Below are 60,948 nucleotides of genomic sequence, written 5' to 3' on the forward strand. Positions count from 1 at the left end.
GTTGGGAGGAGGGGGTGAGGGTAGGGTGGGGAGTGGGTGGCTCTGTTCTTGAATCCCTAGATGGCAGAGCTGGTCCTAGGTGCTCATTGCACCGATGAAAGAGGGAAGGGAACTTCCCAGATCCAGATTAGAACCGGAGAATGACTGGCAAAGACCTACCTGAGGAGGGTGTCGAAGAAGAATAAAGCTGGCCTCAGGTAAAAAAAAAAACACAACACAACAGGCTCAACACCCTTCACTTGTTCCCAGGGGGGCTGCTCTCTCCCCATGTGCCCTGTTGAGCCAAGGCTCCTGGACTGGACATCTTCCCTCCCTTCATGCAGCCTCCTGGACATCTTGGTCTAGGGACAGAGTCACAGAAGAGACAAATTCTCTCCCATAAGAAGCTACCCAGGAATGTGGTCAAGATTCTGAGAGACTCAGAACAAAGTGACACATGAGCTCAAAGAAAGAGACCCAGGGGTGGATGTGGCCTGATTTCAATGACCTGGGTCACCCTAACTCTCCAGCTAAGTAGTCTCCAAAAGGTTTTGATTGTACAACCTTATTAGAAAAAAAATAGTGACTTTTTAAACTAATATATTTAAACTTTTTAAACAAATATAAACTAATTTTTCTTCTTATACATTTCTATTCTTTTCATAATTGAAAGGCATTGAGGGGAGGGGGTCTGGCTTCACATGGGTCCTTGAGGTATGGAGATGAAGATGGAGAGGAAAGTGAGGGGCAGAGCTAGCTGGGAGAGGACACTGCAGAGCAGACATACCCATGGTCAACTGATGCCTTCCTTAGGCCCTATAGTGAGCTTGCAGTCTTCCTGGAAGTAGGACAGAGAGTTGCTAAATGTTGAGCTAATCCACAAACTCAGGAAAGCTTGGTGGAGGCCATGGAAGGTCAATGGACCATGATTCTCCTCCCTGGGCCCCTACTGCACTCACATAGTGAGCCTTTCCTGAGGCAGCTCCTCCAGGGACAGGCATAGGCTAAGCCCCTCGAAGGGAGCAAGGCAGGCTATGGGGTGTACATGTGTATAGCACCCTGGTTGTATGGCTGTGCCCACATTTGTAAAGAGTATGGGTGTATGTGGAGGTAAAGGTTAACATGACAGTTTCATGTCCTTGGTGGGCCGTGACACTTATGCCTGTACTCTCCCTTATTATGTTTAATTCTACATTACAGACACTCGAGTCAGAAAACTCATTGTCCCTCACCACTTAATGATGGCTAACACTCACGGAGAGCTCTACTGGATGCTAACCCTCTGATGGGTGCATTTGAATCCCAATTTCACAAATGAGATTAGAACACTGAGGCCCTGAGAGGTTAATAATGTGTCCAAAGTCGACTGGTGAGTCAGATGCAAAATCATGAGTCTGGTTCTAGAATGTACACATCCATTCACCAGGGACACTCCCTCTCCTGGGAAACAGGGACACACAGAGCTCGTACGAGAGAGGGATAGACAGGGCACTCCCAACCCTGCAGTTTCTCCAGAGATGCAGCCCCAGGTTTCAGTCTGCAGAGGGACTGGTCCACCAAGTACCCCGATTGCAGAACTTCAGGCATGCCCTGGCTTATGCTCAGATGGAAAGTCTCATGTTTGCAGCCTTTCCATGTGCCAAGCACTGTTTCTAACCCTAACCATTGTTTAAATGTGGACACTACAGTGAAATAACAGGTCTTCATTCACAGAGCTCTGGAACTTGAACTCAAATCTCCTAAGTGCCCCAGCCTTCTGCAGACCACAGCTGCCTTCTTGATGTTGATTTTTTTTTTTAATCCAGAAGAGGAGAGAGAGGGAAGAAGGAAGGGAAGAAAGGAGGAAAGAGCGAATATGAATATGAGAGATTTTCCAGTTACAGAACAATCCAAGTCATGACCTAAATCTTCTATTATAAACTGAATGAAAGTCTTAAATTTCAACAAGATTGGCCCCCCGTAGAAAGAGCTGAACTTGTGTGTACGTGCAGGGGTGTTGGGTAGCTGACCTGAAGAGGGTGGGCAGAACAGCATTAGTTCTCTGAACCAATATTTGTTGTTTCCAAATGTTGCCTCATTTACAGAGAAACAGCAAACAAAGAGCCTCTGTCTGCTTAAACCAGTTCCTCCTCCTCCTCCTCCTCACTGCACTCTGCCCAACAACAGGGCCTTCTCTAAAAGACCTGATTCTGGGCCATACACTCCTATGCTCATAGACCTGTTATCTCATAGACCTGTGGCTCAGGAAAGTGTGGTGAGAACCAAGAGTGGAAACCAAGGGCAATTTTCCTTTTAGGAACATGTCAGTTAATTTGAAATGCCATATACCACCACCTCTCTCTCTCTGTCTTACTTCTCAGAAATCTCCCAACAATGATTCTCGAGATTTCCATTCTTTTCCCAAGGGATCCATAAAAATATCCTTTTTGTGAAGAATAGTCCAGGGCCAGATAGCTTCACTGATGAATTCTACCAAACATTTAAGAAGAGTTAGACAATCTGACAAATACTCATCCAGGGAACAGAAAAAGAAGCATTACTCCCTGACTACTTTTTGAGGTCAGTAAGTATAGTTTGAAAGCAACAACCATCACGGATATCATGACAAAAATTTTAAAATTACCTTTTATGAACATAGATGTAAAAATCCTAAGCAAAATATTAGCAAATTGAATCCAGCAATATCTAAAAATGATAATTATTACTAAGTTGGGTTTATTCCAGGAATACAAGTTATTTGAAAATCAATCATGTAATTGATCACATCTACACTAATAAAAGAGAAACATGCAAATTAACCATCACTCTGCTACACCCACAAGCCACACCCAGCAACCAATCAGGAGCAAGTATGCAAATTAACCCAACCAAGATGGTGACCAGCCACAGAGCTGGAGCAAGCAGGAGGCTAGGGTTGCCCCGGCAATGGAGGAAGCCAAGCTTCCCGCCCTGGCCGGTCCTGGTCTCCGCTCAAGGCTACAAAGTTTCAATTATAGAAGATAAATAAATCCTAGATACTTGCTTCCAGCCAATCCTGGCCTCCGCTCAAGGAGGTGCTGAAAAAAAAAGGAAAAAAAAAGGAGGGGCTGGAACCCTGGGTCACCAGGGGTGATCAGGCCAGGATGGGACAGCAGGGGCCGTAGGGGGTAAGCAGACTAGCAGGGGGGCCAGTTGGGGGTGAGCAGGCCATCAGTGGGGGTCAGTTGGAGGTGATCAGGACAGTGGGGGGGGGGCAGTTTGGAGTGAGCAGGCTAGCAGGAAAGCAGTTTGGGGTGAGCAGGCCAGTGGGGAGGGAAGGTAGGGGCAAGCAAGCCAGCAGGGGGGGCAATTGGGGGTGATCTGGCTGGCAAGGGGGCATTTGGGGGCGAGCAGGCTGGTGTCAGGGAGCAGTTGGAAGCAAGCAGGCTGGCAGGCAGAGTGGTTAGGGGCAATCAGGCAGGCAGACAGACAGGTGAGTGGCTGGAGCCAGCAGTCCCGGATTGTAAGAGGGATGTCCGACTGCCGGTTTAGGCCCAATCCCTGTAAACCAGCAGTAGGACATCCTTCAAGGGGTCCCAGATTGAAGAGGGTGCAGGCCAGGCTGAGGAACACCCCCCACCCCCTGTGCATAAATTTCGTGCACCGGGCCACTAGTTAACATAATAAAGGAGAAAAATTATATGACCATATCATCTGTATAGGAAATGATTGATAAAATTCAACATCCATTCATTTTAAAACCTCCTAGAAAACTTATCCTATGAAACTTGCTTAATCTGATAGATCTGTGTGTGTGTATATACATCTGTATTCATATATACACATACATATATATATACACATATGTATGTATGTATGTGTATATATATATGCATAATATAAAATAAATGTTTTATATACAAAAGAAATCATACTCAGTGGTGGAATGGTGAATAAAAGCTTTCCCTTTGAGATAATGAAAAAGATCAGAAAGTCTATTATCATTTCTATTCAACATTTTTACTTACAGTCCTTGCCAGTACAGGCAAGTAAAAAAAAAAAAAAAAGAAAAAAATATATGTATATGTATATATGTATATGTAAAAGTATTAAAAAGGAAAAAATAAAACTATTATTTCCACAGGTGATATATGATTGTACATGTATAAAATTCTAAAAAAATTATTAAAAGAAAGAGAAATGTTAGCAAGGTAAGAACAGAATGCATTTGATTTTTCTTACCTTGTCCGCCCAACTCTGAGCAGCAAGATCAATAATACAATTCAGGTGTTATTTATCAATAATTTTACCTAAGTGCTTTCTATGACTTGAAACTGGACTAGTAGTATAGAATGAAAATTATATGCAGTCCACTAAAAACTTAAGAATTTGTAGTCATATATCCACTACAATAGGTATATAATCAAGTTTCTTTTTAAAAAATGTATTAAAAGAGGAAAGAAGACAGAGAAAGAGAGATACATTGATTTGTTGTTCCATTTATTTATGCATTCATTGATTGCTTCTTATATGTGCCCTGACTGAAGATCGAATCCACAACCTTGGCATATTGGGACAATGATCTAACCTACTGAGCTACCCAGCCAGAGTTAGAGTCTAGTTTACTAATGGTGAGTGATCTTAAGCATCTTTTTCTATGATTATTGGCCATTCTTACAATTTTTTGGAAAAATTCCAATTCTTTCACATTAAGAAGTAAATTAAACTTTTGAGTAGTTATGGCATAAGGTCTTTTTCAGATTTGTCTCATCTTCCTCCTCCTCCTTTTACATATATATGAAAAAATTCAAACATACAAAAGAAAAATCCTATCTAATAAAAGAGTAATATGCAAATTAACTGTCAGTCTGTCACAAAGATGGCCGCGCCCATAGCCACAAGATAGCGGCACCCAGTCCTCTCAGCCCCACCGGAGTCCCCCAGGTGCTGCTGAGAGCGGGCAGCATAAGCAGCCTGGCAGAATGCTTGCTTCATCACCGCGGCAACGAGGCAAGCATTCTGCGCCCAGCCGCGGATGGGCCTATGGGCTGTGGAGAGCCTCTGGGCAGCAGGCGCGGAGTGGCCAGGCCCCACAGAGAGCTACTGGCCCACGAATTTGTGCGCAGGGCTACTAGTCCTATCTAATAAAAGAGTAATATGCAAATTAACCACCACTCCACTACACCCACCAGCCACGCCTACCAGCCACGCCTACCAGCCAATCAGGAGTAAGTATGCAAATTAACCCAACCAAGATGGCTGCGGCCACGGAGAGAGCAGGAGGGAGGCTTGGGTTTCCCCAGCGATGGAGGAAGCCAAGCTTTCCGCACACTCCGGCCAGCCCAGGCCTCCGCTTAAGGCTACAAAGTTTCAATGATAGAAGATAAATTAATCCCAACAAAAATGGCGGCAGCCACGGAGCTGGAGAGAGCAGGAGGCTAGGGTTGCCCCCAGCGATGGAGGAAGCCAAGTTTCCGCAGCCCTGGCCTGCTTTGGCCTCTGCTTAAGGCTACAAAGTTTCAATTATAGAAGATAAATAAATCCCAACAAAAATGGCTGCCACCACAGAGCGAGCAGAAGGCTTGGCTCCACTCCAGGCTACAAAGTTTCAATTGTAGAAGCTAAATAAATCCCAGATACCAGGGCCTCCGCTTGGGTCGCCGGGGGGCGTGGCCAGCCTGCAAACCACCACAGGCCCCTCGCCCAGGCCACCCCACGCCCAGAGGGAACCCCTCTCCCTGATCTGGGACACCCTTCAGGGCAAACCAGCTGGCCCGTGCACCAGGCCTCTATCCTATCTAATAAAAGAATAATATGCAGATTGGCCATCACTCTAACACACAAGATGGCTGCCCCCATGTGGTCAAAGATCCTGCCCCCATGTGGACACAAGATGGCCACCACAAGATGGCCAGCAGGGGAGGGCAGTTGTGGGAGATCAGGCCAGCAGGGGAGGGCAGTTGGGAGGGACCAGGTCTGCAAGGGAGGGCAGTTGGGGACGATCAAGCCTGCAGGGGAGGGCAGTTAGGGTTGACCAGGCCAGCAGAGGAGGGAAGTTGGGGGCAAACAGACTGGCAGGGGAGCAGTTAGACATCAATTAGGCTGGCAGGGGAGTGGTTAGGGGGTGATCAGGCTGGCAGGCAGAAGCAGTTAGGGGCAATCAGGAAGGCAGGCAGGCAAGCAGTTGGGAGCCAGCAGTCCTGTATTGTGAGAGGGATGTCTGATATCCCTCAAGGGGTCCCAGAATGGAGAGGGTTCAGGCTGGGCTGAGGGACAGACCCCCCCCCCGTGCACGAATTTCGTGCACCAGGCCTCTAGTAATGTAATAAACATCCATTCACAACATACTCAGCTTCAACAAATGTCAATCATTTGCCAATCATATTTCATTCATCCTTCCACTCCCACTTTTTTTTTATGGAATAACAAACATATTATTTCACCCACAAAAGCATGCATCTCTAACAGCCAAGGAATTTTTTTTTATATAACCATAATGTGTTTATCACATCTGTAAAAATGTACAATTATACTATATTACCATCCAATACCCAGTTAATATGCCAATTTCCCTAGTTGTCTAAAAATATTTGTAAGTTACCTTGTTGAAATTAGAACCTGAAACAAGATCCAGGAGTTGCATTGATTATCTCTCTTAAATTTCTTTTATTGTAAAGCAGTCCCTCTATCTTTTATGCTATTTATTTGCTGAAGAAACTACATCATTTGTTCTTTGGAATTTCTGGATTTGGCTGATGTGTGTCCCCATGGTGTTATTTTGTATTTAATAGCATTTGGTAGAAAGCTCCTCAATTTGGGTTTGTCGGATGTTTCAGGATGTGCATTTTTGACAGCAATATAACAAAAGGGCATCAAGATATTTCATTAGAAGGAGCACAATAGTGATTTGTCCCATTATCACTTCTGTTAAAACTGTTTGCTTGCCCTTACCGGTTTGGCTCAGTGGATAGAGCATCGGCCTGCGGACTGAAGGGTCCCAGATTCGATTCCGGTCAAAGGCATGTACCTTGGTTGCGGGCACATCCCCAGTAGGGGGTGTGCAGGAGGCAGCTGATCGATGTTTCTCTCTCATCGATGTTTCGAACTCTCTATCCCTCTCCCTTCCTCTCTGTAAAAATCAATAAAATATATTTAAAAAACAAAACAAAACAAAAAAAAACTGTTTGCTTGGTTAGGGTGGGGTCTGACAGGTTTCTACATTGTAAATTTATCTTTTAAATTAAGGAGTAGTGTGTGGGGAAATACTTTGTTTAATATTTTGCTCATCACACTTTCACTCCCATTGATGATTCTTGCCTGAATCAATTATTACTATATTAGTTGCCAAATAGTGATTCCCTGATTATATCATTTGTCAATTGGTATTCTAAAGTAAACAAGTGCTTCTCTTTTTTCATTTATTTATTTCCTTTATTTGTTTTTATCACTATGGACTCAGGAGTTCCTTTTTTAGTCTGTGGATTATAATTCTTTCCTATCATTTTTCTTTTTTTATTTTTCAATTACAGTTGACATACAATATTATATTAGATTCAGATGTACAAAATAGTGATTAGACATTTACATAATTTACAAAGTGATGACCCTGATAAATCTAGTACCCATCTGACACCATGCATAGTTACTGCAATATTATTGGCTCTATGCTTACTTTACATCCTCATGACTATTCTAATAATTGATACTTTGTACTTTTTTTTATAGGAGGGCTTTCTTGTAAAAATCACTAATTGCATCAGCTTTTGTTGTCATGTTCATTCTTATTCAATAACAATATCATAATAAGCATGAACTTCAAACATCAAGAGCACGAATCATGAAAAATCAGTACTTTCAACCAGCATATATAAGATACAAGTTCCTGGTAATAGCTCACAGATTTCAGTTTAAGAGAACTAGAGATTTTTCATGAAGCATTTTTTTCTTTGCACATCCTTCCAGACTTACACAGAATTATTTCAAATATAAATAAAGCTTACTAAATTAATTAACTTTGATATTTCTTCTAAGGTGTGTTCTCCACATCTATAATCAAAATATTTGGGAACCATTCTCAACAAGTTATCTTTCCTAGGGAACTTGTGTAACAGTGACTTTTTAAAAAAATATATATGTTTTTATTTTTTTTAAATAAATCTTTATTGTTCAGATTATTACAATTGTTCCTCTTTTTTCCCTCCATAGCTCCCCTCCACCCGGTTCCCACCCCACCCCATGCCCTTACCCCTGGCCACTGTCCTCATCCATAGGTGTATGATTTTTGTCCAGTCTCTTCTCACACCTCCCACCCCCCTTTCCCCCCAAGGATTGTCAGTCCACTCCCTTTCTATGCCCCTGATTCTATTATATTCACCAGTTTATTCTGTTCATCAGATTTTTTATTCACTTGATTTTTAGATTCACTTGTTGATAGATATGTATTTGTTGTTCATAATTTTTATCTTTACCTTTTTCTTCTTCTTCCTCTTCTTAAAGAATACCTTTCAGCATTTCATATAATACTGGTTTGGTGGTGATGAACTCCTTTAACTTTTTCTTATCTGTGAAGCTCTTTATCTGACCTTCAATTCTGAATGATAGCTTTGCTGGATAGAGTAATCTTGGTTGTAGGTTCTTGCTATTCATCACTTGGAATATTTCTTGCCACTCTCATCTTGCCTGCATAGTTTCTGTTGAGAAGTCAGCTGACAATCATATGGGTACTCGCTTGTAGGTAACTAACTGTTTTTCTCTTGCTGTTTTTAGTATTCTCTCTTTGTCTTTTGCTCTTGGCATTTTAATTATGATGTGTCTTGGTGTGGTCCTCTTTGGATTCCTTTATTTTGTTCCATTCCATTCCATTCCATTTCATTCCATTCCATTCACTTATGTGTCTGTCTTTATGCCAGTACCATACCTTTTTTTTTTGCACTCTTGCTATAAATTCATTCTTTGTGAGGAAGAATTTCTTTTTTAACAACAAATGCAGAGCAGAACTATTGCTTATCATCCCTTACATGGAACGAGTGGTGAAAGGCCTATGGCATTGTGGAAACAGTACAATAATCTTTTGATAGATGTAACGTTTATTAGTTACGCAAGTTTTGAAACCAGGAAAGGTAAGTCCTCCAGCTTTGTTTCTTTTTTGGCTATTCAGAATCATTTGAGATTCCATATGACTTTTAGGATTTTGTTTTCTATTTCTGAAAAATAAAGTCATTGGGTTTATAGGGATTGCATTTAATCTGTAGGTTGCTTTGGGTAGTATTGGCATAATATCATAACAATATTTTTATTTCTTGCCTAAGTGCTCTGAATCGAACTTTTAGTACCAACTATGTTGGACAAAAGTAAAAAAGTGGGCATCTTTGCCTTGTTCCTGATCTTAGGGACAAGCTTTCAGTCTTTCACCACTGGATATGATGTCTGCTGGGGGGTTTAATCTATGGCTTTAATTATGTTGAGGTAATTTCCTTCTATTCCTAGTTTGTTGATTGTTGTTTTTTTATAATGAAAGAAGGTTGAATTTTGTCAAATGCTTTTTCTGCATCAACTTAAATGACCATGTGGGTTTTTCTCTTGATTCTGTTAACGTAGTGTTTTACACTGATCAGTTTTCACATGTTGAACCATTTTCACATGTTACATTCCAGGAACAAATTCCAATTGGTCACGGTATATAATCTTTATAATATACTGCTGAATTCAGTTTGCTAATATTTTACTAAAGATTTTTTTGAGTGAATGTTCTTAGGGTTATTGGCCCATAGTTTTCTTTTCCTACAGTATCAGGGTAATGCTGACCTGATAGTGTTCCCTCCTCTTCACTTTTTTGGAAAAGTTTAAGAAGAATTGGTGTTAGTTCTTTAAATGTTTGGTAGAATTCCTCAGTGAAGCCAGCAGGTCCAAGGTTTTTCTTTGTTGGGAGATTTTTTTTTTAATTACTGATTCAATCTCCTTACTAGTTCAAAGTCTGTTGAGAGTTTCTATTTCTTTTATAATTTCTTTATTGATTAAGGTGTTACATATGTGTCCTTATTCCTCCATTACTCCCCATCCCCCCACTCATGCCCTCACCACCCTGTTGTCTGTGTCCATTGGTTAGGCTTATATGCATGCATACAAGTCCTTTGGTTGATCTCTCCCCATTACTCCCACCCTCCCCTACCTTTATTTCTTCATGACTTAGTCTTTTTTTTTAAGGTTTTTTTTAAATTTAATAAATCTTTATTGTTCAGATTATTACAATTGTTTCTCCTTTTTCCCCCCATAGCTCCCCTCCACCCGGTTCCCACCCCACCCTTTGCTCTTACCTCCCCCCACACTGTCCTCATCCATAGGTGTACAATTTTTGTCCAGTCTCTTCCTGAACCCCCCATACCCTTTCCCCCTGAGAATTATCAGTCCACTCCCTTTCTATGCCCCTGATTCTATTATCTTCACCAGTTTATTCTGTTCCTCAGATTTTTAATTCACTTGATTTTTAGGTTCGCTTGTTGATAGATATGTATTTGTTGTTCATAATTTTTCTCTTTACTTTTTTCTTCTTCCTCTTCTTAAAGAATACCTTTCAGTATTTCATATAGTACTGGTTTGGTGGTGATGAACTCCTTTAGCTTTTTCTTATCTGTGAAGCTCTTTATCTGCCCTTCAATTCTGAATGATAGTTTTGCTGGGTAGAGTAATCTTGATTGTAGGTTCTTGCTATTCATCACTTTGAAAATTTCTTGCCACTCCCGTCTGGCCTGCATAGTTTCTGTTGAGAAATCAGCTGACAGTCGTATGGGTGCTCCCTTGTAGGTAACTAACTGTTTTTTTTCTTGCTGCTTTTAATATTCTCTCTTTGTCTTTTGCTCTTGGCATTTTAGTTATGATGTGTCTTGGTGTGGTCCTCTTTGGATTCCTTTTGTTTGGGGTTCTGTGCGCTTCCTGGACTTGTAAGTCTATTTCTTTCACCAGGTTGGGGAAGTTTTCTGTCATTATTTCTTCCAATAGGTTTTCAGTATCTTGCTCTCTCTCTTCTTCTGGCACCCCCATAATTCTGATGTTGGTACGCTTAAAGTTGTCCCAGAGGCTTCTTACACTATCTTCAACTTTTTAGATTCTTTTTTCTTTTTTGGCTTTTTTTTTTTGGTTGAGTGTTTTTTGCTTCTTTGTATTTCAAATCTTTGACTTGATTCTTGCGTTCCTCTAGTGACTAGAGTCTAGTCTGCTGTTGGGTCTCTGTATAATATTTTTTATTTCAGTCAGTGTATGTTTAATTTCTAGTTGGTCCTTTTTCATATCTTGGAGGGTCTTGTTATCTTTATTGGCCTTTTCTAGGATATTCTTGAAAAGCCTTATAACTGTGGTTTTGAATTCTATATCCAGTCGTTTGTTTTCCTCCATTTCTTTTGTTTGTGATCTGTTTCTTCGTCTCCCCATTTTTCACTGCTTCCCTGAGTTGGTAGGGTAGCTTTGTGTGCTAGGTTTCCTATATGGCCCAGTGGGTCGGCCTCCCCAGTTAACCCGTGGACACTCTTGGTGCACCCCTTTGTGGACTGTGTGTACAGCCTTGTTGTAGTTAAGTCTTGATTGTTATTGGTATCACTGGGAGGAATTGACCTCCAGGCCAGTTGGCTATGAGGATCAGCTATGTCTACACTGGGATATTTTCGGTGCTGGAGACAGCCTTATAGGATTAGCCTTGCCAGATTGCAAAAGCCTCTGTGCTCAGCTTGGAAGGGGTGGAGTCTCAGGGTGGAGCAGACAGTCTTGGCTTCCTGTCAGCCCTGCCCTTGCGCGCGAGTCTCCAGACCTCTGCCTTCCGCGGTTCCTGAGTTCCCACCTTACAGTCCAGATTTCCCCCGTAAGAGCATGGGTCCCCAGGGGCTCGCCTGGAACTGTGGTTCAGTGCAGTCGGAACTGGGGTTCAGTGCAGTCAGGAGCTTCTGACTCCCTTCTGCTAGGGATAGCCTGTGGTAACCTCTGCAGTCAGTCTTTGTGTGCACTCGTGCCTCCAGATCCCTGCCACCGCGGCTCCCCTGAGTCTCCGAGTCTCCGAATCTCTGTGTGCCTTTCTTTCTACCTGACAGTCCAAACTCCCCCTGTATGAGCCTGGGTCCACAGGGTTTCAACCGGAACTGAGGTTCACTGCAGTCGGAACTGGGGTTCAGTGCAGTCGGGGGCTTCCTTCCCCCTCCCGCCAGAGAAAGCCAGCCAGGCACTCCACCACCCTTCCTCTCTGCGCGCGCGTGTCTCCGTACCTCAGCTCTTTGCCACTCCTTCTCAGTGAGCTTTCCTCTTTCCTTCTAGTTGTAGAATTTCCACTCAGCCAGCTTTCCTGTGGTTCTGGATGGTGTCCGTTCTGTCTTTTAGTTGTAGTTTTGAAATTGTTGTGCGGGGCAGCAGTTTAGGTGCTTACCTATGCCACCATCTTGGTTTCTCCCCTATTTCTTCATGACTTAGTCTTGATAGGCTTTGTGTATCTAGGAATTTGGCCATTTCATCTAGGTTATCCAATGTGTTGATGTACTATTTATTGTTCATATACTCCTTTTTATTTCATAGTAATATGCCCTACTCTCCTTTCTGATTTCATTAATTTGAGTCTTTTGTTTTTCTTAATCAAGCAAGCTAAAGGTTTGTCAATTTTGTTGATCTTCTTAAAAAAACACACACACAATTTTGGATTAATTTACTTACTCTAGTGTTTCTATTCTATTATCTATTTTATTTATCTCTACTTTCATCTTTATTATTTCCTTTTGTTGAATTTGAGTTTAGTTTGTTATCCTTTTTTTAGCACCATAATATTAGGCTGTTGACCTGAGATCTTTATTCTTTTTTAATGTATTTATAACTATAAATTTCCCACTTAGCACTGCTTTTGATGTGTCCCATAGTTTGGATATATTTTGTTATTTTTCATTCATCTAATTGTTTTCTAAATTCACTTGCAATTTCATCTTTGGTTTACTGAGAGTCTGGTAACAAATTTGTTGTTTGTTTCTAACTTCTTTCTGTTGTTGTCAGGGAAGATACCTATATTATATCTATCTTTTAAAATCTATAGAGACTTAATTTGTGACCTAACCTGGAATATGGTCTAAGTCCCCTGTGAACTTGAGAAAAATATGTATTCTGTTGTTGTTTGGTAGAGAGTTCTGTAGATATCTGTTTGACCTAATTGGTTTAATGAATTGTACAAGTCCTCTGTTTCCTTACTTGTATACTGTCTGGTTCTTCTTTCCATTATTGAGAGTGAAGTATTAAAGTCTTCAACTATTAGTGTAGAACTATCAATTTCTCCCTTCAATGCTGTCAATTTTTGCTTCATGTATCCTGCTGGTCTGTTATTAGGTGTATAAATGTTTATAATTGTTATATCATCTTGCTGTTTTGAAACTTTTAATATATAATGTCCTTTTCTTGTCTTGAAAGCTTTTGTTAAATTTAAAGACTATTTTGTGTGATATTACTATAGCCAGCCCTGCTCTCTTTTGCATGGACTATCTTTTTCCATACTTTCATTTTCAGTCTGTTTGTGTCTTTGGGTTGAAGTCTCTTGTATACAGTGTATATACTTGGACCATATGGTTCTTTTTCTGTTCTTCTAACTTCTGCCTTTTGATTGGAGAATTTAATCCATTTACATTTAAAGTACTTACTGATAGGAATGACATCAGCATCATGGTGAAATCAGAATATTCCTTAGTCTCTCCCCTTTAATCTATAACTAGTGGAATCTCTGTAACCCAACAAAAATTCCTCTGCTCAGCATACTCAGACACCAGAGAGATGCACACGTTGGTATATCTAAAGGTGGACATATTGGAACTGTAGGGAGGCAGAACAAGAGGAAGGAGAGAGAAGGTGCCTGCAACCTTGGTTCCCTGGCTGCCCAGCTGAGTTTTCAGCCCCAGTATATGTGGTAGCAGTGGAGGAATTGTGATGCAGCTCCCACACCACAGCCCAGCAAAGTGTAAGAAGGGAAGCATCAGCACCCAAGAATCTGGCTCCCTCCCCTGGTTTTGGTGGTGCTTGTATCACTGAAGAGGCCAGTAATAGTAGCAGAGATGCATCTCCAGCATCCCAGCCATAGCACAGCGATACCAACGGACATAGGGAAATAAGTAGCAGCACCACAAACTCGCAACACCTGGCTCCCTGACTGCCCTATCCCCCCATGATGATGGAAGTACTCCAAGACTCTGATTACCCAGCAGGGACACCCACTACCTGGTCATGCGGGTGGTGACTCCTACAACCACTACAAGGAAAGAAAAGGGAGGAAAGTGGATGCGTATTTTTAACTGAAGAACAACAAAAAAAAAGAGAAGTGAGAAAGGTGGGGAAAGTGAAGAGGAATATGAAAGGGAAGCATTTTATCTGTCTCCACAGTCAGATGGTACTGTCAAGAGCAGACAGCAATATCATGTATAGAATGAGGAATAACTGAACAGACATGGTCAGCATCTTTCAATGTTAGAAAGCTCTGGGGTCCTTTTACTCAATTCAAACATCCTATATAATAAAAGCCTAATATGCTAAGTGCCCGGTCATCCATTCAACCAATCAAAGCATAATGTGCTAATGATATGCTAAGGCCGCTCAGCTGTTCACTATGATGTGCACTGACCACCAGGGGGTAGACCAGCCGTGGGCAAACTACGGCCCGCGGGCCAGATCCGGCCCGTTCGGCTGTTCTATCCGGCCCATGGAGCCGAAAGAGCGGAGGGTTCTCTTGCTCTCCCCTCTGCTCCTTTACTTTGAATTTATATTAGTTCACACAAACACTCCATCCATGCTTTTGGTCCAGCCCTCCGGTCCAGTTTAAGAACCCATTGTGGCCCTCGAGTCAAAAAGTTTGCCCACCCCTGGGGTAGACAGTTGACTGGTCGACCAGTCGCTATGCTGTTCACTGACCACCAGAGGGCAGACACTCCAATTGGTAGGTTAGCTTGCTACTGGGGTCTGGCCGATCAGGACTGAGTGAGACGGGCTGGACACACCCTGGAGCCCTCCTACAATCCCTCCCCAGCTGGCCAACCTCCTGCATCCCTCCCCAGCCCTGATGGTGCACTGGTGGGGTCCCTTGGCCTGGCCTGCTCCCTCTTTCAATCTGGGACCCCTTGGGGGATGTTGGAGAGCTGGTTTCAGCCCGATCCCGCTCAACACAGGAGCTGCCCCCTGGTGATTAGTGCGCTCCCATAGGGGGAGCACCACTCAGCCAGAAGCCGGGCTCACTGCTGGCAAGCACAGCGGCAGTGGTGGGAGCCTCTCCTGCCTCAGCGCTAAGGATGTCCTCCCCCCGGTGCATGAATTTCATGCACCAGGCCTCTAGTTCTTCTATAATTTACTGGGAGAGACTAGAAGCCATATGTCCTAGTTTCAAAAGTCAGCTCAATCCATTCTGCAAGCAAAATAACCTAAGAAAACCCTATCCTCATTAGTATAATGTTCAACCTAATCCAACCATACCTGACCTGTAGGCCAACAGCTTCAGAAACCACTGATCTTGGAGGTGAGTAGACTCTAGAAACTCTCATGTATAAAGGAACAAAGTCCTGATCGAAGGTAGGCATGCAGGAAGAGCTGGTCTTCTCTGGCACATTGTTTACAAAACACTTGGACAGGCTTGGCAAAGATGGGAAGGGGGTTAGAGTTCAGGGCCAGGGATACAGTTTAGAGGTCCATGGCAGGGTTGATTTCAGGCAAAATGCAATAGGCCATATCTGTTCCAGGAACTGCTTCCGTTCCCACTCCAGAGACCCCTCTGGCAATTGACTTCTCCCAGGCCACAAAGTGGAATGCTAGGGAGGGGAAAGGAAGGCTGGGGAATTCCGAGAGCTTGGTATAATGTGGCCAGGACACCAGGGTGTCAAGGAATTTGGATTATAAACTAAAAAAAAAGATCTCAGGTAGAGAGATCTGCTCCCAGAAGTGGAGTTCATTCCCAGATATGTAATTAGAAACCATCTACCCAGTGCAAAGTAGAAACATAGTGGTAAAAGAAGTGTCATTAAGTAAACACGAGACATGATCACAGCTGCAAAGATTAGAAAAAGAGGAAAATGTGGCCCTGGTTTTCCCTGCCTGGGGCCACCACTAAGCTAGTGTGGTTAGGTCATTTGCTCCTACACATTCATTTCTTTATGGTAAGACTTTCAGTAGTTTAGTGAACTAGGCAAGTTACTTAACTCTCAGTTTCCCATCTAGTAAATGGAAATAATGATACCTGCTTCTTAGGGTTATTACGAGAACTAAATTAGCAATTAAATCACCTATTTCTGTACCCAGCACATTATTCTTCTTATTTTTAGTTGTGTCATTACCAATAGCTTCCTCATGTAAGTCCTGCATACACAGCACTGTAAGCCCAGCCCATGAGGTCACACCACATCAGGAAGCCCTGCAGGCACTCTGTCCACCAGGTCCTAGAGACAATGCATCATAGAGAATAGAGCAGACAGTGCCTAGCAGCATTGTTTCTCCGTGTATCAGTTACCTGTGCACGCCTTTTATTACCTGTCCATTCTTAAAGACAGGTACTGGATATTATGTGCAATCTATGGATTAAAATAGGTGTGAAATTAGAATCAGAGACTCCTGGGTTTGAATTCTAGAGCACTTAGAAGCTGCATGATGCTGAACAAGTTACTTCTCTGTTTGAGCCTCTGTTTTCTCATTAGTAAAAGGAATGTGAATATCTACTATCTAGGGTTATTGTGAAGATGTGTTAAAATGCTGGCTTTGCCTGGCATGTAGCAGTCACCAATAGATGTAGATGACTATCATTATTATAGAACACCTGGCATGGACCAAGTACTGATGACACATTCAGTGAATTAATGAAGTGACTCCACCTAATTTCTTTATGGCTCCTCCCATTGCTAATGGGCCCTTAAGCAAAACACACCTTGAAAGACAACCTAGTACAATGAGCTCATTTCATAGAGAGGAAAACTGAGGCCCAGCCAGGCAAGCAAAGCTAGAACATAGGAGTTTGGACTCAGTGTCTTCAGTTGTCCTTAACCATCCTGTGACACAGTTTCTTAGAAAGTGTCATTCTTATTTTCTTCTAAAATTATTTAGGGATTTCACTTGGGAAAGGTATTTTCACATCTAGTCGTAGGTCATCTTGTCCCGGGATTTCACTTCCCGTTACTCTTTCACCAAAAGAAGCCAAGTCCCACAATCATCAGCTGGGCCCATAAGTAGCAACTGGTTAAACTGAGCAGAGTCTAGTGGTTCTGAGGCCAAAACAAACAGATCACTGATCACTCTATTGCCCCCAGAGCAAACACCATTGTTTAATGTCCCTGCTCACTACTGGAAGAGAAGAGCAAATTCCACCTGGTTTACTGTTTCAAAGTAAACCTCTGACCTATACAGATTTGTAGACAATTGGTGTCCACTATTAGTTTTTACAATTGAATTACCTTATGTTTTACTTGTTCTAAATGTTCCCATTGACAGGCCTTTTACATAAATATATGTCACTTGTCTATATGTGTAATTTAACAACACTTAGTCCCATGGGCTAGCATCTGCTAAAAACAGGTTAACTAGCCTCTGTCCCCACCCTTTCAGCCCAGGGGCACGTGGTGTAAGGCTGCAGAGTCACTGGACTGGAGATATGAATACATAAAAATTATACACCAAGTAGTGTGTGTGTGTGTGTGTGTGTGTGTGTGTGTGTGTGTGTGTGCAAGAGAGAGAGAGAGAGAGAGAGAGAGAGAGAGAGAGAGAGAGAGAGAGAGAGAGAGAGAGAGAGACCAGGGTGAGAGCCCCAGGCTTTTATCAGTCCTCAATAGGGGTCCATTAATATCTCAAATATGTTGGAATGCTAACCATTAATTATCTGCTCTAGTCTTCTTTCCAAGTTCTTAGAATTGAAAGGAAGTGGAGGTAGGGTACTTGACAGCTCTTCCCCAGCACCAGAGAAAGGTCCTGTGGGATCAGTCTTCAGCCCTCAGGTCTATGTCACTCAAGACTTACATTTGGCTCTCCTGGATCTCCAAGGCTTTGGCCAACAGAGCCTGAGGGCTTTTTAGCAGGTGAAATTCCAGGAGATCGCGTTCCTAGAACCCGATCTAGTGTAAAGGATAAGCATGCCTGTGACTTTCTGGGGGAAGCCTGCAAGGAGATGACCTACGACTAGATGTGAAAATACCTTTCCCAAGAAGTGCTAAAGGGTCTGAAGGAATCTGAAGCAGGAGACACTATTTAGAAGTGAAATCAAAATTGTCAAGGAAATGGACAACAAGGATGAAGTAAAAAGAAGGTCTGTACCAAAGTGGACAAGAGAATAAAATCAAGAAACCCTAAAAAGCAAGCAACTATGTTTTTTAGTAAAAATAGCCTTATTCTAAAAGTTCAGGAAAGCAAAATTCACCTAAAACTGAGCAACAGAAAGTTCCGTGGTCAAATACCATACAAAGTTATTACAAGAAAATATTAAATAAGGAGAGAAATTACTCTATAGACTATGAAAGCATGCTGGAAAAATATGCCCACAAAACACCTAAAATATGTAACCTACACAAAGGTATGAAGAGACCCAGAAACAGTAAACATGTGGGTAAATAGTAAAGATTTCTCTTTTTCATTTTTAAATTTCCTTAGGTGATTACTTGATGTAAAAATAATAAATATGTATTATGGAGTTTCTAACATGTAGAAGTAAAATGTGTGATAAAAAGAGCACAGAAGGTAAAAGGGGGAAGTCAGTGGAATAGTGTAGTCAGCTTGGGTTGGCTTACAAATGCTGAGTGTGTGTATCTCTTCCCAACTCTGAATTCCTTGACATAACTTGGGTAGCTTGAAATCACCCATGATGATAGTATTTACTCCATGAAACTGGCAAATGATACAAATCAGGGCCTTTTTTTAACCTTAAAGATCTGGTTGTTATCCACACATCATTGGAGGAGTGGAACTGTACTATTATGGGATCATACAGTATACACAAAGTGATATAACATTATTTGATAGTAGTAGTAAGCTAAATATATATATATTGCAAATCTTGGAGAAGACATTAAAAAATAAAAGAATAGCCCTAGCCTGCTTGGCTCAGTGGATAGAGCGTCAGCCTGCGGACTGAAGGGTTGCTGGTTTGATCCTGGTCAAGGGCATATGCCTGGGTTGCGGGCTTGATCCCCAGTGGGGGGTGTGCAGGAGGCAGCTGATCAATGATTCTCTCTCATTGATGTTTCTATCTGTCTCTCCCTCTCCCTTCCTCTCTGAAATTGATAAAAATATATTTAAAAATAAATAAATAAAAGAATAGCTAATAAGGCAATAGAGAAGAGAAAATGGAATACTAAAAAATAATTAGCCCTAACCGGTTTGGCTCAGTGGATAGAGCATCAGCCTGCAGACTGAAGGGTCCCGGGTTCGATTCCAGTCAAGGGCACATGCTTGGGTTGTGGGCTCGATCCCAAGTGGGGGACTTGCAGGAGATAGCAGATCCATGATTCTCTCTCATCATTGATGTTTCTATCTCTCTCTCCCTCTTCCTTCCTCTTTGAAATAAAAAATAAATACATAAATAAATAAATAAATAATTTAATATAGGCATACCCCATTTCATTGTGCTTCGCTTTGTTGCCCTTCACAGATGTTGCATGTTTTTACAAATTGAAGACAAGACCTTCCACCAGCAAAAAGATTATGACTCGCTTATTGCAGTACTCACTGTATTGTGGTGATCTGGAACCAAACCCACAATATCTCTGATGTATGCCTGTAGAAGGCAAAAAGAAAGCAGACACAAAGAACAAAGAACAGTTGAGACAGATAGAAACCAAATATTAATAATTATATTATGTATAAATGAACCAAACACATCATTTAAAGGATAGAAATTGTCACACTCAATGGAAAAAGAAATACCCAGCCATATGCTCTTTATAAGAAACCCGCCTTAAGATAAAGACACAGATGGATTAAAAGAAAAGAATAAAAATACACCAAATACACACTAATAAAAAAAAGTGGAGTGGTCATATTCATATCCAATGAAGTATACTAAGGACAAGAAGTATCAGAGAAAATTTACAATGATAAATTATATAATTTTATAATGATAAAGGAGTCAATTCATCAAGAAAGCCTACTGTCCTAAATGTGTATACACCTAACAGAGTCTCAAAATACATAAAGCAAAATCTGACAGAACTGGAAGGAGAAATGAGCAAAACCATACTTACAGTTGGAGATTGCAATCCTCTTCTCTCAGTAATTAAATGTAAGAAAAGTAGACAGAAAATAAGTCAAGACAAAGTATTTGAACAATAACATTAACCAACTTGACCTAATTGATGTTTATAGAGTCACACTATATACTACAAAACTGTACATTATAGAACTACACCCAACAATTATAGAATACATGTTTTTTTAAGTATACATGGAACGTCCACCAAGATAGACAATCTGCTGGCCATAAAAAATAAATAAATTTAAGAGGATTGAAGTTATACAGGATATATTCTCTGACCACAAAGGAATTACATTAGAAATTAATAAAAAAGCATATCTGGAAAATAGCCAAATATTTGGAAATTAAAAATAATGTTTAAATAATAGATCAAAGAAGGGATTTTTTTTTGAAAAGTATTTTTTAAAATTTTACCTGAATGATAATGAAAATGCAAACATACCAAAATTTATGGGATACAACTAAAGTAGTACTTAGAAGGAAATTTGTAATTTTGAATGTCTATATTAGAAAATAAAAATGTTCTGCCCTGGCTGGTTAGCTCAGTTGGTTATAGTGTCGTTACAAACCCCAAAGTTGTGGGTTTGATCCCCGGTCAGGGCACATACAAGAATCAACCAATGAATGCATAAATAAGTGGAACAGCAGATGGATGTTTCTCTCTCCCTCTCTCTCTCTCTCTCTCTCTCTCTCTCTCTCTCTCTCTCTATCTCTCTCTTTCTCAACCTCCCTCCCTCTCTCTTCTATCTCTAAAAATCAATCAATTAAAAAAATTTTTTTAAGAAAACAAGAATGTTCTAGGTAATTGATCTAAGCTTGCACCTTAAGAATCCAAGAAAAAATGTAAATGAAATGGAAAGTAGAAGAATGGAAATAACTCTAAGGACAGAATATTAGATAGAAAATAGGCAAACAATAGTGAAAATTTATAAAACTCCAAAAAAAATTTTTAAAGTTTCATTGGACAGATTAAGAAAAAAGAACAGAGCCTAGCTGGCGTGGCTCAGGGGTTGAGCATCAATCTATGAACCGGGAGACTCCAGTTCGATTCCCAGCCAGGCCATGTGCCTGGGTTGCAGGCTTGATCCCCACTGTGAGGTGTGCAAGAGACAGCCGATCAATGATTCTCTCTCATCATTACTCTTTCTATCTCTCTCCCTCTCTGATTTCAATAAAAATATATTTAAAAACAGAAAAAAAGAAAAAAGAACAGAGCCCTGGCCAGTTTTGCCCAGTGGTTAAAGCATTGGCCTGCACACCAAAGGGTCTTGGGTTTGATTCCCAGTCAAGGGCACATACCTCAGCTGCAGGCTCAATACTTGGCCCTGTTCAAGGCACATGAGGGAAGCAACCAATTGATGTGTCTCAAATAGACCTCTCTCTCTCATTCTCTCTCTCTCTCTCTCTCTCTCTCTATCTCTATCTCTATCTCTATCTCTATCTCTATCTCTATCTCTATCTCTATCTCTATCTCTATCTCTCTCCCCCCTCCCCTCTATTCTCTCTGAAAAAAATCAATGGAAAAAAAATAACCTTGGGCCGAAACCGGTTTGGCTCAGTGGATAGAGCGTCGGCCTGCGGACTCAAGGGTCCCAGGTTCGATTCCGGTCAAGGGCATGTGCCTGGGTTGCGGGCACATCCCCAGTGGGGGGCGTGCAGGAGGCAGCTGATCGATGTCTCTCTCTCATCGATGTTTCTAACTCTCTATCCCTCTCTCTTCCTCTCTGTAAAATATCAATAAAATATATTTTTAAAAAAAAATAACCTTGGAAGAGGATTGAAAAAAAAAAAAAAAAAGAACATGAACAATACAAATTACCAGTATGGAGAATGGGGAAGAGATATCGCTATACATCCTATAAATATTAAAAGAATAAGGAAATACTTTGAACAGTTTTATGACAAAAATAGCCAATTTAGATGAAATGGACAAATTCCTTGAAAATCAAAAATTTTGCAGTTCTAGATTTTCTTTGGTTCTTTGTTAAACCTTACACTTTTTTGTTACATTCATGTTTTCATTTAAATCCTTTGTGTGTTTAAACAGTTGTTAAACTTTTTCCAGTTCATTGTCTGAATACAATAATCTGTGGTTTCTAGTTGTGTTTCTATTGGTTGATTTTTCTACTGATTCTGGGTCACATTTTGTGCTTCTTTGCATATCTGGTAATTTTTGCGCTTGATACTGGGCATTGTATATATAACACGTTGTTGAATATTTAGATTTTGTTGTCTCCCTCTAATCATTAGAGTCTAATGAGTATTGAGGTTTATTTTAGAAGGCAGCTAAGTTACTTGCAGATTGGCTTGATCTTACCAAGACTAGTTTTACTCTCAGAAAGGGCAGTTATAGAGCAGCTCTTAAAATACAGCAATTTTAGACCCATATCCAAGGCATGACCTCCAGTAAAATCCTTGGGTTTTCGATGAGGTCTCTTTATTCTGGTTGGGAAGCCTTGAGAATTGTTCAGGATATAGGTCTCTCAGAGTTATTGTTTGCCTGGCTTGATGAACTTCAATTTCATTACACACATAGAAATTAATATTTCACCAAAGGCTCAAGGAGATTGCTATCAGATCTCTTTTGTTTTGTTTTTTGTTTTTTGCATACTACTTAACATAATATTTATTTTTTTTCTTTTTATTTTTTAATTTTAATAAATCTTTATTCAGATTATTACAATTGTTTCTCCTTTTTCCACCCATAGCTCCCCTCCACCCAGTTCCCACCCCACCTTCTGCCCTTACCTCCCCCCCACTGTCCTCATCCATAGGTGTATGATTTTTGTCCAGTCTCTTCATGAACCCCCCATACCCCTTTCCCCCTGAGAATTATCAGTCCACTCCCTTTCTATGCCCCTGATTCTATTATATTCACCAGATTATTCTGTTCCTCAGGTTTTTAATTCACTTGATTTTTAGGTTCACTCATTGAGAGATATGTATTTGTTGTTCATAATTTTTCTCTTTACTTTTTTCTTCTTCCTCTTCTTTAAGAATACCTTTCAGCATTTCATATAATACTGGTTTGGTGGTGATGAACTCCTTCAGCTTTTTCTTATCTGTGAAGCTCTTTATCTGCCCTTCAATTCTGAATGATAGCTTTGCTGGGTAGAGTAATCTTGGTTGTAGGTTCTTGCTATTCATCACATTGAAAATTTCTTGCCACTCCCGTCTGGCCTGCATAGTTTCTGTTGAGAAATCAGCTGACAGTCGTATGGGTGCTCCCTTGTAGGTAACTAACTGTTTTTCTCTTGCTGCTTTTAATATTCTCTCTTTGTCTTTTGCTCTTGGCATTTTAATTATGATGTGTCTTGGTGTGGTCCTCTTTGGATTCCTTTTGTTTGGGGTTCTGTGCGCTTCCTGGACTTGTAAGTCTATTTCTTTCACCAGGTGGGGGAAGTTTTCGGTCATTATTTCTTCAAATAGGTTTTCAGTATCTTGCTCTCTCTCTTCTTCTGGCACCCCCATAATTCTGATGTTGGTACGCTTGAAGTTGTCCCAGAGTCTTCTTACACTATCTTCAACTTTTTGGATTTTTTTTTTTGCTTTTTGCTTTTTCGGTTGAGTGTTTTTTGCTTCTTTGTATTTCAATTCTTTGACTTGATTTTTGTGTTCCTCTTGTCTGTTTTTGGGTCTCTGTATAATATTTTTTATTTCAGTCAGTGTATGTTTAATTTCTAGTTGGTCCTTTTTCATATCTTCGAGGGTCTCGTTATATTTATCGGCCTTTTCTAGGATATTCTTAAAAAGCCTTATAACCGTGGTTTTGAATTCTATATCCAGTCGTTTGTTTTCCTCCATTTCTTTCATTTGTGATCTGATTCTTTGACGCCGCATTTTCACTGCTTCCCTGAGTTGGTAAGGTAGATTTGTGTGCTAGGTTTCCAATATGGCCCAGTGGGTCTGCCTCCCCAGTTAACCTGAGGTGGACACTCTTGGTGCACCCCTTTGTGGACTGTGCGTACAGCCTTGTTGTAATTAAGTCTTGATTGTTGTTGGTATCACTGGGAAGAATTGACCTCCAGGCCAGTTGGCTGTAAGGATCAGCTGTGTCTATGCTGGGAGAAGTTCGGTGCTAGAGACAGCCTTATAGGATTAGACTTGCCAAATTGCAATAGCCTCTGTGCTCAGCTTGGATGGGGTGGAGTCTCAGTCTTGGCTTCCCATCAGCCTTGCCCTTGCACGCACTTGTGTGCCTTCCCGGCTCCCGAGTCTCCGCCCAAGAGTCCAGACTCCCCCACAAGAGCGTGGGTTCCCAGGGGCTCGCCTGGAACTGGGGTTCACTGCAGTCAGAACTGGGGCTCAGTGCAGTCAGGAGCCTCTGACTCCCTTCCACTAGGGAAAGCCTGTGGCAACCTCCGCAGCCTTTGTGCGCACTGGCACGCGCGCACCTTCAGACCTCCGCCTTCCCTGGCTCCTGAGTCTCCGCCCGAGAGTCCAGACTCCCCCCACAAGAGCGTGGGTCCCCAGGGGCTCGCCTGGAACCGGGGTTCAGTGCAGTCAGAACTGGGGCCCAGTGCAGTCAGGAGCCTCCGACTCCCTTCCACTAGGAAAAGCCTGTGGCAACCTCCGCAGCCTTTGTGCGCACTGGCACGCGCGCACTTTCAGTCCTCCGCCTTCCCCGGCTCCCAAGTCTCCACCCGAGAGTCCAGACTCCCCCCGTAAGAGCGTGGGTCCTCAGGGGCTCGCCCGGAACTGGGGTTCAGTGCAGTCAGAACTGGGGTTCAGTGCATTCGGGGGCTTCCTTCCCCCTTCCGCCAGAGAAAGTCAGCCAGGCTCTCAGCTGCCCTTTCTCTCTGCATGCACAAAGACCCTTTGCCGTACCTCCAATTCTCTGTGAGCTTTTCTCTTTCCTTCTAGTTGTAGAATTTTCACTCAGCCAGCTTTCCTGTGGTTCTGGATGGTGTCCGTTCTATCTTTTAGTTGTAGTTTTGAAATTGTGCGAGGCAGCAGTTTAGGTGCTTACCTATGCCGCCATCTTGGTTTCTCCCCAGATCTCTTTTGTATATAAATTCCAGTCAATGTGGCTTCCTCAAACTCCTGTCTCTGCTTCCTCAACTCAATGCAATGGCCTCTCTTGGGTTCCCTCTCTCTGTGCTGTGATCTGGAAATTTCTTCTAGGCAAAAAGTAGAGTCAGCATTCTACTCACCTCTTTTCCTTCCCTTCTTTCAGGAATCATATTCCTGTGCTGTTATTGTCCAACAGTTTGAAGACAGTTTTTTTTGTATATTTTGTTCAGTTTCTTAGTTGTTAATGGAAAGAGGGCAAGTCCTATGCTGGTTACTCTTTTATAGGCAAAAGTCTACACCCATAAAACTGACATTTAACAATATATAACTTAGGTTCCCACTCAACACATTCATTGAGACACTATCATAAGCTAGAATTATAATAATAACTAGAAACCCGGTGCATGAAATTTGTGCACAGTAGGGTCCCTAGGCCTGGCTGGTGATCAGAGCCGATTGGGGCCTTCCTTCTGGCTGCTGGCTGGGGCCTCCCTTTGTTCCACAACACACCCTGGTGGTCAGCACGCGGGAGCAATCGAACTCCCAGTCAAACTCCCCAGGGACAATGTGCATATTAGGCTTTTATATATTTATAGATAGGTATGGCAAAATCTCCTATAAGAAACTGACTAAAAAGAAATGAGTATAAATCACATCTTCAGGAAGTTGACCATAAAAGGGTAGTAGGATTGGATTCTTGCAATCCTTTTAATATATTTCAGTTAATCTCAATCAGGAGTTTGATTCCACTTGACATAGTAAAATTTAAATGTTAAAAATATTTTTAAAATAAACTCATTCCTTATCCTTTGCTTTTATTATGTAAGTACTTAATACTACACACATTGATGCATAATCACCACTTAGACTCCCTTCAGACATATTTATTGCATAAATTCTATTTAAATGACTTGACTTTTGGGTAGCATAATCAAAAAGTAGGAAGGGAATGAGCTTTTAGGGTACAATTTAAAATCAGAAGCACAGTGCGAGTACAAAGAAATAGTTTTCTCCCCTCCAAAAAATGTGAGAACATTTAAGGAACTTTTCTGAGAAGGCAATACTCTTTATTCATTTTAATTTTTTGCATCAGGTATAGCACATAATTATAAAGATGTTAACACAACCCCACATACAGACAATTGAGAATGTGGCCCCATCATATCTGCAGGCTCTGAGCATCTCTGCAGTTGCCCACTTTGATCACTTTTTAACTTCCATGGAAGGTGCAGGCGTCGAGAAGTTCTGTGGAGCACAACATGAGAGAAAGACCTTCAGGTACTGCCTGTACTTACTCAACACAATTCTGTTCTTATTTTCTAAAAGCAAATAGTAGGCAGTAAAGATTTTTTAAAAACTAACACTCTCTCCCCTCAGTAATGCCAGTACTATCCTTAACCACCTACATTGTCCTTCCTTTCCTGCTCATTATCTACAACACATGAAATAATTCAACAAAAATTCAGGTACACTTCCAATAATTGGGTTATCCAAGCTCTAATTTTATTTCTCCAACTTACTTCTTTTTGAGGCATCTATGCCATTATAGATAGAAAGGACCTACTATCATGTTAACTATATTTTTTGTTTCTATTATTATTTTTTGCATTTTACTTAAAATCTTTGAAAATTGATCCTCTGAGTGGTATATACGTGTCATTCCCAACCTTTTCCCTACATTTGAAGTGCTCAAATACGTACATTTTTATTTTTTAGCAAAAAAAATATATATATGTATATGTGTGTGTGTATATATGTGTGTGTGTGTGTGTGTGTGTGTATGTAAACAAGTTCAATTTCCAAATGATCTCAAGTTCTATTGCACACTCTGTCTCTTTCAAATGCTTTGGCCTTTTTTCAGCTAGTGTCTCATATTGTTCTAATTGAGTCACCTCATTGGTGAGTCTGAATCCTCCTGCAGGGCCAGGAACAAGCCCTCTGAATCTTTGTGCTCCTATTAGTACCTACCCAGGGCTCAGCAGTGATGGTCCTTAATACAACATGTTTATCTGGCCCCCGACATTATTGCTCCTCAGTGTTTTATTCTACTCACCAGAGGGTAAGCATTGCCTCACATTAGCGATGGCTGTAAGATACTCTGGTCCTAAGTACTTTTGATAAGTTGTTTTGTCCTGAAGGTTAGCCAAACATTCCGTGTTATCACTGAAGAGCAGGTCCTTGGTTGAAGATTTGAACAACTGGAACATCATATACTCAAACCCATTTCTTCCAAAGAGTTCCTGGGTCAGACAGACAGACAGACAGACAGACAGTGAGTGACCGGCAGTGCCAGAGAGCACAGGGTTGTGTATTCTGCCTCAAAAGACCTGAGTCTCCTGGACTGCTCTGCTCCAGCCCCTAGGAAACCTAGAACACAGCAACCCTTTTGGAGGCACCATAGGAAAATGGCAAAAAGCATGGCCTCTGGATTCAAATCCTGGCCCTAGCTTTTTCTTGTCATGTGACCTTAGGACAATTCTTTACTGAGCTAATTAAACCTCAGTTAACTCCTTTGTAAATGGAAATAACACTAAATAGTGAGATGATGTATGTTAAGCAAGTGCTAAGTAGAAAGGGCTCCAAGTTTGCCACTGTATCACTATTCTGCCAGTCTTTGGTGTTTTCAACTTCCTGGGTCATACTTGTATGTCTTTTTTTTTTTAAACATATTTTATTGATTTTTTACAGAGAGGAAGGGAGAGGGATAGAGAGTTAGAAGCATTGATGAGAGAAAAACATCAATCAGCTGCCTCCTGCACACCCCGCACTGGGGATATGTCCGCAACCAAGGTACATGTCCTTGACCGGAATCGAACCTGGGACCCTTTAGTTTACAGGCTGACGCTCTATCCACTGAGCCAAACCGGTTAGGGCAATATATGTCTTGCTGCTTCCTGGAACCCTTCCTACCTTGCCTCTTCTATTCTCTGGATCTGCCCCAGGTACCCGACCATTTCCATCTCTTTCTTCTCCTCCCCTCTTCCTTTGTCCACTTCCCTTGTAAGCAAGGTGGCAGCTTACCCTGTATGGGTCCCCATCCTTTCAAAAGTCTGTGACCAAGAGCCTCTGGTTTTGCCAGCTCTCCCTGAGTTGTCCTTTAGCTGGAATGCGGGGGGCAGCATGTGCCAAGACATGGGTTACTCAACAAGGCTCTGGGTTTTCCCTAAGATCACTTGATTTATGCATGCCTGCTACTCTATAGGATCAGCCCTTTTGGGCAACCTGTAAAGGTCATAAGTTACCTGAATGTTGGCTTTATAACTTTCATGAATCCTAAAACAGTGTTCAGCTTGCCAGGTTCAGGAAACACATTGGGATCTACCTAGATTAGATAGAGTAACCTCCATTCTGCTTTTCCCCTATATGGCTCAGCCTAGTGTGAAGGGCACTGAGCTAACTCCCTTACGTCTGTGACAGAACAAGCCCAAGAGGTACCATGACTCTGCTCAGAAAGATGAATGAGTCTTGGTGAGACACTTCAGATGGCCACATGTCCGAGGCTTTTCCAATCCACTGTGCTATCCTAGATGGCCCAGGGCAAGAAGTGAACACAGCTAGCAGCCTTCCGCTTTCATCAGAGGAAGGGCTGCAAGAATCAAGTTCCACTGCCCAGGGAGGAAGAGGGTGAGACTGGGCTGGGGTGTGTCTGTGCAAGTCTGTAAGTGAGCTGAGCATGCAGTTGCCATACCTGTTGATTGAAGAGCATTCTGCGAACAGAATCTGCCTTATCTTTCCTTGAGACCACAGCATGATTTGGGACTATGCCTAGGTGGCAGTTCTGAGCCTCGGTCACAGGCTTTCTGGTGCCGTCGAGGCACAGCAGCTCAAAGTCTTTCTGCTTTAGATCCTTAGCCCAGTCTTCAGGGTTTTTTCCTGGGGAGAGAAAAACCAGGACAAGCGATAGCTTTCATCAAGGTGCCCCACTTGGGAGATGTGACCAACCACCCATGTCTCAGAGAATCAGAGACACAGAAAAACAATAAAGCTTTGAAAATAAAACAGAAGAGAAATGTTCATAAACTCATAAGTTCATTACCTTTCTGGTTCGTGCTTTTTCAGCTCTGTTAAAGACAACGATTTCTTAAACAGACATGAAAAAGCACTAACCAGAAAGGAAAAGATTGACACATTGAACTACTTTAAGATAAAAAAATGTCTGTTCATAAAAAGACATCATTAAGAAAGTAAAAAGGCAAGATTTTTCATAAATGGACAATATATTTTGAATATATATAACTGTTAAAAACATGTAACCAGAATATGTCAGGATGCCTATGAATCAACAGAGCCAGACGTGCTCAGATGGACTGCATCCTCCACTTGTTTATCAGTTGGGTTCAAGGCCAGTGTGATAACCAACCCTGTCAAGTCTGACTGGACATGAAGAATTTTCTCATTCCCTAAATAAAAAAATGTTAGGGCCAAAGTCACTAGAGTCTTAATGACTTAATAAACTTTCTTGACTGCCCAACTGGGGAGTGATTTCCCATGAGAAACTCGGATTTTTCCAAGGGAGGAAAGGATGGAGCAGGCACGTACCGTCTGTGTTCTGCAGGACTGTGGGGTGCTCCACAAAGGCCACGTCTCCCTTCTCAACCAGACACCTGCACACCAAGGGCCAGGTCAGTGAGGAGGGTCAACAGGAGGGGGAGGGACACACCGAGAGGGAGCCACTGAGAGGCTCACACCCCTCCACCCAGGCCGCTTGGCACATCTAACACTGACCACTTCCACACACACAACTGTGATGCCTGGCTGTCCCTGGGAATTAGAGGAGAAATGTAATAGTTTTTTAAAAAAAATCTGCTTATTTAGTTTCTAATGCTCCTTATTTTGGATGCTGATCAGTTTTTCCAGAGGAGAAACTCGTATTCTCCTATTAACAGGGATATTCAAGAATGACTCTCTGGTTGGATCAAAGTTCACATCAGAGAGTAAAATCAGCATGGAAGATGTGATTTTGAAGGAGTATTATCACACCCATATGACTACTCAGCCTTAATAAAAGTTAATGTGCATCACTAGATATTTGTTCACACTTAATCCCCTGAAAAATGTTTGTTTGTGGTTAAGGTGCATTCTTTATGAGAAATGTTCACATTAACGTCAGTTTTATGACATTGTCAGATGTAAATTGCTATTAATTATTAATTATGAGGAGCACCTCTCCAGTTTTCTCTCTCCTAACATTAGGTCTCTCCATACTTGGCTAGGGTTATTACTCCCATTCAGTTTTCCTAAGCTCGCTTGCCCTGTTTCTTTCCTTTAGTCCCCCTTCATACAACCCCAGTCCCGAATGAGCATGATCATCTGCCTCAGGTGTGTCTGCACCTCAGCAGTGAGGTAGACCAGAGACCTCCCCAATGATGAACTTCACTTAGGCATTCCTGTTCTCCTTGATCTATTCTAGACCTGTGGTTCTCAAAGCTTGAGCTGGGACCAGTAGCATGGGTACCAACTGGAAACTTAGAAATGCACATTCTCGGGCCCCAGACCTACTGGATCAGAAACTTATGGGGACGGGGCCCAGCGATCTGTGTTTTAACAACCCTTGAGGAGATTCTGATTTGTGCTTGAGTGTGAGAACTAGTGCTTACGACAGCCACCTCCCCCACTCCATAGAGCAATGGCTTCAAAAATGTTTCCCACTTCCCGGAAACCTCTGTCTCTCCCCAGCACTCATACTCTGGCATGTGCTCCTCCTTCCCGGAGAAGCACCGAAATCATTGCTGGGCTTTCTTTCAGCACCCTTCTGCCAAATTACCAGTCCAAGTCCCCAGTGCTCTTCTCCTGCCCTCCAGCAAAAGTGTCCTCCCAGCCCTAGCTGGTTTGGCTCAGTGGATAGAGCGTCGGCCTGCGGACTGAAGGGTCCCAGGTTCGATTCCGGTCAAGGGCATGTACCTTGATTGCGGGCACATCCCCAGTAGGTGTGCAGGAGGCAGCTGATCGATGTTTCTCTCTCATCGATGTTTCTAACTCTCTATCCCTCTCCCTTCCTCTCTGTGAAAAAGCAATAAAATATATTAAAAAAAAAAAAAGTGTCCTCCCAGGTGCTCCCATCCCCGCCCAATTCTCGGGCACTTTCTGCTGTGATTATCCTCTTCCTTTTATATAATTGAAGCATTTTCCTCCCTGTTCACTGAGTTCTTATCATCAGCATTCATACTTTTATTTTTAGAAAAACAGTAAGCCCTGCATAGATGCCACACAGCCCTCAGCAATGGGTCTCTCTCCCCTTCTCATCCAAGCAGCTAAAAGGAATCATCACTCTTACCATCAACAGCCCTTCACACCACCCTCACTGACCCTTGCCAGTTGGCTTAGAGGACTGACTGGCTATTGAATCTGCTGCCACCAGAGCCAGAAGCCAGTTTGCCATACTCATTTTATTTGATCTCTCAAGTTCAGCCTTTCCCCAGTGATTTGAAAAGTCATCTTTGTTACAAACCAAATATAATATGTTCATGTATCTGTCTTGTAAGTATATTATCTTCCTTTGGTTTGTCATTCTTGCACATAAATCAGCCTGTATGGATCACAGTATTACAGTATTATATACTGCTATGTGATTTTTTTATACCTAGAAAAACATTCCCTTTGTATAGTTTTATTTAAAAATTATTGGTTCTTAGTGGTGCACAGACACTACTCGCCTGAGTGCTCCACTGGAGCCGTAGTATTTCTCGTGGCTTTTGGGAGCACACTTGTGGGCTGCATTGCTGCCGCCACCGCACAGAGCACAGAGACTGGACTCTGGATCAGACCCAGGGGCACAGCTTTGACTGAAGAATTCATCTGTGCAGGAGGAAACAGGAGGTCAGCGCTTCCCGCCTGTGTTAGCAAGAAGCCTCAGGTTTTTGTCCCTAGACTTGCCTGAATGATGTAAAGACACATTCAGGTATCTGGCATCATATTATCCAAAAGAGGAACCTTATGAAAAAAAATTTTAAGTTGCAACTGGAGCGAAGTGAGGGACTACTAGCTGAAGTTGAAACAAGGGTCTGTGAGCTCACAAAAATCCACCCTGTCCTGGCATTCCTGTGTCCTAGGAAGAGCGGGCATAGATTTAATCCTAAGAGTGGGCAAAATTGGAAAACATGTCCCACAGTTTTCCGACCTCTGCTGCCCTCTCCTCTTTACAGGGTCTGCCATCATGACTCCAAGTCCAAGAAGGGGCCTGAGAGGCCCAGCCACCAAGCCCTGTGCTGGGCTCCAAGGCACCACAGTGAGGACCTACCCTCCTGAACCCAACTCTATGGGGCAGCAGTCATAACCCAAGTAATCACACAGTGAATTTGTTTCTCCTCTTGCTCCAGGGGGGAAATATGATCCCACAGGCTGCACATAAAGGAACCCCGAGTAGACCTGGGAGTCAGAAAGAAGCCTCAAGTCGAGAGATGAAGAATGACTAGGAATTACCCAATAAAGGGCAAAGGAAGCAGCATCTGCAGAGGCCTAGGGCAGGGTTTGGGGGTGAGGGGCAAACTGCCTAGAGAGCTTAATGGAGGTCTCTGGGCCTGAACCACGCACAGCAAGAGTGAGTGGGGAGGGGCAGGGATCCAGACCACATGTGACCTCCTACACTTTGGTGTAGATTTGTTCTTTATTGTTAGAGCAATAGGGAGCGTCTGAAGGGCTTTAGACAGTCCTGGCCAGGACATAGTCAGATCTGCTCTTTGCAAAGAACGGTCTGACAACAGGGTGGATGGAATCGAGGGCAGATGTGGGTGCATGCAGCAGGCTGCTGCAGTGGTCAAGGGGAGATGAGGGCAGCTTGGACTAGAGTAGCACAAAGGGGAGGGAGGGAGGTGGAGAGGAGAGAAACTGAGATCACTAGTGGTGGATGGGTGCGTGGAGGATGGCAGCTCCCAGGTTCCCAGCTGGGACAAGTGGATGGACTGTGGGGTCCTCCACCGAGCTAGGCAGCTCAGGGGCAGGACCAGGCTCGGCAGAGATGATGTATTCCATTTGGGGCATGTTGAACTTAATGTGCTTTTGAGATATCTAAGCAGATAATGTCAAAGAGGCAGTACATATATACAGGTCTGGAGGTCAAGGAGAGATCTGTGCTAGGGACAAAAACTTGATAGTATCAACATATAGGCATAATATTAATAGCAGCAAACATTTATCTAGTGCTGGCTATGTGCCTAACTCCCTACATACAATATTTGTTTAGATGGCAATCAAGGCTGTAGGCATGGGTTTGAAGGGTTGGGGGAGAGTTGCTTTCAGCAACTCAAACATTTATTAACCAGGTTGGGAAAGGGGGACTTTGAAGGGGTAGGAGAAACACCAAGCCAGTGTGTGTCCACAAAAGCCAGGAGATAAGTGTTTTAGGGTGATCTGAAGAAAGAGAGGTCATGTAGAAGAGGACTGGAGCACGCCCTTCCAATTAAGCAACAGGTAGGTCATGCAGCCTTGACCAGAGTTCTTCATGTGGAATGACACAGAAAGCCAGAGGGCAGGGAGTGGGTGGGAGGTGAGTGGCTCGGGCCAGGCTTCTAGTAAGTCTTGGAGTAAAAGGGCAGAGAAAGAAGACAGGAGCTGGAGGAGAATGTTGGGAGAGGAGGGATTTGTAAAGATGAAAGACATTGTGTGTGTTTACATGTTGAAAGAAACTGTTGGATATACCAGAGGGGCAAGTATTGACTGAGGGTATGGGGCTCTGCAGAGGGGAACAAGGGAGGGGCCCACACCTGATTGCAGGTAGAGGGATGGGCTGGGTTGTGGAGGGAGGCTGAGCAGATACAGCCATCAGGAGGCCACAGCTTTGGCGTTGGAAGGTCGAGGAGGGGGACCCTTTCTGGCGGTTTCAGTTGCCTATTGCAGGTGCAGATGAGATCATCAGCTGAGAAAAGGTGGTAGATGGGTGTGGGGTGGAGGTGTGTGGACAGTTAGAACACTGGGATAATTATTGGGAAGTGTAGAGATGTGGAGCAGAGAAGCAGTGGGAGTGCTCCCGAATGCTGAGGCCAGCATCTGGGGCATTTCCAGTGGAAGGAATTGTTCCGCCCGGGACATTTTCCAGCCATGCTCAGCTGCTCAGTGCAGAGGGAGAAGAGAGCAGGTGGAGGGGTTCACACAGGGCTGGGATGTGTCAGGTGGCTGGGGAAAGCAGGGGAGCAGGAGTCTTTTAGGTATAGCAAGAATGTTGCTAAAATGACTAATACCGGAACCTAAGAAACATGAGGATGAAAGTGGAAGTTAAAGCACTTAAGGACCTCCTGGTGTAAGGTTTTCAGTTTTAAAAAGCAGCCAGTTTGTTTGGGAAAATAATGCACACATGCATGCACACATACCCACTCTTGCTTTCCAACCCGGGCCTGTTCCCTGAGCCAGCTGCACGACATAAAGACCTTTCCCCAAGGTCTGCCCTTTGGGCCAAGCCTCTTCCTTGGAGGCAAGGAGGTGAGGAGAAAGGGGAGGACTTGCTCAGGGACATGTGAAGTTCACCCACAATGTCTGTCCAGCCACTTTATGCCACCCCTTGCTATTCATTGAACTGCATTTGTCCCCTACACAGACACAGGCCCAAGGAAGGAGCTGCCACACCCCCTCCCAGAACACACTTACCCAATTCGCAGGACCCCGTTTGGTTGTATATCAAGCCCATGGGGATGTTCCAGCCCGCAGAAGTGCCAACTGCGGTGTGGCAGGACTTCTTGCCTCGCAGAGAGTTCCAGGTGAGGTCGGCATCTGATTTCTTAACCACTGCTACAGCGTAGTGGCCTTGCAACAGGGATACCAAGATCAATTTCAACAGCTCCGAGGCCCTCCTGGAGTTGCCGCAGCTAGCCCCTGCCTGCCACTCTCTCCAGGGAGGGGGAATAGGTTGAATCCCTTACCTCACTCTAGCAGAAGCCCCTGCAAATAACTGTCATTATTAGTACTGGGCCAAACAGAATGACACTCCTGCTCCCGATGTGTCTACATACATACATTCACAAGTATTTACAAACACACTTCATACTTCAACTGAATTCTGCTATACATTCTTTTCTACGAGTTACTTGAACCTTTTTAAAGATCTACTGTGGACCTTTTTGATTCAGTAGAAATCAATATAGCTCTCTCGTGCTATTTATTGGTTGACTCTAAGATATATTCCACTGTGTGGAAGTACATATTTTATAATCCCCCTACTGGTAGGCATTTACATGGTGACCCATTTCCCCCTTAATTTTTGTACAAATGAGTGTGTTTCTGTTTAAATATTTCTATTGAATAGAAGTCCAAAAGAAAGAGTTTTAATGACTTCTTTTTTAAGGTTAAGTCTCTGATTTTCTAGGTTCACAATAACATTTTCTAATAATGATAATTTAATTTCTCATTCCCCAATATTTAAAAAAATACATATATATCTTAAATATATAAATATATATATATATTTATATATATTTTTTAAACTTACTGCATTCACTTCCAAAATAATGCCAAATATCTTTGGTGGGAGTGGGCCTTCTTGTCTTATTCCTGATTCTAATGGGAACACCATGATATTTCATGGATTCCTATCCCAAAATTATGTAATTGAATTGTGCTTATTGAGTAAGGTCTAAACTGCAAAGCTGAATTTATAATAAGATTAGAATCATAAATCTGCAGAATTAGAAGAGAATGTGTGATAGAAGGAGACTTGACTTGGGGTGGTGAACACACAATACAATACACAGATGATGTATTATAGAATTGTACACAGAACAATGGCCCCATCTTTGGAGTCCGACTCAGATGTGGGGTGGGGTGGGGTCCAAGAATTTTATTTCTAATAAGTTCTCAGGTGAGGCTGATGCATCTGGTCCAGGTACTACACTAGATGGAGAACCCCTGCTTTAGCTAATGCCCAAGATTAGTACTTCACAGACAGATACAGACCCTCTCTGCCTATGTGGAAACAGATGGGAGAACTTGTCACCTGCTCTCCTATTTAAAGATGAGATTGACTCCCCTGCTATTCAAATCCAGCTGGCTAAAAGCTAAGAGTGTTTTCATTTTCCTCCTCATCTTCATTAACAACAAGGCCCCAGACAAGTCAGGAATGGGCTCCTGCCCCAGTGCAGACCTTCGTGCAGAGGTGGGCAGGCAGCATGTGACAAGGAGCAGTGTGGTTGGTCAGGAGGGGCCCAGGGTTCCAGTCAGGCCACCTCTTCTCAAGCCCAGGTGCACCCACTTCCTGGCTGTGTGGCCCTGAGCCTCACTTTCCCCATCTACATAATATGGGACAATGATGCCCGCATACTAGAGGATTGCTGAGGAAAGCAAACAGGAATAGTGCAAGCAGGAGACCTGTCAACTGTAGAGTACCCTACGAATAGTCATTACTATTACAGCTTCAGAATAGATTTGCTCTCTAACAAGTAACTGTGGTATCATCTTCTTTATTTTTTTGTTACAACTCTAGTAACTTTTGTTTATTTTTAAGGTTTTCCTCACCCTTTTCCTAAGAACAGGCCTTAACCTTTGAACCCCAGTGTTACTGATTCTAACTCACCTTCCATGAGTGTATTCTCACAGTTAGACCCAAGCTGCTCTTTGCCATCTTGGGGCACTAAAAAGAAAAAGAAAAACAATTGAGGAATATGGCATTAAATTCCCACAAACACATCCCAAAGACATGAGCTGTTCAATCATAAGAGTTAAGAGTAAAATGAAGAGAAACACCAACTAAGCAGGTTTTCATTGGTCATTAACAAGCTAAGATTCTGCAGTCCCATTTTACCCCCTTTTCCCCTGATCTTTGCCATTTGAACTTCAGGTTTCATCCCAGAATCTCCCCAATACTTAGGCAGATGCAGAGAAAGAAAATGAGATGCCCTTTCAAAGGGACCACTGAAGATCATTTTTTTAAATATATTTTTATTGATTTCAGAGAGGAAGGGAGAGGCGAGAGAGATATAGAAACACTACTGATAAGATAGAACTATTGATTGGCTGCCTCCTGCATGCCTCACACTGGGGATCGAGCCCACAACCTGGGCCGGAATCGAACCCGGGACCCTTTAGTCCGCAGGCCGACGCTTTATCCACTGAGCCAAACCAGCTAGGGCAACCACTGAAGATCTTGACAAAGATTTTTTTGCATTTCCTATGGGATTCAAGTTATCCTGACATCTTTCATCATTATATTCTTGCTGTATTAGAGAACAAAGAACCAATCCATAGAGTCAGAAAGACCTTGATGCAGTCTTTATTCTACCTTGGACACAACATTTAACTTTTCTAAGCCTTAGTTTTTACATCTATAAAATGGACATACCACTATTTGTGTTAGAGTCATCTTGTTTTCAAGGATAATGCGTGGTTTCTTGCTCACTGCCTAGCAGATGAGGTGTTTAACAAATGATACTGGTGAAATCCTCTTCTCCAGTCTTATTTTTTCATTTGGACAGATCCCCACTAAAGAACATGACCTTTCAGCCCCACCCCCCAGTCTTCCAGTGCCACTGGCATGAGTTAATTTTGGATAATTTGGCAAAAGGATCTAGGCACATGTGGCTCAACCCCTTCTTTCATTATTGAGGATAGTGGAGAGAGGGTGGTTTAGAGCTTCTCACCTCTGACAAAACATTGTCCTCTGCCTTTAGCCATGGGGTGAGCCAGCAGACCTGTTCTCCTGAATTAGTGGGCAACTCTAACTCAAGGGCATTTTGGCAAGCACTGCAGCCAGCTCTACACCATGCCCTCCCCTATCACTATTCTCAGTAATAAAGGTGCTACTTTTACCTCTTTTTGCCTAAATCTTATATCTGTGTCTTTAATTGGTCCTGACATTCGGAAAACAGGATGTTATCTACTAGCTTCCTACACTCTAGCAATAGCTATTATCTCAACAATGAACTAAATTATTTCCTCATTTCTAAGTCCATGGCCCAGAGGGAATAAAACAGCCAGAGACACTTCCCTCCACTTACTGTAGTTCTCTGCCAGCACAGGCACCAGACCGCATTTGCCAGCCGTGTAGATAAATCCTCCATTTAAGCTCATGGCATCAGCGTCTCCTTTCTGAGGGTAGGAAATAAATCAGTGGCACAACAGTGAGCTTGTTATCCTGTCTCACTGACCCTCAGAGGTTTCCAACCCACTGGCTTCATGTCACATGTCCTTGTGATTAAGCAAATCATGGATCACCCAAAGCTTCTGCCACATAAACACAGTTTTAGAAAACTGGATATGCATTTGGCCTGTTGACCCAGGAGAAAGAGCCCAACCCAGGTCAGGCTCCCTGGCCTCTCATGAGATCCATGCCCTCATAGTACTTTCACTATCCCATTGTCGCTCAACAAGCCACATTCCAGACTCAATGCCTGCATTTATCTTTCCTATGGAGCACGTTTTCTTTTGTATGGCAGAGTTCAGTTCTGGTCCCATAACTCCACTGGCAGAATACCTAGAGCCCTGACACAGCAAAGATTTCAGTACATAATTAATTTCACTACTTAAATAATTCATTACAGGCATACCTCCAAGATACTGTGGTTTGGTTCCAGACCACTACAATAAATCAAATATTGCAATAAAGCAAGTCACACGAATTTTTTGGTTTCCCTCTGCATATAAAAGTCATGTTTACACTGTGCTATAGTCTATTAAGTGTGAAGCACATCATTTCTAAAAAAACAATGCACATACCTTAATTTAAAAATACTTTACTGCTAAAAAAAAAAAAATGCTACCATCTAAGCCTTCAGCGAGCTTTAATCTTGCCTTAAAAAAAAAAAAAAATCCAGTATCTACAAAGTGCAATAAAGCAAAGCACAATAAAATGAGGTATTCCTGTAATAACTAATGTATAGTTTTAATTGATAATTTTTTCCAACAGAGCAAAAAATGTATACTTACAGTCACAGATAAGGTCATTAAGAAAGAAACACATAGACACACACATACTTTTTGCTTTTGACCTGTTAACTGCCTTTCTCGAAATCTGTAAAAAAAAAATCTACTGCTTAAGACAGGAGTTAACTCTAGAAGGAAAAACTTGCCAAGCCCCTATATGTGTCAGGACCTTTTCTAAACACTTTGCAGTGGTTACTTCATATATTCCTCATAAAATCCAATTAGGTAGGCTGTATAATTTTCCCTCTTTAATACATTAGTAAACTGAAGCAGAGAGGGGTTAAATAATTTGTCCAATAGATGGTCACCAGGACTTAAACTTAGGTAGTTTAATTCCTCAACTTTTGCTCATAACCACTAAATCACACAGCCTCTGGGATCTGATTACTCCAAGGGATACATCCCTAAATACTATTCTACACACATTTTTTCATCCATAAAATGGGTAAAACATCTATCTTATTGGCTTATCATGAGGATTAAATGGGTTAGTACAAGTTAAGCGGTCATAAATATTAGCTGTCATTAGTATTAAAGGCATACTCAGAAATACTGACAATTAAAGGACAAAAATCTTCATTCCATATTATCTATAATAGCAAAAGAGTTGGAGATAATTCAAATATAGACATTTAGAAATTAGTTAAATAAATTGAGGCAGAAATACTTGGTGGAATATTATGCAGCCATGAAAACATTTTAAATGAATACTTCATTACCTAAGAAAGTGCACCAATTATGCCCAAGAATTTAAGTAATTATAACAATAGCTAACATTTATTTATATGCCAGGTAATGTTATGAGCAATCAAGTTAATTTAATCCTTATAATTGACAAAGTTAGGAGGCTGTAGAAATTGCAAGATCTTAATCTTATGGGTTGGTCCCAGGTAAGTTTACCAAAATTAGGATCTTCTTTCCTAAGATAGACTGTATGTCTCCAAAGTTTGTCAATTTTTCGGTCCTTTATTTATCTTTTTTTTTCTAATCACAAAAGTATTATCTCTTCATAGAGAAATAGAAATGAGCTTCATAACTCAAAAATTATGTGGTAATTATTTCTGAGTTATGAAGTTGTGAATGATATTTATTTTTCATTTCCAACATGTAATATTTTTGTCACCAGAAAAAAATTAAATGTTCAACTAAAGGACTGAAAAGGTTGATTTGCTTTCACAATCCACAAGGGCCCTGACCATACCCTGGGATGTCATCCCACTTCCCACAGGCCCTAGGGAGAACCCCATTCAGAACTCCCTGGTCACCAGAGCTGAGCAGCAAATGAGTTTGAGCCTTGGGCTGGCTCTTTGTTTCTGCCCAGCCCTGAGCTGGAGGGGTCCATGGGCTGGAGTGGGATGGGGCTTTGGAGAGTGGGAAAGATGCAACACAACAGTTGCAGCTCGGCCTCACGGCTGATGGGGAGGTGTCTGGGAAGTCTCCGCAGAAGAGCCACATGTGTGGGTGTCTGAACTCAGCTGTGGAGACAGGGCCTTCCTTACCACAATGGCAGCAATGCAGTCCTCAGTGATCTGCTTTGTGGTGCACTTTAAGATGCCACCACTCATGAAAGTCCACTCGCTACACTTGGCACTCTCATGGGGGCCCACTGCGCACCACTTCACCATCTGTGAGCCTTCTCCACCTAGGACAGGTAGAGAAGAGCCAGGGATCCAAAGGAAGCTCCAAGGTGGGTTTGGGAGTTTAGTGCCACCAGCTACAGAGTGGCTGCCCAATGAGGTCCTCATCGACATCAGCAGAGTCACATGCCCATATCACCACTCATTCCTGCCTATCACCCTCCAGAGAAATGGGAACTCAGTTCTCAGAAAGAGTGGTGAAGGCAGAGCAACCCTAATCTCCCTCCTGACCTCACCTTCTCAGGCATCACCTCCCCAGGGAAAGCCTCTGAGCCCCCTCTTACAGGACTGGGTTCTCCCATCCAAGGAGCACTCCCCAGCGGGTAGTCGTGTGTTCTGCTCTGGGTGGGCCTGCTTGCTCTCCTGTTGCCCAGTGTCTTTACTCACCACGGTATGCCCACATCTAACACCATGGCTTTGTAGATGCTCAATAACTATTTTTTGAGCATCTAAATGGAGAGGGAAAAAGAGAGAAGGAAGGAAGAAATGGACCATAGGAATTTGGAGGAAGACAGGAGCTGGATTAAAACCCTCTAAAATTCTAGTTCTCAGAGGCCATGTCCCCACTTCAGGTTAGGATGGGCTATTTCCCCTGTCAAATACTAGTAGACCTGTTGTTGGGTGGGGCACCTCTGGTTAATACAAAGAAGCCAGAACCATCATTAATTCAAGTGGTCCATAATCTAAAGGTAAGTTAGGTCTTCTCCCCAGCTCAACAGAAACCCCCCTCATTAAAACCCAGTGCAGTTGGTACTCCCCTGAGCTCTGCAGGCTGGGTCAGGTGAGGCCTGCAGGTACCAGGAAAGCCTCTATGACCCCCGCCCTGCCCACTGCCCTGCCAGGACCTTACACACCTCCCCTTAGAGACCGAATGGCAGATAAATGTTCATATCCCAGGTACAGCATGGCATCCATCTTAGGTGGGACTTTTAAAAACCCACGGGCAGCGTCTGTAAACAGCAGGTCCTTCCTATAAGAAGAGCCAAAGAGCTTGAAGTCTGCTGATGTGTCTTTTCCAAAATATTCCTGTTAGAAGGATAAAAGAAACAGTGAGGGAGGGACGCTGGCATAGAGAAGCAAAGGGAAAACAAACCCCAAACCATTTAAGAACAGAAAGGGAAAAAAGAATGAGTGCCTGAGAGAGAAGACAGTGGCCAAGGCCCTCAGAAGTCCCTGTGGCTCATGGGGTTCTCAGGTCTCCCTCCATGGAATGCTTTACCCAAATCCCAGCTTGTTTGCCTTGTGCAGACTCAGGGAAACTGCAGGGGCTGCCCCTCAGATCTGTACAAAGAGGTTTGGGGTCGCCATGTGCCAGGCAACTGCCCCTCTCCAATGCCGTTTTCCCATGGGGAGTCAGTGAAGGCTGCTGCCATCCTTGGCCACCTGGTTCTCCCAAGTGGCTCCAGTGGCCTTCATCCTGAGTAGCTGGTGATCCAGTACACTGCCATCAAGGCTGGAGGTCAGGAGTCCTGGGCCCGCCCCCCACCACTGAGGATCTCAAGCTATTCTTTCCCCTTCTGGCAAAAAGAAAGGACCTGAGACTCCCACTAACGGGCCCAACACTGTTCCTGGCTGTACCTGACAGCAGCACCTACTCACACACTCTTTCCAATGTCTGTCTTCTTTTTGTTTTGCATAAAATATCACCCACTGCTTTCTCTGGCAAACCTCCATACTTCCTTGGGGTGCACATAGCTTATTCCCTGGGGTCCCAGAACCTTCCCAGATGCATCCTGCAAATCAGTCCTTCTGTCCTCCGAAAAGTACATAATCCATGTCCCCAAGGTTGTACCATCCCACCTCCTGATAATTTAAACGTGTCCACATTTCTCTGTGAGCAACTCAAGGGCAGGTCTTTGTCTAGTTCATCTCTGATCCCCCAGTGCTGAGCAGAGAGCACCAACAGGGATAGGACCGGGTGATAAATGAGGGCTGGCTGAGAGAGACTGCCACCAACGCAAGACAGAGAGAAATGCTCGTGGAGGGTTACTGCGCCTGAGGGAAGTCAGGAGGGCAGGGTCATATGCCAATAGGATAACAGGGGAACACCTCATGGAGCGGGGACACCTGCATCCATTTAGAATGAAAAGAACACACTGAGGCAATGAGGAACTTCTGCAGAGTCTTTGGCCCACCAGGTCGGTGATGCCAGGCACGGGTTTTATGGCCTCTGCTGTCTATAACATACAGTCTAAGTGGCTTGTCAGTGAAGAAGATGATGTGTGGTGTGGTTCCTGCTGTGGTCCACAGGACTTCCAGAGTGGCAGAGAGTAAAGGAAGGTGCCCCGAATCCAAGCAGTGACTCCTAAGCAGGAAGGAGGACAGTGGATTTGGTACCTGGGCTTGGTTGAGAAGCTCCCAGATCAAGTCCTCGTTGCCGCCCACACTTCGGGCCACGACAGCATGGGAAGGGATGCTGGCCAGGTGGCACTCCTCATATTGGTCTACTGGCTTCCGGGTGTTGTCCCTGCAGAGGAGCTCATACTGGTCCCTGTCAGCCTGGCGTGCAAGGTTCTCTGGGGGAGGAAAGCCCAAAGGAGCCAACAGGCTGTAGGCAGAGACATCAGCTGTGGTCCCCCTTTCTCACTGAAACACAAACCACTTGACCTTGTTGAAATAACCTTCTAGGCCCAAGATGGAGCCGCTCCTGCCCAGGATGCCACGTCAACAAACCAAAACTTAAATAACTTTCATGTCCCTGTAATGCTCTGCGTGACCAGAAGTGCAATATCCAGCCAGTCCTCGCCGCCAACCCAACTCTGGGCTCTCTACTTCTTTCTTGGTTCCTTCTCAGCCCAAACAAGGTTGACAGTGTGGCCCCAGCCAATCAGAGGTTTCCTATGTGTCTCTTCCTTGTTCTTTATTCTTTGTCCTATAAAAGCTTCCTGCTTTCCTCCCCATTTTGCAGTTCCCCAAATGGAGACTGCCCACTTCATGAAGTGTTAATAGTTTGTTTATATCACCAAAACTGTCTTCTTCAATCATTCTTTTAACAAGCCTAAGAGGACTGAAAGAGAATCTTTTCCAAATGCATTTTCGACCGATGAGGAACCTGAGGCCTCGGGAAAAGAGATGACTGAGTAGACAGGGCTAGGAGGCATGCTTGGCCTGGAGCCCTCCCCCGGCTCTGCTAAAATGAAATATGACAGCAGATGTTTACCGAGCACTCACAGCACACCAAACACCATGCTGAAGGTGATGTGATTATCCCTCTCTATTTTTTTAAAATGTATTTTTATTTATTTCAGAGAGTAAGGAAGAGGGAGAGAGATAGAAACATCAATGATGAGAGAGAATCATTGATTGGCTGCCTCCTGCACACACCTCCCCCTTGGAGACCGCAACCTGGGCATGTGCCCTTGACCAGACTTGAACCCGGGACCCATTAATCCGCAGGCAGACTCTCTATCCACTGAGCCAACCTGGCTAGGGCAACTATCCCATTCTAGAGAAAAGAAAATAGCCTCAGAGAGTTTAGGTAACTCATCAAACTTGCTAATCTGAGGCTGACATGTGGCCATGCTGGAACAATCCTGGTCTCTCCCTGAAGACAGAGCCCACCAGAGAAAGGTGGTAGAGCAGGTAAGGGATGGACAGGGGCCGAGGAAGCTGGTCAGGGCATTCTATAGGTACAGAGAAGGACCAGAAAACCTTGTAAGGAAAACAAGCTCTTTGGTTCCCCTGGTCTAGCTATTAGAAGATGTTCTGGGTTGAACTGTGCGCCCCCTGCCGAGATTCACATGTTAAAGTCTGATCCCCAGGACCTCAGATTGTGACCTTATTTAGAAACAGAGTCATTGCAGATGTAATTAAGAGGCAGTCATACTGGAGTGGGTGGGCCCTACTCCATTATGACTGGTGCCCTTATAAAAAGAGGGAATTTGGACACCGACAGACATGCACACAGGAGGAATGCCATGTGAGAGGAAAGACAGAGATTGAGATAATGTAGTACAAGCCGAGGAACACCAAAGCCCGCCAGCAACGTACTGGAAACTAGAAGAAAGGCATGGGATGGATTTTCCCTCACAGCCTCAGAAGGAGCCAATCCTGCCAACATACTGATCTTGGACTTTTGCCTCTAGAACTATGAGACAATGAATTTCTGTTGCTTAAGGTACTTTGTTATGGCAGCCCTACTAAACTCACACAGAAGGCCTTTGGGGTTGATAAAATCTATCAAAAGAGAAGGAGGTTGGGCTGGTGTGGCTCAGTGGTTGAGCATTGTCCCATGAACCAGGAGGTCATGGTTCCATTCCCAGTCAGGGCCATCCCCAGGTTGCAGGCTTGATCCCCAAGAGGGGGTGTGCAGGAGGCAACGATCCATGATTCTTCCTCATCATTAATGTTTCTATCTCTCCCTCTCCCTTCCCTCTCTGAAATCAATTAAAACTTTTTTTAAAAAAAGAGAGAAGGAATACAATCAGAGTTCTTGTGAATGTTACCATTTTAATTAGGTATGTCATAAAGAAAATGCATTTTAAATATATTAAAATTTTAAATGATTTTATAATGTTAGAATTAAATTAAAATACCCAATATGATCTAATAGTTTCAGAAAGAAATAACTTTTCCACCTCAGTCACTCACCACCAACACTCATTTTCATCCCTAAAGCCCAGTGGACAATCTCTCATAAACTTCTACTTTTAATAAGGGGTCTTGTATAATAGCAGACAAGTAGCTTTCAGCAAAGATAATCGGGATGGTCTAGGACAGTGGTCGGCAAACTCATTAGTCAACAGAGCCAAATATCAACAGTACAACAATTGAAATTTCTTTTGAGAGCCAAATTTTTTAAACTTAAACTTCTTCTAACACCACTTCTTCAAAATAGACTCGCCCAGGCCGTGGTATTTTGTGGAAGAGCCACACTCAAGGGGCCAAAGAGCCGCAAGTGGCTCGCAAGCCGCAGTTTGCCGACCACGGGTCTAGGACAACCTGTTATTTTCAGAAAGTGAGGATGTTTTAAACACATTAGGGTGAGTGTTAGAAGGCACTGCCCTCTGACATAATTGTGGTAACTTGAGCAACCAGAGGAGATAACAGTGACAATTATTTGGAACAACTTGATCCTGGGAGATGAAACCCCTAGGTGACCCCACTAATTAAAATTACTGATAATAAGTAATGCATCGCGTACCAAAATGCTAACAAACCAGGTCAATGTGTAGTAATGAGGAGACAGTGAATTGTGAATGGCTGAACAAGAGAACAAAACACGCGAAACTCCTATTTCGTGTTAGAGAAAAACTAGGTTATGAGGAACTGAGGCCCATGTACAAAGCAAGCACTTAAAGTTTTCCTGAGGTAGCAGACGTTAATCTTAAAATGCATCTAGCATAGTAAATATACACTTGGTTTTAAATATCTTGAGTGGTATAGTGTGTTCTATAGCGGAAAGAAATTTAATTGGTTATAAAACCCAAAGTCTGTACCCTCATCTTGTCTGAAAATTTTTTTTGTTATTTGTTTATTTCTGATAGATTACCCAAAACCCTGGAAAGGTGTTTGATTTTTAAATATAGAAACAAAGAAGAAATTATTGTCCATAGTAATAATGCTTTTGCAACAGATTTATTATATGTGTGCTAATAAGTTCTGAAATCATTATGATAGTGTGGGTTTTGCTGCAGATTTTTGAAGCCTTTAGGAGCCATTTGTAATGAGGCATTCAGAATAATGTGATTAAATGTGAAATTGATATTTCAGTGACTGGGAGAATTTAATTATTGAAACTCATTTTGTTTTGCTAGTTAAGTAATGTTTAAATGTTCAGAAAGTTAGTAGCGTTATAGACTGAACAAACTGAGCACTAAACAATGTACAAATAACAAAAATGTGTTTTAGACAGAAACCGTCCTATTTCCTTAAGATCCTGTCATCACCCATCTCTAGATGTAGGAAAACTTTCAGGCAAACATCAGGTCCCCTGGCCAGGGTGCAACGCACATGATCCTCCTCCGTCCAGCACTTACCTGACACGGTCATATGTCTCACGAAGCCCACTTCCCCCACTCCATCCTGCAGACACCTGAGGAACAGGACAGCCGCAGTCAGGCCACTCTCCAGGATGGGGCCTTGCCCTTCCCGTGCAGACCCTCTGAGGCTCTGCCCCGGCCACAGGCTCACAGAGCTTTGCCCAGTTTCCCAGACTTCCATCTGTCCTCACAGAGGTGATGGCCCTGGGTGAGGGGCATCTGAACCCCCACAGCCAAGCCCAGGGCTGAAGCAGGTAGGAGCCCTGTAAGCCACATCCCAGGCAACTCTAGGGAGGGATGGTGTGAAAGTAGGACCCTCACCTTCCTCTTCAAAGGCAGCCAAAAGCAATAGATGTTTTTAAAATAAAGGTTTAAAGCTTTTTAAAGCAAAACTCTGGATAGCCTTGGATTCCCGGCCTGGTTTTGAGTGGTAGCCATTTCTCTTACTGAGCAAGGAGTAGGAAGAGGTGCCTTCACAGGGCTGAGAGGGAGATGGGGAGAGGCAGGCACATGTCCCAGACACAGGGAGATGCTCAGGCAGAAAGAAGCAAACTGGGAGATCCTGGCCTTTAATCAGATGGGAGCCCGAGCCTGTGTCTATGGATCCCAGAGTCCCAGAGACAGGTCTATCCCCTCCACCCTCCAGGAGGGTCCAGGAGGGTAACATAGACAGACCCCAGACTGGGAGACGAGAGGGGCTCCCACACTAAAGACTGCTTCTCGGGATGGCAGGAGGCACTCAGAACCTGGGTTTCACACTGACCCTCTAGGTCAGGGGTGGGCAAACTTTTTGACTCGAGGGCCACAATGGGTTCTTAAACTGGACCGGAGGGCTGGAGCAAAAGCAAGGATGGAGTGTTTGTGTGAACTAATATAAATTCAAAGTAAAGGAGCGGAGGGGAGAGCAAGAGAGCCGGATCCGGCCCGCGGGCTGTAGTTTGCCCACGGCTGCAGGTGGTCTGGGGCAGCCCTGCCTAATCCCTGTGCCTTCGTTTCACCATCTTCAGAGAAAGGTGGAGGAACAGGGAGTCTCACTCACTTGAGGGCGCCCGAGTAGCCAAAGTACGGTTCATGGTGGGAGAAGGCACACTTGTCTTTCCCTTTCCCAGCGCACAGCTGACACAGTTTGGGGAAGGCTGTCCCATCCACACCGGGGACACAGCTGCCCGCGAAGAAATTGGCCGCTGCTGCTCAACACAGAAATGTGGAACACAGGGCATGAGCCAGCCCGGCCAAAGACAATTCCAGCTCCCAGCCCAGGCTCATGCATGAACAGAGAGTGACCAGAACAAACCCAGCATACCAGGCCCTGCTTGCCCATATGTGTGTTCACTCGTCTAGATCAAGGTTTCCCAAAAGGGACATGTTAACAACTATTCTCCCACCGCCCTCCCCAAGGACCAGGCCTATGACTACCACCAACTAAGGCCTGTCTTAGGTCACTGTCAGCCCCCCTCCCTGCTTCGTCCCACTGGAACAGCTCAGAGAGAAGTCTCCCCTGGAAGTCATGCCCAGAAGATGACAGACTCATCTGGACAGGTACATGCCAAGCTCATGGCCAGCACATGGCCACCAGAGAATACTCCAGCAGGAGGGGAAACACAGAAAGGAAGAAACCCCAGGGAAGTAGACAGGAGGGCCTACTGACTTTGGTCCTGCCTGAACCCTCTGTCGGGCCTGATGCGCTTCCCCACCCACTCCTCCAGGCAGCCTCTGCTGAGGTATCAGGAGCTCAGAGAAGAGAGGACTCAGCCGAACCCTCCCAAGGGCTGCCGGTGTTGCAGACCCAACCAGTTTAAAGCTGGTTAACCTCCCACCTCCACCCAGGAATCATCACACATGACCACCTGATCATGTCTGAGTGACCTCAGGGTGGCCTGTATGGCACCTAAAGAAGGAACGTCTGCCTGAGGGCACACACCCTCCTGCCTGCTTACCTTTCTCAAGAGATTTCTGTGGCTCAGGCAATTCGGAATAGAGTGTGCCCATGGGGATGTTCCACCCAGCGGACCTGCCAATGCCTGTGTGGCAGGATTTCTTGCCTCGAAGCTGGTTCAGCTGGAAGCCACTGCCCTTCTTCACCACGGCCACAGCATAATAGCTGGTTTGTGGATCTACAAAGAGACAGTGTGAATGGAAGACCCACAACCTGCGCCTCAGGGAAACATTGCTCATCACTGCTGGGCTCCTGACTAGGGAAGGGGAACCCACAAGCCACACTTATGTTGGGTTGGGTCCTAACGAGGGAGAGATCAGAATAACTTCCCTAGGTTTGCAGGGAAGAAAAGGACCACAGAGGGGACATTTGTATAACCCTCCAGGCAAACACTGGCCAGAAGGCCACAAGCACATGGGCCTCAATGATTTTTCCTGCCCTGGCCTTGCAGGTTGTCTGCCTACACCTATCAACCCAAGGCTACCTGGAAACCAGAGGTCACATTCCTGACTCCTAAGTATTTCCTGGGACCTAGGGACACAGGCCCAGAGATAGTCAGGTTACTCTCAGAGTGTGTGCTCCAGTGTGGTCTCTTCTCTGAGTGAGGCACCTGTGGTTCTTGGAGGACTCTCTATACAGCTCTAAATTCTAATGGTTCAGGTCAGGCTGTACACACTTCCTGGCCCAGGAGATCAGTGTCAGCAACACCAGTCCTCAGCCAGCCCAAAGCCACAGAGGCCTGAGTTGTGCCTGTGGGGGCTTATAGGGCACCACATTGCCCACTCACTCCTCCATTACCTGCCTAAACAAGACAAGAGTCTACCAGGAGAGAACAAGCGTCTATCAGAAGAGAACAACAGTCAAAAACTCTCTCCCGGGCCCCCAGGGAGAACTCACTCTCTTTTGACCCGTAGTACTCTGCCACTACAGGTTTCAGGTTGAAGGGGGCTCGGCCCGCCTCAAACACCAAACCTGCATCCAATGTCACAGCATCTGCCCGGTTTGCCTGAAAAGGAACAAACCAGACACCAATGAAGTCCTCAGTTCCAGGAAAGACCATCAACACCCAGGTGAGTGAGGATGACGTTTGGGGCCAGAAAAGCCAATAACTTGGCCAGACGACCCACTAAACAGTTTCATTTGACTCCACCACCCCAGTGGGGGGAGTTTGGCCACCATATTCCTATTCCTCCAACACAGAGGAAGGAATGGATTGGTTTTCTTTTTCCTGGTGAGGAGTCTGGTTCTTGGCTCAGAAACCTGTGTGTGATCTTCTAGGATCAACCTGAGCTACAGAGGCTTTACTCGCAGGCCTCATGGTGGAAAGCTGCCTTCCCCACACCAGGCTGGGTGCACAGCCCAGGCACTGAAGGCTCTGAAGGAGGCTGCAGTCAATCACTCAGGCCCGCTGCCCGGCCATGCTCTTACACATGTGTACATTGAGAACCCAGGTGCTTCTGTTTGATGACCTCTTTATCGTGGGCCCTCTGCTGAGGCCTCCTCAGGCATCAGTGTGAAGCCCTCCTTATGGGGGAATGGGGTTTGATGATACTCTTCTCCACTCTGATTCAGTACTCAGTACTTTTCCTTCCTGTCCTGGGTCCAGACAACTGCAGGGGTCTTTTGTTCATGGATTCAATGTTTCTATGGGTTTAGTTTCTTGCTTCTGAACTAAGTGTTAAGCAATGATTACTTCCGTTGTGGCTCATTGTTCATATAATGGACTACTCAGACATGTCACAGCTCACCGCTGTCCAACTCAGCTGCGTTTTACGCAGTAAAAATAGAGACACAGAAAGTTTACCAGTAAATCACTTCCCCAGGCCACATAGTTAGTAATATAAAATCATACTATCCATGAAGCTGGGATTTGAATCCAGGCAGTATGGGGTTATCACTTCCATCATACTGTTACTTGATGGGATTTGTGAGGTTTTTTGTTTGTTTCTGTTTCTGCTAAATCTCAACCTCAAACTAATAGTTCACTTGAAATAGTATAGGTGCTTTTCCACTAGGTCTAGAATTTATTTTCTCTTTAAGTGAGAAGCACTGTTTCTTATTTAGACACTTAATGACAAACTGTACTGCCTTTTTCTTGCTTCAGTTATCTTTAGTCAAAATGATTTTTCTAGAAGGCCTTGCCCATACTCTATGAATATTTTTTATTCATTAAATTACAAGGCAGAAGCTATATAGCTCCATGATCTGTGTCATGTTACTGGTAAGCAATAAAATAATAGTATTTCTAAAAGAAATACAATAATGTAAGCTTCTATATTTGTCCAACAAACTCCTTTAACTTTTCTTGTTAATATTGGGGTTGTTTTATTATTTTATTTTATTAATAAAAAATATAACATAAAATTTGCCATTGAACCATTTCCAAGTGTACATCTCAGTGCCATTATATACATTCACATGGATAAGTGACCCTTTCATTCCACAACTAGACACCAGATGTGAAACAATCTTGAGACTTTCTTGGTATCACAAAAGGTAGGTGAAACCTCCAGAGACTCTCCACACCACCCCACACCCTGTAGAATAAAAATAAACAAGAGCTTTCTCCAAGGCAGTGAGATTAGGGCTTTGGAGGCCAAGATCCCAGGATCCCAGACAGGAATCACTGGGGCCTCAGGGGCTCAGGAACCAATGAGCCAACACCTAACTCATGGGGTCCACTAGAGCAGCAACGATTCTGAGAAAAACCTGAGCCAGCAGGAGAGGGATGATTAAAATAAAAAATGACCTCCCAGGTGCAGAAAACTAAACCCACAGAAAGGTAAGGCACAATGCCTGGGTACAAACAGAAAGACCTTCAAGGATGGTGGAGATTGGAACTGTCAGATGTTATAGAGAAGAGAGTCCTATGTGGCATTTGGTTTTATGTACAAAGTGAAGGCTATACTCACAGGGATAAGCGTAGAACAGAAAATTACCAGGTATAAAAAGAAAAAAATTTAAAATATGGCTTGTAGACCCAACAATATAACTGTTGAAATCAAAAGGTGAATGAATGGGCAACAGTTTATTAGACATGTTTAAATTCTAAAAAACTATTAGAACTAATAAATGACTTCAGTAAAGTTGCAGGATACAGAATCCATAATCAGAAATCTTTTGCATTTCTATACTCCAATAATGATCAACTAGGAATAAATTTAACCAAAGAGGTGAAAGACTATATGCTGAAAATTATAAGACATTGAAAAGTGAAATGGAACAAGATACAAATAAATGGAAGGATATACCTTGCTCATGCATAGGAAGAATTAATATTGTTAAAATATCCTCACTACCTATAATAATATACAGATTTAATGCAATCTCTATTAAAATTACAATGGCATTCTTCTCAGAATTGGAACAACTAATCCAAGCATTTGTATAGAACCACAAAAGATCCTGAATAGACACTTAATATATACAATTACAAAAAAATCTTGAGAAAGAATAAGTTGAGAGGTATCAGACTCCCTGATATTAAACTATACTACACAGCTACAGTAATCAAAACAGTTTGGTGTTGGCATAAAAACAGATATATAGATCCATGGACAGAATACAGAGCCCAGAAATAAATCCTTGCTTATATGGTCAATTAACCTCTGACAAAAGAGTCAAGAATATACAATGGGGTAAAGACAGTCTTCAATAAGTGGTGTCGGCAGATCTGGACAGCTACTAGTACACACAAAAAGATTAAATTGGACCACTTTCTTGCACCATATACAAAAATAAACTCAAAATGGTTAAAGACTTTAATGTTAGACCTGAAACTATAAAACTCCTAGAAGAAAACATAGTCAATAGACTCTTTGGCATCACTCTTAGCAATATCGTTTTGTGTTGTGGGTTGTGTGTGCGGGGCCTCCCTTCCTCCTGCCCAAGGATATATTTCTTCAAATGAGGGAAATAAAAGGAAAAAAACAAATGTGGCTATGTCAAACTAAACTAAACATCAAACTAAATGTCTTTGCATAGTAAATGAAATCAACAAAACAAAAAGACAACTTACTGAATGGGCAAGATATTCACAAATGATACACATCCAATAAAGGGGTTAATATCCAAAAATATATAAAGAACTCATAGAACTTAACACCAAAAACAAATAAGGCAAAAAATTCTTAGGATTCTGTTGCTCAGGAAGGGGAAATACACGGGTTATTGTAAGTAAGGCCAATGGGTCACACCACCCCAAGTGTCACCATTCCTGCAGAATCCAGTGCTGCCGCAAAGCAATCCTAAAAGTAAGCTATTGGCAGTAATGAAGTTTTGAGAACTTGTGGTGGGTTCATAGATAGTGTGATTTTATATCATTAACATATTTAAAAATAAAGAGGGGCATGCAGGGACCAAAGCTGAACATATATCATAATTCAAGGGTTCTTTTTTAAAAATGTATTTTATTGATTTTTTACAGAGAGGAAGGGAGGGGGAGAGAGAGTTAGAAACATCGATGAGAAACATCCATCAGCTGCCTCCTACACACCCCCCACCGGGGATATACCCGCAACCAAGGTACATGCCCTTGACCGGTATGGAACCTGGGACCCTTGAGTATGCAGGCTGACGCCCTCTCCACTGAGCCAAACCAGTCAGGGGGAAGGGTTCTAGTTAAGCCATGATAGTAACTGAGGTCCAACTTAAAAACAAACAAAAAAAAGAACACACCAGTAGTTTGTACCAAATCACTGATTTCCTGAGTTATTCAAGCTCCATTTGGCTGAGTCTTTCCTCTTCCACCTCATTGCTCCTTCCAGTCTCCTGTTACCCTGACTCCTCCACAGCAACTCAAACAAGCTCAGCTCTCCCCTGCCTCAGGGCCTTTGCACACACTGTGTTCGCTGCCTGGAGTATTATGCCCTGGCTCTTCCCTGGGGTCTCAGCTTCTTTGTTCCCTCTCAGGGAGATTGTTCCTGACACTCAGTGCTCAGTCAGAGCATTCTACTTTCCCCCTTCATTGTACGTCACACAATTTGAAATTACCTGAAATTACATGTCTATTCGTTTGCATGTTTTTCTTCTCTCCCGATTAGACTGTAAGATCCTCAAGAGTAAGGACCATGTATGTGTCTTTAAATCTGCCACTGCAGTCCCACTGCCCAGCACAGCATCTGACACAGGTTCAAATGAACAGGAACAATGTTGAAGGAGTGAAGAGGATTTTGGAAAACTTAGAAAACAAAGGGCCCTAGCCAGTTTGGCTCAGTGGATAGAACGTCGGCCTGCGGACTGAGGGGTCCTGGGTTTGATTCCGGCCAAGGGCATATGCCCCGACTGCGGGCTCGATCCCCAGTGGGGGGTGTGCAGGAGGCAGCCAATCAATGGTTCTCTCTCATCATTGATGTTTCTGTCTCCCTCTCCCTTCCTCTCTGAAATCAATAAAAAGATATATTTTTTTAAAAAACAAACAAAGGGATCAGCTATCATCTGCAATCCTGTCACTGTATTTCTCTTCCCCGGAAGCATCATTCATCTACTTCCCATGATGTGGTAAGAACTTCCAAACCCTGTTATTTTGATAGCAAACATTCTTGTTTTTTCCCTGAGTTCTCAAAATAGTGCCCTTTCAGAGCATGTTGTGTTTTGCTTTAAGACTCATTAAAGATAGCCGCTCCGATGTCCATTTCTGAAGCACATCAGCCTCCTGTGTGTGAGTACAGAATTCTTCCAGAACGCCAGGAGCAAGAGCAAGTGCGGGTTGTCTTCCACTCTCCTTTAGGCAGCAGTGACTTACCGCAATGGCCTGGATGCACTCAAAGGGGGAGCTTTTATTCACACACCAGACAACGGGAGCAGCCTCAGGGAGGACTTCCTTCATACTCAGGCTGAAAATCAAGCACTTCTCGAATTCGTGATCTGAGACGGTGCACCATCGCACAATTTTGTCGGGGACAGCCAGGCACAGCCCTACAGGAGAAAGGACAGAGCGCCCTGTTCCAGTGGGAGAGACAGCAGCACCCTCTGAAGGGACCCCTCTGTCCTGTCCTCCTCCCACTCCTGTCCATGAACAGGGAAGGGTTCAGGTTCCACCGCATTCTGAGGCTGGGACAAGAGAAGGAGAGGCAGCTCTTGCCTCTGGTTTGTAAACACAGAGCCGATTGGAAAAACGAACTTTTGGTCAGCCCCTGACATTGCCAAGAGAGAAGATGGAGGAAGAACAAAGAACAGAAGCCCTGTTCAGGAAGAATTTGGGACAGACCCGGGAGCTGAACAATGGATTTCCCTGTGGCCATCGGTCGCTGGACCACAGCTGTACTCTACCTTTCCAGCCTTTCCCCAGAGCCAGAGGAGCTCACTGTGAGGCCTTGTGTGGCAGACTGGGCCAGGGAGGGCCCACCACAGCACTCCTTGCCACTCCTGCCTTCTCCTTCCTCTGCCCTGCCCAGACTACCCCTTCCCCTATGGAAGATACCCTACTCCAGAAATGATTTAAGACAGCCTGAGACCTGACCGAACCAGGGCTGGACAGAAACAACAGTTGCTGAGCCAGCGAGGGCTGTGCACATGCCTGAGTTCATTGACTTTGCACCACCACCTTCCTTGCAGTTACCCAGCCAAGAGCCCTGCCCACCCCATAACACAGGAGGGCGCCCCTACCTTTATGTGCAGGATTTTTACCAGTGATAACTCACCTGTGTCTAGAGCTCTGCCATTAGAGACATTATCTCATTTCACTTTCACAGCAACTGTGTACTTACTGTGAAAAAGCAATTCCTACTGAACTAATGACAACAGCTCAGAGAGGTCAAGGGACAGCCTAGAGTCACACAGCACTGAGTGGCAGGAGGATCCCATTCTAGGGTGGTGGTTTTCCCCCTACATTCCTCTCCCTCCCTGGTGTGTGGTAGGGATGGGAGGTGTACATTTCAGAGCAGGAAAGATCCTCCCGTTAGACACCGGACAAGTCAAGCATACCTGACATGTGCCCTTCTAATCCCTCTTAATAATAACCGGTGAGTCCTTCCAAAACGCCTCCTCCTCTGCCCCTGTTTCCTTCGCTGTAAACAGGATCAACAGCCTCTAGGCCACGGGTCACGAACTGTTTCTGTAATGCGCTGAGTAAATATTTTAGGCTTTGCGGGCCACACAGTCTCTGTGGCAACCGCTTAACTGGCCTTGAAGCCTGAAAGCAGCCATGGACAACACTTACCTGAACGAGTGTGACTGTGTTCTAATAAAATTTTATTTATGAACACCGAAATTGGAATTTCATGTAACTAACGTGTCAAAACTATTGTTCTTTTGATTTTCTTTCAACCATTCAAAAATATAGAAAATATACTTAGCTCATCCTGGCGGCAGGCAGGATTTGATAGCTGGTCCTAGTTTGTGAACCCCCAGCCCTAGGCTAAGTTGGTTAGGTGCCTGGGTGCACCTTGGGCGGAAGGCCCTTTGGGTGCTAGGCTGCCTTGGGGCTCCTCAGACCCAGGGGGTTCAGAGTCCCGCTATAGCTGACCCTCGGCAGGCACCGGGTCACAGTCCTGGAGGGCCGGCCCCCACCCCGGGTGCGCCACTCACCCAGCGCCCCCGCGCACAGCAGGATGCAGATGATGAGCCTCATCCTCGCTGCCGGAGCGGAGCGATACACAGACCAGGCTCCAACCGGCCTGGGCCAGCTCCACCTGTCCTCCCGGTGGGGAAGGGGAGGGGATCCGCCTCCTCAGAAGGGTTAGCCCTTCCGGGCCGTCACCTTTGCCACACCCCTACCTCGCCCCAGAGCAGCTGGGGCCCTCTGCGGGACTGGAGGACGGCACATTGTCACCCACTGGCCCCCTGCCCGGAGGCTGCCCCCTCTGCCCAGCGTCCCGAGCAGCAAGGCTGGGCCCCCGGGCGAGGGATACGCACCCCGGAGGTACGACCGAAGCAACCTGGAGCCCGCTGGAGGCAAGAGCGATCTGCCCGGCCCCCGACGTTCCCTGACCTCCGGAGCTTCATCGGCTACGCAGCTCTTTAATGTTTGAGCACAGACTCCTCAGGACTGGGGGCCAGTCCTCAGGGTGAACACTGTGGATTTCCCCCCAGGAAAGTATGTGCGCACCACGCTTTGAACACAATTTTCAGACCCTTCCTCTGAAAGCGTCTCTGCTGCCCCCTCCGGGCCCCTCTTGGAACTCACCCCCCACAAATGACTCCCTCCAACCTCCTGCTGAAGGCCAAGGTCAGATGAAGCTCTGAACCCAGGCGGGCTCCTTTTACTCGCCCCTGCCACCTGCAGCCCAGTCCTCCCCAGTCTGTGAGCTCCCCCTGGAGGAAGTCTTCGGATTTAAATAACGTTGAAGAAGGTTTTATTGAAGCACAATAAACATACATAAAACTTCACAGATGCTGAAGGATTGTCACCTTGTGAACACATCCACATACCGGCACCGGTGTCATGGAACAGGATGGGAGCAGAGCAGGGATGGCTCCCTGGTGCCCTCCTTCAGGTCACTTTCCATCCTCCCCGACCCCCCGCCCAAGAGATCCATTATCATAACTTACAACAACATACACGAATTCTGTGGATCTTTGAATTTTAACGAGATAGAATCATACAATACATACGTACAATTTTGAGTCTGACTTCTTACACTCCAGCTTGTATTTGTGAACAGCTGTCCTTCATGCATTCTCGGTGTTGCATATTATTCCTTACTGTGTAGGTAGCACACTTACCTTGCCTGGTGGTGGTAGTAGTGTCTAGTTTGGGCTCTCATGAAGTGAGTGCTGCTATGAGCATTCTAGTACATGTCTTTTAGTGCATATAGGGGATGCGTTTCTGCAGGGTCTTTCCCTAGGAGAGTAATTGCTTGGTCATAATGTAGACATATGGTCAACTTAAATAGAGGTTGCCTAACAGTTTTCCAAAGTGGTTGAACCAATTTGCAATCCTGACTTAAGATACGGGAATTTGATTGCTCCACATTTTTGCTGTTTGGGTAGGAATGTTGGAGGTCTTGTATTATAATTTTGAATTTCTCTGGTGACTAATGAGGTTGAGTATCAATTTGTATGCTTATTGGCCATTTAGCCCTCTCGTGTAAAGGGTTGGTTCAAGTCTTTTGCCCTGGATACATTTTTTTTAATTTAATAAATCTTTATTGTTCAGATTATTACAATTGTTCCTCTTTTTTTCCCCCATAGCTCCCCTCCACCTGGTTCCCACCCCACCCTCTGTCCTTACCTCCCCCACACTGTCCTCATCCATAGGTGTATGATTTTTGTCCAGTCTCTTCCCGCAAGCCCCACACCCCTTTCCCCCCGAGAATTGTCAGTCCACTCTCTTTCTATGCCCCTGATTCTGTTATATTCACCAGTTTATTCTGTTCATCAGATTTTTAATTCACTTGATTTTTAGGTTCACTTGTTGATAGATATGTATTTGTTGTTCATAATTTTTATCTTTACCTTTTTCTTCTTCTTCCTCTTCTTAAAGAATACCTTTCAGCATTTCATATAATACTGGTTTTCTCTGAGAGAAAGCCGCCCTGGAGTTTCGCCTGCTGCCAGACAGTCCAGTTTCTCCCCAATGAGTCTGGGTTCCCAGAGTCTCACCCGGAACTGGAGTTCAGCGCAGTCAGGAGCTTCCGTCTCCCTCCCGCTTGAGAAAGCCAGCCATGCACTCAGCAGTCAGTCCTCTCCGCGCTCTTGTCTCCCTACCTCAGCCTTTTGCAGCTCCTCTGAGTCTCAGTGTGCTTTTCTCTTTCCTTCTAGTTGTAGAATTTCCACTCAGCCAGCTTTCCTGTGGTTCTGGATGATGTCCGTTTTGTCTTTTAGTTGTAGTTTTGAAATTGTTTTGTGAGGCAGCAGTTTAGGTGTTTACCTATGCCGCCATCTTGGTTCTCTCGCCCTGGATACATTTTAAAGAGAGTTTCTATTCAGTTAATTTTGAAACTGGTAGTGGCATAATTCAAACTTTATCCAAGACTTTATCTAATAAAGCATCCTCAGAATTGGGCCTTCAGAATGTAAGAATGTGTTATAATGAAATTTAAATAGTGTATCTTATTACTTTAACCCACAAAAAAAATCTGTATTCTACACCCTCTTCTTGCGTTCAAAGGGTGAATCTTTGCTAGTAACTGTTGTTTGTTTCAGTCCCTACCAAGACATGAAAAATTAATCCCTCCAGCAGAAACTAACCCTGCCTTCCACTGAGGCCAGAGATAGTCCCGAGGGAGTCAGAAGAGATTGTAAATCACAGAAGTCACAAGGCCAAGGACATCCTTGAATGATCTAATGGAAAGAGTATCACCATTCTTCTCCCCCTCCAGCCAACTGAATTAAGTGTCCAATTCCAGAATGTCCAATTCCCTCTCTGTGTGCCAGGTGACTAGGGTAGGGTGTGAGAGAAGGGGACCTCTCACAGCTGGTTAGTTTCTAAGGTGACCCTTTGGGCTTTAGAGTGAGACCAGCTGGAGCCCACTGAGAAAGGCACAGCAGCCTGATACACAGGGTCCATGGTGTGCATAGAGGCTGTCAGGGTCCCTGCTAACCACAGCCCCTCTGCTCTTGAGCTGGAAATAGCTAGCATATTTCTGGTCAGGGATTCAAGCAATCTCTAGACCAGTAATCCCTGTTGAACATAATCACAAAAGAAAGGATGAATGAGTCCTCTCCTTGGTGAGACACTCATCAAGAGATCCCCAGCATGTGATTTGCCCCAGAGGCTGCTAAGGGGTAAACCCTTACTCTGAGCCAGCTGTGCTGGTAACACACAAGTCCCGGTAACCACCTGCTACACCCCGCCCCCATAGAAGGAGCACCTCCCCTAGGGGCAGAGATGCCAAGCTGGGTCTCTCAGCTACTTCTCCTTCTTCCACCCAAGGAATCCTTTGGCCTTTAGCATGTTTGAAAATGAGAATAGCAGTCCCTTCCTCTTTTTCATTTAGAGGAAAAGAAATGTACATAGTTTTAATACAAACTTTTTATTGAATTATACATATAAGTATACAGCCTATGGTTTGACACAATAGGAACAAACCCATGTAACCAGGACTCAGATAAAGGAAGAGCATATTACCAGGAGCCCGGAAGCGCCTTGATCCCTCTTATAACCACTGATGATCAAAAGTAATAATTATTCTGATATCTCACACCATAGGTGAAGGGGTAGATCTGTTTATATTATGTGTTCTTCTACTAGTTTTTGGACACATAGTTCTCTTGGCATGCCTTTTAATTTTTGCTTGAACAAGTAATTGGACATTATGGATAACGTTTTTTTAGAGACTTGAGATGATCTACTATCATTTCCAAAGTGCATTCATCCTTTTATTTTGCTAAAAAGATAGAATGGGGACTGATCGCTTTGATCCAATCAGGGTTGTGCCGCATCCAGGCTAAGTTGCAGTTTGGGTAAGCTTCCGGTGCCTTCCTACTGAAAGCCTGGTGTGGTACACAGAATAATGGCCCCCCAAAGATACCCATGTCCTCACCCCACAAACCATGAATATGTTATGTCACATGGCAAGAAGGAGTTAAGGTTGCAGATGGAAACAAAGTTACTAACCAGGTGATTTTTATCCTGGATTATCTGGGTGGCCCAGTGTAATCACAAGGGTCTTTCAAATGTAGAGGAGGGAAGCAAAAGAGTTAGCGTGTGAGTGATGCAATGTAAGAAAGACTGCCACTTTTTGGCTTTGAAAATGAAAGGGAGGGAGGCCATGGGCCAAAAAATGGGAGCAAAAGCAAGAAAATGGGTCCTCCTGTCAAGCCTTCAGACAGGAGCACAGCTCCGATGACACCTTCAACTTTTCCCAGTGAGACCCCTTTCAGACTTCTGACCTACAGAGCTGCAGAGATAGTAAATTGTGTTGTTTTAAGGCTGTACGGTTTGTGGTAATCGTTTCAGCAGCCATAGGAACTAACGCACCGAGTGTAGTCGTTGTAGAATTTTCCTTTTTGTCTCTCACTCCAGGGAGCTTCAAGTTGTGCCAAATACCTTAAGGGGACACTGGTCATTTGTCAGGCTTAGTTCACTGCACCCCCTTCTGATTGCAGTCACGCCTCTGCTTCCGCTTTTCATCCCTGGGACTGCCAAAAGCTATGCTAGCAGGGGCCCTCTTCCAGACACCTCTTCCCTTGAGCCCAGAAGTGGCAAATGCCCCCGGGAAAGTGTGGTTGCAGAATGTCATCTCACCTCTGTGTTACCTCCCCTTTCCCAGAAACTTGGCACCTTTAGTCTCTAATGCTCTCATGCAAATGTTTTCTAGTGCTTGAGCCACATCTAGTTGTCCTCAACAAGGGCACAATTCCTGCACATGCTACGTCATCATGACAGAAGCAGGAGTGAGGACTATGTTAGCTACTAATTCTTAATCTTTATCATTTAAGACTAGTATATTATTTCTGAGTGAATGAATTTTATAGGTTATTGTGCTCATTTACAAGTGCTCTAGCTCTCAC

The 60,948-nt window shown here is 43.8% G+C and overlaps 1 protein-coding gene across 4 annotated transcripts; it reads right to left on the bottom strand.

The window, feature by feature from the left end:
* Positions 1-25,842: 25,842 nt before the first annotated feature.
* Positions 25,843-56,591, bottom strand: LOC308249906 (inhibitor of carbonic anhydrase-like). 4 transcript variants are annotated; one of them, XM_080671969.1, is made up of 17 exons: positions 56,407-56,591; positions 54,296-54,468; positions 49,450-49,558; positions 48,554-48,730; positions 47,656-47,803; positions 46,614-46,669; positions 42,973-43,151; positions 41,490-41,661; positions 40,498-40,640; positions 38,074-38,164; positions 36,654-36,710; positions 34,736-34,891; positions 31,813-31,954; positions 29,699-29,763; positions 28,848-29,032; positions 27,213-27,399; positions 25,843-26,404 (listed from the first exon to the last, which is right to left on the bottom strand). In XM_080671969.1, the coding sequence occupies exons 2-17, from the start codon at positions 54,377-54,379 to the stop codon at positions 26,370-26,372; spliced, it is 1,986 nt and encodes a 661-aa protein (XP_080528095.1). In that variant the 5' UTR covers positions 54,380-54,468; positions 56,407-56,591; the 3' UTR covers positions 25,843-26,369. The 4 variants fall into 4 exon arrangements, with proteins under 4 accessions (XP_080528095.1, XP_080528093.1, XP_080528092.1 ...); XM_080671967.1 differs by having other exon boundaries at positions 40,498-40,631; positions 56,080-56,591; XM_080671966.1 differs by having other exon boundaries at positions 56,080-56,591.
* Between the last annotated feature and the right edge of the window lie 4,357 nt (positions 56,592-60,948).

The sequence above is a fragment of the Plecotus auritus genome (assembly GCF_963455305.1).
Source record: "Plecotus auritus genome assembly, chromosome: 6".
NCBI lineage: Eukaryota > Metazoa > Chordata > Mammalia > Chiroptera > Vespertilionidae > Plecotus > Plecotus auritus.

Excerpts from the sequence above, each read along its gene's own strand:
- LOC308249906 (XM_080671966.1), bottom strand. The coding sequence starts at position 56,122 with ATGAGGCTCATCATCTGCATCCTGCTGTGCGCGGGGGCGCTGG. Across the intron at positions 38,165-40,497 it reads ACTGCATTGCTGCCATTGTG|AAAGGAGACGCTGATGCCAT; the intron begins GTAAGGAAGGCC and ends TCCTACCCTCAG. Across the intron at positions 34,892-36,653 it reads TGAGAATACACTCATGGAAG|GCCACTACGCTGTAGCAGTG; the intron begins GTGAGTTAGAAT and ends CCCTGTTGCAAG.